Raw genomic sequence first — 72,089 nt, 5'->3', positions numbered from 1 at the left:
GAACACCACAAAGATATTCCGCAAGAAGAGCAACCCCAAGGCACATAATCGTCAGATTCAACAGGGTTGAAATAAAGGAGAGAATACTAAGGGCAGCCAGAGAGAAAGGTCAGGTCACCCACAAAGGGAAGCCCATCAGACTCACAGCAGATCTCTCGGCAGAAATACTACAAGCCAGAAGAGAGTGGGGGCCAATATTCAACATTCTTAAAGAGAAGAACATTCAACCCAGAATTTCATATCCAGCCAAACTGAGCTTCAGAAGTGAAGGAAGAATAAAATCCTTTGCGAACAAGCAAGTACTCAGAGATTTTGTCACCACCAGGCCTGCTTTACAAGAGCTCCTAAAAGAGGCAATACACATAGAAAGGATCAATCAGTACCAGCCATTCCAAAATCACACTGAATGCTAAAGAGCTTCAACATAATGAAGAATCTACAACAACTAACAGGCAAAACAGCCACTTAGAATCAAAATGGCAGTATCAAATTCACACATAACAATATTAACCCTAAATGTAAATGGACTAAATGCACCAATCAAAAGACACAGACTGGCAAATTGGATAAAAATCCAAAACCCATCAGTGTGCTGTATCCAGGAAACCCATCTCACATGCAAGGATACACAAAGGCTCAAAATAAAGGGATGGAGGAAGATTTACCAAGCTAATGGAAAGCAAAAAAAAGCAGGAGTTGCAATTCTCATCTCTGATAAAATAGACTTTAAAGCAACAAAGATCAAAAGAGACAAAGAAAGCCATTACATAATGGTAAAAGGATCGATACAACAAGAAGAGCTAACGATCCTAAACATATATGGACCCAACGCAGGAGCACCCAGATACATAAGGCAAGTTCTTAATGACTTACAGAAGGACTTAGACTCCCACACAATAATAGTGGGAGACTTTAACACTCCACTGTCAATACTAGACAGATCAACCAGACAGAAAATCAACAAGGATGCCCAGGGCTTGAACTCAGACCTGGAGCAAGCAAACCTGGTGGACATTTACAGAACTCTCCACCCCAAATCCACAGAATACACATTCTTCTCAGCACCACATCACACCTACTCTAAAATTGACCACATAATTGGAAGTAAAGCACTGCTCAACAAATGCAAAACAACTGAAATCATAACAAACAGCCTCTCAGACCATAGTGCAATCAAGTTAGAACTCAGAATTCAGAAACCGACCCAGAACCGCACAGCTTCATGGAAACTGAACAACTGGCTCTTGAATGTTGACTGGGTAAACAACGAAATGAAGGCAGAAATAAAGAAGTTCTTCGAAACCAATGAGAATGAAGACACAACGTGCCAGAACCTCTGGGACACATTTAAAGCAGTCTCTAGAGGAAAGTATATAGCAATAAGTGCCCATATGAGGAGAATGGAGAGATCCAAAATTGACACCCTATCATCAAAATTGAAAGAGCTAGAGGAGCAAGATCAAAAAAACTCAAAACCCAGCAGAAGACAAGAAATTACTAAGATCAGAGCTGAGCTGAAGGAGATTGAGACACGAAAAACCCTTCAAAAAATCAATAAATCCAAGAGCTGGTTTTTTGAAAAGATCAACAAAATAGACAGACCACTAGCCAGATTGATTAAAAATAAAAGAGAGAACAACCAAATAGATGCAATAAAAAATGATAAAGGGGAAATCACCACAGATTCCACAGAAATTCAAACCATCATCAGAGAATATTACAAACAACTCTATGCACATAAACTAGTAAACCTGGAAGAAACGGATAAATTCCTGGATTCCTGTGTCCTCCCAAGCCTAAACCAGGAGGAAGCTGAAACTATGAATAGACCAATAACAAGGTCTGAAGTTGAGGCAGCAATTAAGAGCCTACCTCACAAAAAAAGCCCAGGTCCAGATGGGTTCACAGCCGAATTCTACCAGACACACAAGGAGGAGCTGGTACCATTCCTTCTAAAACTATTTCAAACAATCCAAAAAGAGGGAATCCTTCCCAAATCATTTTATGAGACCAACATCATCCTGATACCAAAACCCGGCAGAGACCCAACGAGAAAAGAAAACTTCAGGCCAATATCCATGATGAACATAGATGCAAAAATCTTCAATAAAATATTGGCAAGCCGATTGCAACAGCAAATCAAAAAACTTATTCATCATGATCAAGTAGGATTCATCCCAGGGATGCAAGGCTGGTTCAACATACGCAAGTCTATAAACGTAATTCACCACATAAACAGAACCAAAAACAAAAACCACATGATTATCTCAATTGACGCAGAGAAGGCATTTGACAAAATTCAACAGCCCTTTATGCTAAAAACCCTCAATAAACTCGGTATCGATGGAACGTATCTCAAAGTAATAAAAGCTATTTATGACAAACCAACAGCCAATATCATACTGAATGGGCAAAAACTGGAAGCATTCCCTTTGAAATCTGGTACTAGACAAGGATGCCCTCTCTCACCACTCCTATTCAATATAGTACTGGAAGTTCTAGCCAGAGCAATCAGTCAAGAAAAAGAAATAAAGGGTATTCAAATAGGAAAGGTGGAAGCCAAATTGTCTCTATTTGCAGACGACATGATAGTATACCTAGAAGACCCCATCGCCTCAGCCCAAAAACTCCTGAAACTGATAAACAACTTCAGCAAAGTCTCAGGATATAAAATCAATGTGCAAAAATCACAAGCATTCGTCTACACCAATAACAGACTTAAAGAAAGCCAAATCAAGAGCGAACTGCCATTCGCAATTGCTACAAAAAGAATAAAATACCTTGGAATACAACTCACAAGGAACGTAAGGGACCTCTTCAAGGAGAACTACAAACCACTGCTCAACGAAATCAGAGAGGACACAAACAGATGGAGAAACATTCCATGTTCATGGTTAGGAAGAATTAATATCGTGAAAATGGCTATACTGCCCAAAGTAATTTACAGAATCAACGCTATCCCCATCAAGCTACCATTGACTTTCTTCACAGAACTGGAAAAAACCACCATGAACTTCATATGGAACCAAAAGAGAGCCCGCATAGCCAAGTCAATTCTAAGCAAAAAGAACACAGCGGGGGGCATCACACTACCGGATTTCAAACTATACTACAAGGCTACAGTAATCAAAACAGCATGGTACTGGTACCAAAACAGAGATATAGACCAATGGAACAAAACAGAGGCACCGGAGGCAACACAACATACATACAACTATACAATCTTTAATAAACCTGACAAAAACAAGCAATGGGGCAAGGATTCCATGTTTAACAAATGGTGTTGGGAAAACTGGCTAGCCATGTGCAGAAAGCAGAAACTGGACCCCTTCCTGACACCTTACACTAAAATTAACTCCAGATGGATTAAAGACTTAAACATAAGACCTGGCACCATAAAAACCCTAGAAGGAAATCTAGGCAAAACTATCCAGGACATAGGAGTAGGCAAGGACTTCATGAACAAAACACCAAGAGCATTGGCAACAAAAGCCAAAATAGACAAATGGGACCTAATCAAACTCCACAGCTTCTGCACGGCAAAAGAAACAGTCACTAGAGTGGATCGGCAACCAACAGAATGGGAAAAAATTTTCGCAGTCTACCCATCTGACAAAGGGCTGATATCCAGAATTTACAAACAACTCAAGCAGATTTACAGGAAAAAAACAAACAAGCCCATTCAAAAGTGGGCAAAGGATATGAACAGATACTTTACAAAAGAAGACATATATGAGGCCAACAATCATATGAAAAAATGCTCATCGTCACTGGTCATCAGAGAGATGCAAATCAAAACCACATTGAGATACCATCTCACACCAGTTAGAATGGCGATCATTACAAAATCTGGAGACAACAGATGCTGGAGAGGATGTGGAGAAAAAGGAACACTTTTACACTGTTGGTGGGAGTGTAAATTAGTTCAACCATTGTGGAAGACAGTGTGGCGATTCCTCAAGGCCTTAGAAATAGAAATTCCATTTGACCCAGCAATCCCATTACTGGGTATATATCCAAAGGACTATAAATCGTTCTACTATAAGGACACATGTACACGAATGTTCATTGCAGCACTGTTTACAATAGCAAAGACCTGGAATCAACCCAAATGCCCATTGATAATAGACTGGATTGGAAAAATGTGGCACATATACACCATGGAATATTATGCAGCAATCAGAAATGATGAGTTCGTGTCGTTTGTAGGGACATGGATGAATCTGGAAAACATCATCCTCAGCAAACTGACACAAGAACAGAAAATGAAACACCGCATATTCTCACTCATAGGTGGGTGATGAAAAATGAGAACACATGGACACAGAAAGGGGAGTACTAAACACTGGGGTCTATTGGGGGGAAAAGGGGAGGGCCAGTGGGAGGGGGAGGTGGGGAGGGATAGCCTGGGGAGAAATGCCAAATGTGGGTGAAGGGGAGAAGAAAAGCAAAGCACACTGCCATGTGTGTACCTACGCAACTGTCTTGCATGCTCTGGTCATGTACCCCAAAACCTATAACCCAATAAAAAATTAAAAAAAAAAAAAAAATAAGTGTGAAAATTCGATGATCAAATTGTCTATATCTGACTAGGTGTAAACACACACTTTGGATTAGCTATTACCTTTTACCAGATATAACTCATTTTTAATTTTTTTAGACAAATTTTGTCTAGCTATAACCAATTTTTTATTTTTCCTAGACAAATTTTGTTAGAAAAATATTTTGTTGCTAAAGTGTCTTTTGGACTTCCTTTGGTAAAAAATAAAAATTAAAAAGCTGATTATTTGGAAGAAAAGAATAGACTTCTTCTAACACTTGCCTTTTGTTTCTGTCTCCATAATTTATGACTTGGATGATTTCCTCTCTTCACAAGCATCAAAAAGATAATGCCTATCCAAACTGCCCCTAGATTATCTTGTCTGGGACAGTTTAAAACATTTAACAACTTTGCCTTGTTCCAATCTGAGTAATTATGCCCCATATGATTGAATCATGTATTTCCTGCTGCATCAGGGTTATCCAGATATCTGGAGCAAATTCCATTTTGTTGTAGGTAAAAGCAAGCTGTCCTCCATTAGGGCCAATAGCACAGCATTAAATGTCTGCTACCTTAGGGGTATTCTTCACTTTTCAGATTAAAATGTCTGATAAAGGCATTTGTATATTTTCATTTACCATTTATTGCCTATGGCTTCAAAGTCTATTCTTCCAAACTGTCCTTGGTTCTGAAAGGGAAAGGTGGAGACAGTTCTCTCTTATATACTACAGAAAATGAGTTCTTTATTTATTTCACTAAGTTTTTTCTTCTGTCTCTCTAAATTGCTCAGCTTGTAATCGATACATTATCTTTTAAATGCTTTTAAATCAAGAAGGCTGTGTTGCTTTCAAAACAGTTAAAAAATTGAATCTTGAAGTCAGATGATAATTTAAAAAGAGAACAGTTAAAATGTCCTTATGCACCCAGAATTCTGTTCCATAAGAAGGGAAATTAAAAAGAAGGAGGAAAGACAAAAAAGCTGTTCCTCAAAGCGTTTAATGCTCAAGGGTTAAAAAAAAAATGAGATGAAGATAAAGAAACCAATGTAAGACAATGTTTAATAAATATTGAAATTCAGAGTGCAGAGTTAACTGGACACCTGAGAAAGCAGAAATCACAGGGAACTAAAGAGTCTTTCGGAGCAACCAGTCAGGGTTTTTCAGAGTCCCTGAACCTTACCTGGGTGCTTTTGACAGGGTCTCATGCCTTTCTTATTGAATCAGAAGAGCTAAGGAGGAGACCCAGGAAGTTGCAATGTTATCCAAGTCCCAGGGGATTCATATGTGCAATGAAATCTAAGAGCTGCTCAAATATTAAGTCCAATGCTTTGAAAAATAGCACTGGCCCGACCCCTGACACTCTTGATGGCCTTTAATTTGTCAAATAACATTACCAAATATCTCTCTTACTTATCTCATTCAGTTATATATTAGTATGCAAAATTGGTATTTATTTAAGGTATAGGCAGATGTAAGTAATAAGAAGTATAAAGTGCCAGACGTGTGAGTAAAGCCTTCACCAACCTTCTAGCCTGCCCTACCTGAAAGCAACCCTGCGAGTGAACATGATCATATTGTAAATGCCATTCCAAAAATTCATCTTTCGTTAAAATTCTTCCAAGCCGTGCAAAATGTATTTTGTTTTGTTTGTTTTTCACAAAATTGACAAATTTGCTTAGGTTTTATTCTTACAAATACTATCCATAAAATATGCAACTAATATGCTTGGAAATATGTCTGCCCAGCGGCTGCTCCTCAATGCCCACAGCCTAACTGACTATTCCCTGTTGAAAACTATGGTCTCAAAATCACCGTTCATTTAATTCATGGCCCGTTCATTTAATTCTTCATCATGCAGCTGTTAGCCTATCAAGAAGATAGTTAATGAACTTGGCAATATACATTGCATTAAGTTTTTTGCCCTAAGGTTAATCATGGGAAATATTTTTAAATGCACTTCTGATGTGCTAGACTTCTCTAATAAATATGATTAAGTAAAATAAGTTGAGAGGAAGAATATAAATTCAATGAAGATTGCTTAACATTAGGCAGTGGATTTATATCTGAGTAAAGAGAAATTTAGTGTCTGTATGTTCATGGCTATTAGAGAAAATCTGACTCTGATCCAAACACTGAGCTCTGCCTTCATTGAGCTAAGCCAGGAAAATACTGATTGTACATCAAGATGATGGTTTGCAGTAGAATCCTATTTAGGGATTTAGTTTTGCATATGGTATGCTTTTTTTCTATTCTTCATATCAAAATAAACATTACAACTCCTTGCTAGAATCAGAATAGAGAATATTACTACCTCTATGAGAACAGTAAACAACGTTGAAATAGTAGAGTCTTAGAAGCAAAATGTGTTTCATTAAAAAAACATTGCTCTAAAATATATAAGTAAATTTTATATTAAATATTAATTCTTCCTAAACAAAATCTGTTTACTCACTTTTTAGAAAACAAAAAGTAAAAGCCCCCTGCTAGCTACTGCAACTACCTTGGCTGTAACTATCCCTCTAATATCCATCCTTCTGAGTGCTGTCACTTTAGCCCTTATTGGCTCATTTGATATTAAACTCTCAGAGTAACAAATCAGCTATATGACACTTAGAACAACAAAGATTATACATGTCAGTAGATGCACTTTTTATGATACAATTCTTGTTTTAGTTTTTAAGCTTCTGCAAAGCAAAGGAAATAACCAAGTAAAAAGACAACCCACAGAATGGAGGAAATAATTGCAAACTATCCATCTGATAAGAAATTAATAACCAAAATATATAAGGAGCTAAAATAACTCAAAGTTAAAAACAAAAAACAAAAAATAATAACATAATTGAATTAAAAATAGGCAAAAGATTTGAATGGATACTTTTCAAAAGAAGACACACATGGCCAACAGCTATGTAAAAGAATGCTGAACATCACTAATCATCAGGGAAATGCAAGTTAGAACAATCAAGTATTATCTCACCCCAATTAGAATGACTGTTATCAAAAAGACGAAAAAGAACAACAAATTCTGGCAAGGATATGGAGAATGGGGAGCCCGCAAACAACGGTGGCAGGAATGTAAATTGGTACTATCATTACAGAAAACAGTATGGAGGACCCTTAAAAAGTAAAAATAGAATTACCATATGATCCAGCAATCTCACTGCTATCTGTGTATCCAGAAGAAAGGAAATCATTCTATTGGCGAGATAACTGCACTCCCATGTTTACGCAGCATTATTCCCAATAGCCAAAATGTAGATCAACCTAAGTGTTCATCAACAGATAAATGGATTTTTAAAATGTGATATATACATATATATATACAATAAAGTATTATTTACCCATAAAAAATAATGAAATTCTGTTATTTGCAGCAACATGGAGAAACTGGAGATCATTATAGGAAGTGAAATAAGCCAGGCATGAAAAGATAAATATGATGTGTTCTCACTCGTATGTGAGAGCTACAAAAGTTATGTCATGGAGGTAGAGTACAGTGGTGGTTACCAGAGCTGGGAAGGGAGGAGGGAAGGAGAGGAGGAAGAGAAGTTGTTAATGGGTACAGAGACGCGGTTAGATTGAAGGGTAAGTTCTACTATTTGAGAATGCAGGAGGGAAATTACAATTAATAATAATTTATTGTGTATTTCAAAGTATCCAGAAGAATTGTAATGCTCCCTATACAAAGAAAATAAAAATGTTTGAGGTGAGGGATATCTCAATTACCTGAATTTGATCAATTCAGATTGTACAGGCATCAAAACATCATGTCTATCCCCAGAATAGGTACAATTATGACATATCAGTAAAAAATCATAAAATACAAAATAAATAAATAAATACTCTGGATTTAAACTTTTCATTATTCACTCACAACTAAAACAATGCTATTTTTGAACATTTTTATATAATTGATTTAATCATTTTCTCCTCTGCCATTTAAAAACCCAAAATGACTATAATGATGATACCAAGTTGGGGATAATGGCAGCCACCACTGAAGAGAGGAAATTAATTTATATTTGAATGGTATGATTTTCTTTCAGGAGCAAAATCAGTACTCTCTTCCCTCGTAGCTCAAAATGTACATTCTGGGATAGAAGAATCTTACTCAGGCTTCCTGGGCTCAGCCTTCCATCTAGTTTAATCTTAACTGAATGTGAGAATCACAGAGTAGATGTGAGTGAAGGAGGAGCAGCTGATCTCTCCACCGAGCAGAGAGATGGTAGCTGCTGCCATGAGCGGTCTTCTTCTCCAGTCATATCTATTTAGGCCCCTGTTTTCAGGACATGGCATCACTCACACGTAGGTTTCATTTCTTTGTTGGATGACAGATTTTAAGCTTCTAAAAATTATTCAGAGAATAATTTTTTGAAAGATATTTCTTGTTCATGGATTGGAAGCATCAATATCGTTAAAATGCTCACACTACCCAAAGCAATCTACAGATTCAATGCAATTTTCATCAAAATACCAATGACATTCTTAAAGGAACTGAAAAAAAACCTAATTTTTCTCATTGTACTTTAAGTTCTGGGGCACATGTGCACATCCCACAGGGTTGTTGCACGGGTTCACACATGCCATGGTGGTTTGCAGTCTCTGTCCCCCCATCACCTACATCAGGCATTTCTCCCAGTGTTTCTCCTCCCCAGCCTCCCTGTCCCCATGCTGTCCCTCCCCAGCCCCCCACCCCCAACCTACCCCAGTGTGTGATGTTCCCTTCCTTGTGCCCATGTGTTCTCATTGTTCAATATCCGCCTATGAGTGCAAACATGCAGTGTTTGGTTTTCTGTTCTTGTGTCAGTTTGCTGAGAATGATGGTTTCCAGATTCATCCATGTCCCTACAAAGGACATGAGCTCATCATTTTTTATGGCTGCATAGTATTCTGTGATGTATATGTGCCACATTTTCTTTGTCCAGTCTATCTTTGATGGGCATTTGGGTTGAGTCCAGGTGTTTGCTATTGTAAACAGTGCCACAGTGAACAAACGTGTGCATGTGTCTTTATAGTAGAAAGTTTTATAAGGCTTTGGGTATATGACCAATAATGGGATTGCTGGATCAAATGGTATTTCTATTTCTAAATCCTTGAGGAATTGCCACACCATATTCCACAATGGTTGAATTAATTTACACTTCCACCAACAGTGTAAAAGTGTTCCTATTTCTCCACATCCTCTCCAGCATCTGTTGTCTCTGGATTTGTTAATGATCACCATTCTAACTGGCATGAGATGGTATCTCAATGTGGTTTTAATTTGCATTTCTCTAATGACTGGTGATGATGAGCATTTTTTCATATGTTTGTTGGCCGCATAAATGACTTCTTTTGAAAGTGTCTGTTCCTATCCTTCACTCACTTTTTGATGGGGTCGTATGTTTCTTTCTTGTAACTCTCCTTTCGTTCTTTGCAGATTCTGGATAGTAGCTCTTTGTCAGATGGGTAGATTATTTTTACTTTTCAAAACAACTGCACTAAAAAACTCCTGAGCCAAAGTACTATTTCTTTAGATTTCTACAAGAAAGAGGAATTGAACTAAGATGGTTTTATTTTCAAAACTCTCATTTCAAGTCAATAAATATTTGCTAAATATTTACAATCTATAAGGCACTGTATTAATTGGAAGATAGAGATTAGAGGAGTTGGGGAGATTGAAATTTTGTGAAAAGTTAAGACAAACAAAAGAGCCCCGTGTCTGCTATCCAGTTGCTGATGATCAGGTTGGGAGAGAAAAATATGCACTAATAATCTGGTGTACATCAAATTGTGCCAAGAGGCACCAAGGAAGCTCAAATCCCATGCGGGTGGTAGGAATGTGGAGCTTTCTAAAGAGGTGGTGATTCAGATGAAGCTGCAAAGTCTTCAGCAAAGAGAAAAAGCACTATGGACCCAGGAAGAAACTTGTACAAAGTCCCAGCAACCTGAAGGCTCAGGTCTCATTGTGGGAAGAAGACTACAGTGAAGGATGGATAGAGAATGTGATATGATGAAGTGAGAAATGAAACTCTAAAGGATAAAAGTTCTTATCTTTGTGTGACAGCTTTTGACATCACTATTTGGAAGTGCATAAATGTCTAGTCCATCTCCAGAGGTGCCTTGCTACTGTTCCACAGTGCGGAATTCAGAAGTTGATGCCAAACAGTTTGTGCATTTCCTCTTGATAACTTGTCGCCTATAGTGAGACCATTCAGGAAGTCCCAAGGCAGTCTCCTTTCTGTGGCTTCTGATACCTTTTCTCTTCACCATGGTTTTATGGATCAGAGGCCAAAAACATTTCTTCAAAGGGTCAGGGAGTAAACATTTTAAGTTTCACAAGCCAAACAATCTCTATCACAACTTCTCAATGGTGCTGGTGTAGCACACAAGCAGTCATAGACAATACACAAAAGAATGGTGTGGCTGTGAGCCAATAAAACTTTATTCAAAAAACAGATGGCAGCGATAAAGCAAAAATAATCAAGTGGGACGACACACTGAAAAGCTTCTGCATATCAAATGAAATAATCCACAAAAATACAAAGACAATCTAAATATTGTGAGAGAATATTTGCAAATCAGGTATCTGATAAGGGGTGAATAACCTAAATATATAAGGAACTCACACAACTCAATAACAAAAGTTGAGCCACAAGATAATCCTAGCTCCAAATAACACAATTTCAAAAATGGGCAGAGAACCTGAAAAAATATTTTTCCAAAAACGATATACACATGGCCAACAGGTATATGAAAAGGTGTTCAAGGTCACTAATCATCAGAGAAATGCAAATCCAAACCACAATGAGGCATCACCTCACACCTGTAAGGATGGCTATAATTAAAAAACAAGAGATAGGTGTTGATGAAGGTGTGGAGAAAGGGGAACTCTTGTACATTGTTGGTGGGAATATAGATTGACTGATTCAGACATTATGGAAAGCAGTACAGAATGGCATCCAAAAATGAAAAATAGAACTACCCTGCCCTCCAGCAATCCTACTTCTGGGTACATGTTCAAAGGAAATGAAATCAGCACTTCAAATACATATCTGCACCCCCATGTTTACTGCAGCACTATTCATAGTACCTGACATATGGAAAACTATCCTAAGTGTCCATCCACGAATGAATGGATTTTTTAAAAGTGATCTATACCCACAATGGAATATTATTCAGCCATAAAGAAGGAAATTCTGTCATTTGTGACAACATGGACGTATCTAGAGGACATTACTCCAGATGAAAGTAGTAGACAGCCACAGAAAGACAAATACAGTATTGATTTAGTTTGAATATTTGCCCCACTCAAATCTCATGTTGAATTGTAATCCTTGGTGTTAGAGGTGGGGCCTGATGGAAGGTGAAGGGATCATTAGGGCAGACTTCTCATGAACGATTTAGCGTTATCCTTTTGGTGTTGTCTTCATGATACTGTGAGCTCTCATGAGATCTGGTTGTTGTAAAGTGAAGCACCTTCCTCCTACACTCCCTGTCTTGCTCCTTCTCCGGCTATGTGATGTGCCTGCTCCTGCTTCACCTTCCACCATGAATAAAAGCTCCCTGAAGCCTCCCTAGAAGCTGAGCAGATGCCAGCACTGTGCTTTCTCTACAGCCTGCAGAATTATGGGCCAATTAAACCGACTGGGTAATAAATTACTCAATCTGAGATATTTCTTTAGAGCAATGCAAGAATGCCCCAACACATATATGATCGCACTTACGTGTGAAATCTAAAAATGTTGAACTCATAGAAGCAGAGTAAAAAGATGGTTTCTAGGGGATATAGGTGGGGGCCAGGCAGGATGAGAAAATGTTGGTCAGAGTACAAACTTTCAGTTTTAAGATGAAAAGTTTTAGGGATCTAATGAATGGTATGGTAACCATAGATAATAATACTGTTTTGCTTACTTGGAATTTGATAACAGAGTATATATTAAGTGCCCTTGCCCCCGCCCACATACACACACACACACAAATAGCACTATGGGTGGCAATGGATATGTCAATTAATTTGACTGTGGTCATCAGCACACAATGTGTATCAGGTCATCATGTGGTACACCTTGAATATATATATATATATATATACATTGTTTATTTGTCAACTGCATATTTTAAAATTAAAGAAAATAAAACAGATGGCGTACTAGATTTGGACCTAGTTGTAATGTGTGAACTTCTGCTCTAGGTGTAGGGACTTCTCTGGTCTTTTTCAAAGAATCCTAGTTGCTCCTACTCTCTGACTTCAGTCCAGACCGTTAGTTACTTAAAAGTAGCAGATTCCTCCACATGCTCTCCATCAATGAACCTGGAACAGGGACTGATTTTGAAGGCAAGGATGAAAAAAAGCCCATCTTTTCTAATATGACCTCAAAGATGAAGCATCTAGCAGACAGAGCTTTTATCATAACCCTAAGGTGTCACCGTGCTTGAAGTACAGCTCTTTATTTCTGGTTTTACAAAACACATCTTTCTGCTAATTTAGCAGAATTCAGGCTGAGGATTGAGAATGGAGCTAGGTATATCCTGTGTCCCAGAAAGGAGCTCAGTTAGGAGTGGAGAAATAGAAGAGGAAGGAAAATAATATTTTGCTATACTAGTAATCCTCAAACCAAGTTATTGCATGTCAACTATTTGTCAATACACTGACTTTTTAAAATTTAATTATTGTACCATAAGGGCAAATAATGAAACTTTGCAACTTAACTTATATGCAATGAAAAATCATTGACATTTTGACCAGGAGAGAAATCTGTTTAAATTTTTTTCCTAGGAAATATAATTGTAACAACAAAGTACAATACAGACTGAAGAAGATAAAAAAGAAGGACTGGATGCAGGAAGAAGAGCCAGCACATCTTAATTAAAAAGTCTCGGCTGGGTGCAGTGACTCACACCTCTAATCCCAGCAATTTGAGAGGCTGAGAAGGGTGGCTCACCTGAGGTCAGGAGTCTGAGACCAGCCTGACCAACATGGCGAAACCCCATCTATACTAAAAATACAAATTTTTAGCTGGGCATGCTGGCAGGCTCCGGCAATCCCAGCTACTTTGGGAGGCTGAGGTGGGAGAGTCACTCGAACCCAGGAGGTGGAGGTTGCTGTGAGCCAAGATGGCGTTGCTGCACTCCAGCCCAGGTGACAGTGTGAGATTCTGTCTCCAAAAAAAAAAGTACCTGTGGTTGCCAGGATGTGGAAGAAAGGAAAAGATGAAGAAGTCAAGCACAGAAGACTTTTCTGGCAGCAAAGCTCCTCTATATGATACTATAATGTGGATATATGTTATTATATGTTTGTCAAAACCCAAAGAATACACCACCAAGAGGTGAATCCTAATGTAAACTCTGGACTTTGGGTGATAATGATGTGTCATTGCTGGTTTATCAGTTGTAACAAGTGTACCTCTCTGGTGGGGGATGTCAATAGTGGGGGAGGCTGTGCATGTCCCGCTGGGAAGGGTATATGAGAATCTCTGTACTTTCTGTTCAGTTTTGCTATTTACTTAAATCCACTGCAAAATATAAATTCTGCTTTTTACAAAATGTCCCTGGCAAGAAATGACTTCAGCCTTGACTTTTTCAGATGGCATACATGGGTGCCATTTGTGGCCTGAGCAGACGTAGGTCCACAAAGACGAAACCTCCCAAGAAGGTTTATGTGATAGTGGGGTTGGAAGAGATGTGAAGCACTTGCCTGAAGACTGTCATCTAGACAGAGATTCACTCTGTCTGTTGGGCAGTATGCAAGTGTTATTTTTCAAAATGGCTGCCCAAAGAGCTCCCATCGCCATTCCTTCTCCCTGTGGATGCTGACACACCTCCTATAAAGAGGTGGGGTTTTTATCCTTCTCCTTGAATCTGGAGGGGCTGTGATGACAGCAGAATTGATGCTCTGGAACTTCTGAGAGTGGAACATAAAAGGCAATTCAGATTTCATCTGATTCTCTCGGGACATGCATTTCTGGAACCCAGCCACCATGCTACGAGGAAATGGTGAGACCACAGAGAGGCCAGGTTTCTGGCCTAAAGCTTCAGTTCGGATCCCAGCCAATAGTCATACGAGAGTCCCAACACGTGAGCAGATGAGCCCCAAGATACCTCTAGCCCCAGACACCATTTGCTGCAACATCATGGGAGGTCCCCAGGCAAAACTGCCCGATGGAGCCCAGTCAACACCCAGAATGGTGAGAGGAAATACTGAAGTAATTTTTGTTGTTTTGGTGCAATTAATTACATACCAATAGATTACCAAATAAGCACCATGATTACTAAAAGAGAACCCCAAGTGGGTGGTTGTTAATGTTTAGTAAGCGAATAGAAAAGAACAGTTAATAATATCATGCCATATCTTATGTTAATGTTTTACCATGTTGAACAAGTGGCCCTAGATCTCTTTCAGGAACCACGCTATTTCCCACCTTTCCTAAGCCTGCCACCAGATGAACAGGAGCCTGCCTTCTTCAAGGCAAATGGCCCAAATGAGCCAGATGGGCAAATAAATAAATAAATAATACAGCTTATGCTCAAATTGCTATCCATGTGTTTAATTTTAAAATTCGAAGAGCACACACACTGTTTATCATTCCATGTGTCTAGGTACTAGGCTAATAGAATTGGGTCACAAGATATTAAATCTAGATATACTATTCATTTTTAGGAGTAATCTTACAAAATCACCTCCTTATCTTTAACTCATTAATTCATCTTTTGCTTTTTTATAGATGGGGTCACTTACCGCCTGGGACCCATACATATCTTGGTAAGGCTCTGTGGTATGTATTTTAACCTAATCACAGCAACAAATCCACTGACCTGTCATTCATTTGGATACAATGACATGCATGATTTAACAGGGCCACATTCTTGGACTAATTCCACTCTTCAGTTAGCCAAGAGGCAGCTGCTTGAGCGCATTCAAGGATGCAGAATGTGGCCACTCCTGCTTCCACACCAACACTCACCCCTTCCATTCTCCAAAACCAAAATTCTCTTCCACTCAGGATCTGAGAATGCTATGTCCTTGCTCTTCAAAGTAACAGCCTTCCTCTTTCTTCTTAAGCCAGCCCCTTCTGACTTGCCAGAGACTTTCCCCATAAATCATTTTCTCTCTACTATATCTTCAGCTACTCCACCTTCCCTAACTCTTGACCCTACCTACGAACATTAGAAAAAAAATTCTCATTCTAAAAATTAATTATTTCTTCTCCTTGCATCTCTTTAGATGTCTTCCTACCTTCCCTTTTGAACCAATCTCTGGAAAATGTTGTCAATATTTATTTTTCTCTTGCTCAATGCCCTTTTGTTCCTTTTCTACCACCGTCTGGATGTTGACCACATGGTTTCAGCTGTTAGGGTTACCAGTGATCCTCTGCAATTATTTCCATCCTTTGTAAATAATACTACCTTGATTTTCATGTCACTCTCTCCCAATTTGACTAATTTCTTTCCTTCTTTCCTTTCTTTCATTCCGTTTTCTTTCTCTCCTCTCTCTCTCTCTCTCCTCTCTCTCTCTCTCTCTCTCTCTCTCTCTCTCTCTCTCTCTCTCTCTCTCTCTTTCTCTTTCTCTCTCTCTCAATGTACAGGATATAATTTGTTACATAAAAATAGGCAGAGACCAAAGGTTTCAGGTAACAAAACCCCTCAGGTGCTTCCCTCTTCCTCTTCTGATTTCCTCAGTGAGTTCTTGGCTTTTATTTCCTGGCCTGCCACTTCAGAATCTCAAGAGAGATGCTGTAGGCATAATAATCTCATCAGACATGTCCCTTGAAAGACTGAAAACAGGAAAATCATGTCCTTGGTCCATTTCTAAAAGCAAGAAAAATAATGGTAGCCCTCGGATTTCCCCTTATTTCTTCCTGACCGGGACTGCATTGCATGCTCCTAGATTATCAACCCCAGCAAGGCAGAATGTCTGTGATTGGCTTAGTCTATGATTAGACTATGATATTGATTATATCAATAATAATATGATATAGATATAGCATATTGATTATATCAATAATCCCCTCCCCAGGGATGATGGAAAGGTGTTATTCCACAGCACGCAGGGTTCTGTCAGCCATGCATGCAGGTGTAGAAGACAACATTCACTTCTGTCTTTCTGACTCTCTTTCTCAGCCTTCTTCATAACGTCCTCTCACTTCAATAGCCCTTAAATTTTGGTCTTTTCCAGGATTTCTGTATCGGATTAATATTCTCTCTATCCCCTTTTCTTAGGTAACCTAACTCGTGTCCACTGTTTGCATTATGCCTTAAACATCATAAATCTCCAAATATTTTTCTTGAGTTCATGCCTTTTTTCTTGGCTTATGGTGATATATATCTCCAAAGGTCTTCCTGGCATTTCTACCAGGATTTTCCACAGTAAATTCAAAGTCAATATGTTAGAAAATGGAACTCATTGTTTCTGTCCCCAGCGCCACTCATTTTTACAACTCTTAGCATTTTGTCTGTTGATTAGTGACACCATTTCATAACCATCTACCTAAAACTACAAACAAATCACCGCCGTCTTAGACACCTCCTTCTCCCTTACCTACCACATCCCCTTGTTACCAATCACTATTGCCTGCTTCCTAAATACCTCACACATCTGTAGCCTTTGCATCTCCGCTGTCACTGGCTTCTCCTCTACTTTTACTGCCTATCACCTCCCTTTCATCTTATTACAGTGATAATATTGGACCCGTTTCTATTAACACATGTAGTGCATTGGATTTTATGTCTCTGTGAATCTTTCATCATTACCAGACTTTAAGGTATAAGAGGATAAGTACCGTCTTTTTTTTTTTTTTTTTTTTTTTTGAGACGGAGTTTTGCTCTTGTTACCCAGGCTGGAGTGCAATGGCGCGATCTCGGCTCACCGCAACCTCCGCCTCCTGGGTTCAGGCAGTTCTCCTGCCTCAGCCTCCTTAGTAGCTGGGATTACAGGCACGTGCCACCGTGCCCAGCTAATTTTTTATCTTTTTAGTAGAGACGGGGTTTCACCATGTTGACCAGGATGGTCTCGATCTCTTGACCTCGTAATCCACCCGCCTCGGACTCCCAAAGTGCTGGGATTACAGGCGTGAGCCACCGCGCCCGGCCCCTGTCTCTTTTCTATTTTTGAACCTATTACAACTACATCAACCTGGGACATTGTATGCCCTATGGAACTAGGTTCAATTCAGCCGGCCAAACTCATATATATCGAAATGACAGTAACAGCTCCCTGCACTAGGCTTTCTTTCTCATCTCAGGGCAAGATATTTCCAGGAAGAACCTCTATCGTTCACTTCCTTTGTTACTTCCCAAGATACTGAGCACAATACTCTGTACTAATGATGACAAAAGTATTCAAAAATATTAAGAAGCCAAATAACCTTTGAGAATAAAGTGATATGTTCTATAGTCATGAGTGAACATGGCATTGATTCATTTTCCATTTTGTATTGATCCCCCATCCGTCTGTATTGCATAGGACCTCCTAGTGGGTCACCATCAGTGTTGAATTTTATAAAATGCAATCATGTCTCTGATGATATCCATAATCTCTTCTGGATCTCATGTCTTATAATTCTGTGACTTTGAGGTAAATATGCCCATTAAGTAGGGGAAGGAAAAGTTCTGTCCCCGATGATGTCCTGTTTGGCTTAAAAATGTAAACAGCTTATTTTTAACGTAAGGTAAGTCTCAATCTTTGAAGGTTTCAAAGTATGATTGCTTTTTTGGAAAAGGCTATTTGAGAGCAGGAAAATATTATTTTGAATTTGGGTCAAAAGTTGAAGGCATAGCATCTATGATTTATCAGAACTACAAGAATAAATTATAACTATTGAGGTATTCCTTCCTTCTATGAAATTTTTAGTGTAATAACTATTTCTAGAATACACTACCATAAATAAAACTAAGATAAAATTAAAGTACTATAAAACAATTGATTGCACCAAATTTAAACATCTGTATTAGACTAAGGGAAGATTTCTTTGCTTCTAAGAACACTCAGTGGTTTTCAATTAATTTATAAACAAAAAAAGAAATGTTTTCCCTTCTAAGTAAGTTTTTATTTCTATTCCATTATTGACCTTTTTGCCTTGAATGTTTTGCACTTAGAAAAATTATCATCTTTTCTCATAAATTTGGCTCATATTTTTCAAGGTATAAGGAACCATATATTTTATATTTATGTAATGTTTTATGGTCTACAATGTTTTCTCAATCTATTTAAGTACATCTAAGCTACATATTAATCTCATGAGGTAGATAAACCAGCTGTAATTTCACAAATGAGGAAAAGTATCATATTTATCCAAGATCAGATGATTAGTAAGTAATAGAACCAGGACAAGGCTCAACTCTTCTCATATTTAGTCTAGTGCTCTTTGAAATTCATCAACCATTCCAAGCTCAAAAAGTAAATATCCCTTTGCTTTTTATAAATCAGCACTTGGATTGCACTGGGATATCCAGAATATAAAATTACTTGTAGATTCTTGGTTACCCTTTTCTTTTTGCCATTTCAGTTTTGAAAGGGCAAACGATGGGAAGGTGTCCAAGTTTTATGCAGTGAAAACTTTACTTCCTGGGACTTGAGAGAGTCGAGTCAGTTTTGTCAAAATAAAGAAAACTATTCTTTATGTAACGTTCATAAGACAAATGAATTTTTAAAACTTGCAAAGGTGGCTATGTTATAACCTCACAAGCTGTATTTCAAAACATATTAGAGATCTTCCGCTTGTGGTCATCAAAGAGTAACTTGTACCAGACCAGCCGTCTCACCATAAACAACAGTAAAACTGGACAAAATATATGAAATTTTTTTTAGATGTTAGAAAACAGGCAGCACAGATCTGTGATTCCTAAGAAAAGTAAATGTAAGATGATTTCCAGTTACCCCAGCTTCCTGCCTGGAGGCACTGACAAATACAAGGGTGGAGGGCAAGAAAGGACAGAGGTCTCTACCCTGAGGATGCAGATATCATACCTTTAGTATCCTGAGATAGACAGACATTGTGGAACAGAAATGGAGACCTGTACAGAAAAGGACCTCCGGGATTCTGAATGTGGTTTTCCTTAGTCTTAGATCCAATACAAAATTCTCCATGCATGGGGAAAGAATCCATAATGTGGGGCAAAAAAAAAAAAAAAAAAAAGAAAAGCAACTGCTGATGAAAGAAAAACTGCTGAGAAACAGAGTTGAACAGCTACTAGAAGGCACCCAGGCTGGGATATATCTGAGTTAGTCAGAGTGTAGACATCTTATTAAATAACTCTAACATTCAGTAGCGACCCAGGAGAGGTCATGCTAATCTTATTCTATGTAAAAACTACTCTGAAATTTCCCTAGCATACCTTTAACACAAGGTATAAATTAATTAAGCTTAAGTAAATTAACTGTCTGCTGGAACAAAACTCAACATTCTATTAAGGAAGAATACAAAAGCCAGGTATTCAGCAACATGGCATTCACAATATCCAGCATATAATAAAAAATTACTAGACATGGTGAAGAAGCAATAAAATGTGCTACATAACAGAAAGAAAAGTCAGTCCATAGTAAATTTAAATAGTTTATTTTTAGCAACATGAGGTAAATTTCAGTCCTTAAGGATTTCAAAAAGTATGACTACTTTTTTTGGAAAAGACTATATTCCAAAATTAATAAGGTCATAAACAAAAAAAATCTTTTAAAATGACTCAGAAGAAAAAAGACACACTACTTACAAGAAGGCAACAATAACTCTAATATCATTAGATAGACTGTCAATCTCATTAGAAACAATGTAAATCAGACTACATAAGAATGACATTTTTATAGTACTGAAAGAGAAAGTCCAAATCTCAAAAAACTATCTTTCAGAAATGAAGGACAAATAAAGCCATTTTCAGACAAACAAATACTAAAAGAATCTGTTACCAGCAGATAAGCACTATAGGGTATATTATGCTATGGAATCCTCAGATTAATGGAAAATGTCATCAGGTGAAAATTCAGTCCACATAAAGGAATGAAAATTTCCAGAAAAAAATAAAGTTTAAAAAATATGAATAATTTCTCTCATTGCTTAATTCCAGAGGAAAATGAAAGTATACTATTGTATACTTGCATTTTATATTTATTTGTTGTATTTTATTGTTTGCCTTTTTAAACTTTCTTTTTTACTATTCTTGCCTATGTTTTTACTGTTTGCCTTTTATTGTATACTTTCCTTTCTCTGTAATAGACAGAATAATTACAAAAACACTGTATGGATATAGAAGACTTGAACAACACTATCAACTGACCTGACTAACACAATTCACCTTTTTGTCTAAGTAATCATAGAGCAGTCACCAATACCAACTGTAGGCTGTACCATAAAACAAGCTACAATAGATTTTATCAATTAATATCATATGGGATATGTCTTTTGACAACAAAATTAACTACTTTGATTTGATTTTAAAACAGTTATCAGAAAATCTCCAAATATTTTGAAATCAAGGAATCTATGTCTTAATAACCCCTGGGTTAAAGAATAAATTAGAAAATATTCTTACATGAATGATAATTGAAATAATACATATCCAAATTTTTGGAATGCAGTATTTAAGGAGAGTTTTATATCTCAACTTGCTTATATAAAAAAGAGGAAAGGATTAAAATAAATGGTCATTGCGTTCACCTTAAAAATCTAGAGAAAAAAGTAAAAACCCAAAAATAAGCAGAAGAAAAGAAATAATAATGGAAAGAGTAGATATTAATGAAATAGAAAACAGGTGAATAATAAAGAAAACCATAAAACAGAATTTTGATTTTTTGAAAATACTATCAAAATCAATAACACCCTACCTGGACTGATCAACATAAAAACAGAAAAAAAACCAAATGACCAATATCAAGAAAAAAAGGGATGATATTACTAACAATTTATAGACATTAAAAGAATAATAAAATGTATAAACATTTAAATCAAGACTTAAAGGGTTAATTACTTGAATGATATGAATGACTAAAACTGACAGAAGAGGAAATAGAAAATTAGAATAATCCTATAATAATTAAAGACATGTATTTTTATTTGAAACCTTCCCAACAAAATGCCAGGCATCTATGGCTTCATACAGGAATTCTATCAAACAATTAAGGAAAAAATAATATCAATTTTATAAAATGAATTAGAGTTCAAAATATGTTTTTTGTCTTTACTCTTTGATTTTAAAAGTAGCACAAGGTTTAGAGAACAGTTCAATCTGTAAATAATATGACTACTATAAAAAATCTTTTTTTTTTAATTTTTTATTGCATTTTAGGTTTTGGGGTACACGTGCAGAACATGCAAGACAGTTGCATAGGTACACACATGGCAGTGTGTTTTGCTTCCTTTCTCCCCTTCACCCACATTTGGCATTTCTCCCCAGTTTATCCCTCCCCAGCTCCCCCCTGCTGGCCCTCCCCTTTTCCCCCCAATAGACCCCAGTGTTTAGTACTCCCCTCCCTGTGTCCATGTGTTCTCATTTTTTATCTCCCACCTATGAGTGAGAATATGCGGTATTTCATTTTCTATTCTTGTGTCAGTTTGCTGAGAATGATGTTCTCCAGCTTCATCCATGTCCCTACAAATGACACGAACTCATCATTTCTGATTGCTGCATAATATTCCATGGTGTATATGTGCCACATTAGAAGAAAATCTAGGCAAAACCATCCAGGACATAGGAGTTGGCAAGGACTTCATGAACAAAACACCAAAAGCATTGGCAACAAAAGCCAAAATAGACAAATGGGACCTAATCAAATTCCACAGCTTCTGCACAGCAAAAGAAACAGTCGCTAGAGTGAATCAGCAACCAACAGAATGGGAAAAAATTTTTGCAGTTTACCCATCTGACAAAGGGCTGATATCCAGAATTTACAAAGAACTCAAACAGATTTACAGGAAAAAAACAAACAAGCCCATTCAAAAATGGGCAAAGGATATGAACAGACACTTTACAAAAGAAGACATATATGTGGCCAACAATCATATGAAAAAATGCTCATCATCACTGGTCATTAGAGAGATGCAAATCAAAACCACATTGAGATACCATCTCACGCCAGTTAGAATGGTGATCATTAAAAAATCTGGAGACAACAGATGCTGGAGAGGATGTGGAGAAAAAGGAACACTTTTACACTGTTGGTGGGAGTGTAAATTAGTTCAACCATTGTGGAAGACAGTGTGGCGATTCCTCAAGGCCTTAGAAATAGAAATTCCATTTGACCCTGCAATCCCATTACTGGGTATATATCCAAAGGACTATAAATCATTTTACTATAAGGACACATGCACACAAATGTTCACTGCAGCACTGTTTACAATAGCAAAGACCTGGAACCAACCCAAATGCCCATTGATGATAGACTAGATTGGGAAAAAAAAAATCTTTAAAATTAGATTGAGGAAACAGAACTACATCAAAACATGAACTCAAATTCAAAACACCAATGATTGTAATTCATTCCTGAGCTGGGAGACAGTGGGCTGAGGGTACCTCTGCCTTTCAGCTCAGGAGGTCAGAAAGCTGAGAAATGTTTTACTGTGCTTTGCCACAAAGTTATATTATGCTGAGTTGAAGTTAAATAATGCTAGTTACTGCCTCATTTTTCTCCTGTTTCATATGACTTAACTTGCTGTTTCTACTTCCCCTTCTATTCTTTTTATCTCACTCTAATCAAGCTTTCAAATCACTCCTTCACTGAAACTACCCTTGATAAAGTTACCAATGACCTCCTGTTTCCAACCCCAATTGTTATGCCTTTACACTGAATATTTTCTTCTTCTTGAAACAGTTTTGTCTACTGGATTTGGGGACATACACTCTCTTGGTTTTTCTTACTTCAATGGCTATTCTTTCTTCGTCTCCATTGCTAGTTTTCCATCTGCTCCTACCACAAAATACCAGGACATAAATTTTTTAATGCAGCCTAATACACAAACCAGAAACAGAAAAGTCTCATAAAATGGAATTTACACTTACTACATGAGATATATGTTGACAATTGTCTATTCTAGTTAGGTTTGTCTAATCTGTTTTAACCTTGTTGACAGAAAAGTGTCAAACTCTGTAAAATATCTAAAGAAATTTATTCTAAGCCAAATGTGGAGGACCATGACCCATGACACAGCCCCAGGAGGTCCTGAGAACATGTGCCTTAAGTGGCAGGCTGTAACTTGGTTTTATACATTTTAGGGAGACATAAGGTATCAATCAATACATATGGATTATGCATTGAGTTGGTCCAGAAAGGCAGGACAACTTGAAGCAGGGTGGGAGTTGTGGGGTTATTGGGGGGGTGGTTATAGGTTGTAGCTGGATTCAAAGATTTTCTTAATGGCAACTGGGCTGGTTGAAGGAGTTAAATTATTATCCAAGGACCTAGAATCAATATAAAGGAGTGTTCAGGTTAAGATAAAGAATTATGGGGACCATGGTTTTAATTATGCAGATGAAACCTCAAGATAGTAAACATCAGAGACAATAGATGGTGAATATCTCTAATTAGACTCCCTCCAAAAAAATGCTAGACTCTTAATTAATCTCTCCTGGATCAAGAAAAGACCTGGAAAGGGGAGGGGATTGTCTACAGAATATAGATTTTCCCCGCAAGAGACAGCTTTCCAGGGTCACTTTAAAGTATATTGAAGAAATATATTTTGGGGTAAAATACCTTGATGTCTTTTAGGGCCTGTGAGCTGTCATGGGCTGTCACTAGAATCAGGTTGGGATTTTGTATCTTATTGCTACAAAGAGACTGTTTTGTCAGTCTTAAGATCTCTGTTTTAATGTTAATGCTGATCAGTTGTGCCTGAATTTAAAAATAAAGAGTGCATAATGAGGCATGTCCAACCCCTCCTTCCCATCATGGACTGAACTCGTTTTTTAGGATTACTTTGGAATGTCCTAGGTTGGAGAGGAAGGTTCCATTCAGTCAATTGAGGGGCTCAGAATTTTCAGTTTACAGGATATTGACTAATTCTTTTTTTTTTTTTGCGGGGGGGGAGGAAGGCAGGAAGGAAGGGAATAAGGACGGTAGGGAGGAAGGAAGGGATGAAGGAAGGAAGGAAGGGAGGAAGCGGGGAGGGAGGGAGGGAGGGAAGGGGAGAAAGGAAATCAAGCAATGAAAGAGACATTGCCGACCTGGATCTAGAGGTTTACAAGTTGATTTCTTTTTTTTTGAGAGAAGGAAAGAAAAAAAAATGAGTAAAGGAGAGGAAGAAAGAGGGAGAGTAAATGGAAATATTGCTTTATTTTGAAAAAAATTGGGTATTAATAATGGCCAATCAATGCTTCATTTAAACTAATGGGTAGGTGTGATGTGGTTTTGACAAGAATGTATATTTTGTGTATTTGAAGTGGAGAGCTCTATAAATATTTATTAAGTTTACTTGTTCTGGATCTGAGTTCGAGTCCTTGATATCCTTATTAATTTTCTGTCTCATTGAATCTAAGTCTCCTATCTGGGTGTTAGGATCACTAGCTCTTGTTGTTGCATTGATCCTTTTACCACTATATCTTTGTTGCTTTAAAATCTATTTTATCCGATACAAGAATTGCAACTCCTGCTTTTTATTTATTTATTATTTATTTTTGCTCTCCATTTGGTTGGTCAATCTTTCTCCATCCCTTTGTTTTGAGTCTTTGTGTATCCTTGCATGTGAAACAGGTCTGGATGTAACATGCCATTGGGTTTTGGCTGTGTCTTTTGATTGGGAATTGAGTCAATTTAAATTTAGGGTTACTGCCATTTGATGTTGACTGGCTGTTTTATCCATTTGTTGGTGTAAATTCTTCTTTATGTTGGTGCTCTTTACTTTTTGGTGTATTTTTAGAAAGGCTAATACTGGTTGTTTCTTTCTGTGTGTAATGCTTCTTTCAGAAGCTCTTGTAAAGCAGGCCTGGTGGTAATAAAATCTCTGAGTTCTTGCTTGTTCATAAAAGATTTTATTTTTCCTTCAGTTGTGAAGCTTAGTTTGGCTGGATATGAAATTCTGGGCTGAAGGTTCTGTTCTTTGAGGATGTTGAATATTGGCCCCCACTCTCTTCTGGCCTGTAGAGTTTCTGCCGAGAGATCTGCTGTAAGTCTGATAGGCTTGCCTTTGTGGGTAATCTGACCTTTCTCTCTGGCTGCCCTTAGTATCCTCTCCTTCGTTTCAACCCTGGTGAATCTAACGATTATGTGCCTTGGGGTTGCTCTTCTTGAGGAATATCTTTGTGGTGTTCTCTGTATTACCTGGGGTTGAATGTTGACCTGCTTTGCTAGTTTAGGAAAATTTTCCTGAATAATATCCTGAAGGGTATTTTCCAGCTTGGATTCATTCTCTCCGTCACATTCAGGTACACCTATCAAACATAAATTTGGTCTTTTCACATAGTCCCACATTTCTTGGAGACTTTGCTCATTCCTTTTTATCCTTTTTTCTCTAATCTTTTCTTCACGTTTTATTTCATTAAGTTGGACTTTGACCTCTGATATCCCTTCTTCTGCTTGAACAATTCGAGTGTTTAAACCTGTGCATACTTCTCGGAGTTCCTGTATTGTATTCTTCAGTTCCATTAATTCACTCATACTCCTCTCTAAGTTGTCTATTCTCAATAGGATTTCATCAAACCTTTTTTCAAAGTTCCTAGTTTCTTTACGTTGGGCTACAACATGTTCTTTTAACTCACCGAAGTTTGTTATTATCCATTCCTTGAAGAGTGATTCTGTCATCAGGAGGCGCTCGTTCTCCATCAAGCCTTGTTCCATTGTTGATGTGGAACTGTGATCATCTTTAGAGGGAGAGGCGTTCTGACTTTGAGTATTCTCAGCTTTTTTATGCTGGTTTCTTCCCATCATTGTAAATTTATCCTCCTGTTGTCTTTGAAATTACCAACTTTCAGATTAGGTCTCTTGAGTGGACGTCCAGGTTGTTAGTTCCCAGGGCCAGAGCAGGGGCGTTAAAACTGATGGTGCTTTTCTGCCCAGGATTCTCCTGTCGGGCTTCCTTCTTGTTTCCATAGTAGGTGACTCTGCCTTCCCGGGGCTCCAAACCTCGGTCAGAAGGGGAACCGGTCCGTTTACTCTGTGCCGAGTGCTGCTGCGTCAAGGTGCTGGCGGAACCGCTGCGCCGACCAGGAGAGTCACGCTGGCGACTCATGTGTTTCCACCACTGGGGGATCTTCTGCTCCGTGAGCGACCAGACTTTGTCTGAAAGTGTGGCGTCCTATAGTTCTCCGTGCCTTCCCTGAGAGCTGCAATCCCGGGATGTTAGCGATCGGCCATCTTGGATCGTTCTGACTAATTCTTTTTAATGCTTGTTGCCACCATTAAATTGATTTCAGGACCTCTACTGGTTCATAACCTGTCTTTTGAAAAATTCTACTCCAATGGTTGTAGTGCCCCAGTGTTCAGGTTTTGAAACTTTTCTCTAGTCACATTCTTTCCTCAGTTTAAGCCATTCAGTTTCCCAAAGGAGGAAGCCAAATTGTCTCTATTTGCAGATGACATGATTGTATTTATAGAAGATCCCATAGTCTCAGCCCAAAATCTCCTGAAGCTGATAAGCAACTTCAGCAAAGTCTCAGGATACAAAATCATTGTGCAAATATCACCAGCATTCCTATATACCAATAACAGACTGAAAGAGAGCCAAATCAAGAACGAACTGTCATTCACAATTGCTACAAAGAGAATAAAATACCTAGGAATACAACTAACAAGGAACGTAAAGGACCTCTTCACAAAGAACTACAAACCACTGCTCAATGAAATAAGAGAGGATACAAAGAGATGGAGAAACATTTCATGTTCATGGCTAGGAAGAATCAATATTGTGAAAATGGCCATACTGCCCAAAGTAATTTATAGATTCAATGCTATCCCTATCAAGCTACCAATGATCTTCTTCACAGAACTGGAAAAAACTACCTTAAACTTCATATGGAACCAAAAAAGAGCCTGCATAGCCAAGTCAATTCTAAACAAAAAGAACACAGCAGGAGGCATCACACTACTGGACTTCAAACTATACTTCAAGCCTACAGTAATCAAAACAGCATGGTACTGGTACCAAAACAGAGATATAGACCAATGGAACAGAACAGAGGCCTCGGAGGCAACACAACATATCTGCAACCATACGATCTTGGATAAACCTGACAAAAACAAGCAATGGGGAAAGGATTCCCTGTTTTAAAAAAAATGGTGTTGGGAAAACTGGCTAGCTATGTGAAGAAAACGGAAACTGGACCCTTTCCTGACACTTTACACAAAAATTAACTCCAGATGGATTAAAGACTTAAACATAAGACCTAACACCATAAAAACCCTAGAAGAAAATCTAGGCAAAACCATTCAGGACATAGGAGTAGGTAAGGACTTCATGACCAAAACACTAAAAGCATTGGCAACAAAAGCCAAAATAGACAAATGGGACCTAATCAAACACCACAGCTTCTGCACAGCAAAAGAAACAGTCATTAGAGTGAATCGGCAACCAACAGAATGGGAAAAAAATTTTGCAGTTTACCCATCTGACAAAGGGCTGATATCCAGAATTTACAAAGAACTAAAACAGATTTACAAGAACAAAACAAGCCCATTCAAAATTGGGCAAAGGATATGAACAGACACTTTACAAAAGAAGATATACATGAGGCCAACAAACATATAAAAAAAATGCTCATCATCATCACTGGTCATTAGAGAGATGCAAATCAAAACTACATTGAGATACCATCTCACACCAGTTAAAATGGTGATCATTAAAAAATCTGGAGACGACAGATGCTGGAGAGGATGTGGAGAAATAGGAACACTTTTACACTGCTGGTGGGAGTGTAAATTAGTTCAACCATTGTGGAAGACGGTGTGGCAATTCCTCAAGGACCTAGAAATAGAAATTCCATTTGACCCAGCAATCCCATTACTGGTATATATCTGAAGGATTATAAATTCTTCTACTATAAGGACACATGCACACGAATGTTCATTGCAGCACTGTTTACAATAGCAAACACCTGGAACCAACCCAAATGCCCATCGATGATAGACTGGACCGGGAAAATGTGGCACATATACACCATGGAATATTATGCAGCCATCAAAAACGATGCGTTCGTGTCCTTTGTAGGGACATGGACAAACCTGGAGACCATCATTCTCAGCAAACTAACACAAGAACAGAAAATGAAATACTGCATGTTCTCACTAATAGGTGGGTGTTGAACAATGAGAACACATGGACACAGGGAGGGGAGCACTACACACTAGGGTCTGTTGGGGGGAATAGGGGATGGACAGTGGAGTGTGAGGAGTTGGGGAGAGATAGCATGGGGAGAAATGACACATATAGGTGAAGGGGATGAAGGCAGCAAATTACACTGCCACGTGTGTACCTATGCAACTATCTTGCATGTTCTTCATTCACATATATCCCAAAACCTAAAATGCAATTTAAAAAAAGAGAAAACAAAATGTGTTGCAAACAGAAGAAAATAAAATTATATCCTAAGGAAAAACAAAAAGCATTTACACATTGGAATTTTTCATAGCTATATCCCCAGCTCTTAAACTTCCAGGAACACTAGCTTTTTATAGCTGAAATCATATTCTAAATTTACATGTAAATGTCCAGAAGAAAATTTTAATGTAATTTGTCTAATACAGAACTTAACAACATGCTCTCCCAACCCTTCTCTTCAGCCAATCTACCTTGTCTTAGTTGCTGAGGGTAAAAATTTTGGCATATCTTTTGATACCTCTCTTTTTCAAATCCACAATCATATCAGCAAAAACATTCTACCAGCTCTATTTTAAAATGTATTCTAATTTTGACCATCTTTTATCATCAGCTCTCACCTGAGGAATGACAATAACCTCTTTATTGGTCTCCCTGCTTCCATTCTTATCCCATTAAAATCCATACTTCATATAGTAACCACAATGATCCTTTTAAAATGTTAATCACATATCCCTGCTCAGAAGATCACAATGGCTTCACATCACACTGGAATAAAACCTCAAATACCTTCCAGGGCCCTCAGAGCCTTGTGATCTGGCCTCTGTCTACTCTGAATACTCTTCCATTTCAGCCAGCCTGGATTCTTCAATTTCTCAAAGCCTTAGGCTTTCTGTTGTCAGGAAGACTTTGGACTTTCTGATTCTTCTCTCTGAACCCTACTTCCACAGAGAGCACAGTTTTCTGTATCTTCTGTCACTCAGATTCTGATAGAAGTTCAGAATTAAAGAGGTCACTGCTGACTATCCCACAAAAAAGAGCTAAACTTTGCCCTTGTGATTTATCTGCTTTACTTGTATTCATAGCATTTATCGTTACTCAACTTTATATTATACATTTGCTCAGTTTCCTTATGCACTATAAGTGTTACAATAGCATGAGCTCTGAGTATTTTGTTTGCTGCTGCACTTGTAGTCCGTGGCACAAAAGAAGCATTCAATATATATTTGTGGAGTGAGTGATTCACCATTTGTGCTCATACCCAAGGCCTTGGAAGCCCACCTCTTGCATCAGCATGCCCTGGATGTGGAACATGGAATCAAAGGAGATTATTTCCGAGCTTTAAGATTTAATGACTGCCCTGCTTGGTTTCAGACTTGCATGGGGCCTGTAGCCACTTTGTTTTGGCCAAATTCCCTTTTTTGAAACAGGAGCATTTACCCAATGCCTGTACCTGCATTGTATCTTGGAAGTAACTAACTTGCTTTTTATTTTTTATTTTTACTTTTTTATTATACTTTAAGTTCTGGGGTACATGTACAGATTGTGCAGGTTTGTTACATAGGTGTACATGTGCCATCGTGCTGGCTTGCTGCATTCATTGACCCATCATCCAGATTGGATATTTCTCCTAATGCTATTCCTCCCCAATTCCCCCCACCCCCTGCTATTCCTCCCCTAGCACCCATCCCCTCAGGCCCTGGGGATATTCCCCTCTCTGTGTCCCTGTGTCCCTGTGTTCTCATTTTTCAGCACCCACTTATGAGTGAGAACATGCGGTATTTTGTTTTCTGTTATTGTGTCAGTTTGCTGAGAATGATGGTTTCCAGCTTAATCCATGTTCCTACAAAGGACATGAATTCATCCTTTTTTATGGCTGCATAGTATTCCATGGTGTATATGTGCCACATTTTCTTTATCCAGCCTGTCATTGATGGGCATTTGGGTTGGTTCCAAGTCTTTGCTATTGTAAACAATGCCAAAATGAACATACGTGTACATATGTCTTTATCATAAAATGATTTATAATCTTTTGGGTATATACCCAGTAATGGGATTGCTGGGTCAAATGGTATTTCTATTTCTAAGTCCTTGAGGAATCACCACACTGTCTTCCACAATGGTTGAATTAATTTACACTCCCACCAACAGTGTGAAAGTGTTCCTTTTTCTCCACATCCTCTCCAGCATCTGTTGTCTCCTGATTTTTTAATGATCACCATTCTAACTGGCTTGAGGTGGTATCTCAATGTGGTTTTGATTTGCATTTCTCTAATGACCAGTGATGATGAGCATTTTTTCACATGTTTGTTGGCTGCATAAATGCCTTCTTTTGAAAAGTGTCTGTTCATATCCTTTGCCCACTTTTTGATGATATTGTTTGTCTCTTGTAAATTTGTTTAAGTTCTCCCTAGATTCCAGATATTAGCCCTTTGTCAGATGGGTAGATGGCAAAAATTTTTTCCTTTCTGTTGGTTGTCAGTTCACTCTTTTGCTGTGTTTCTTTTGCTGTGCAGAAGCTCTTAATTAGATCCCATTTGTCTATTTTGGCTTTTGTTGCCATTGCTTCTGGTGTTTTAGCCATGAAGTCCTTTCCCATGCCTATGTCCTGAATGGTATTGGGTAGGTTTTCTTCTGGAGTTTTTATGGTGTTAGGCCTCATGGTTTAAATCTTTAATCCATTTAGAGTTAATTTTTGTATAAGGTGTGAGGAAGGGATCCAGTTTCAACTTTCTGTATATGGCTAGCCAGTTTTCTGAACACCATTTATTAAATAGAAAATCCTTTCCCCATTTCTTGTTTCTGTCAGGTTTGTCAAAGATCAAATGGTTGTAGTTGTCTGGCATTCTTTCTGAGGTCTCTGTTCTGCTCCATTGGTCTATATCTCTGTTTTGGTACCAGTACCATGCTGTTTGATTACAGTCGCCTTGTAATATAGTTTGAAGTCAGGTAGCCTGATGCCTCCAGCTTTGTTGTTTTTTTTGTTTTTGTTTTTGTTTTTTTCCTTAGGATCATCTTGGCTATACAGTACAGGCTCTTTTTTGGTCTCATATGAAGTTTAAGGTGTTTTTTTCCAATTCTGTGAAGAAAGTCATTGGTAGCTTGATGGGGATAGTATTGAATTTATAAATTACTTTGGGCAGTATGGCCATTTTCACAATACTAATTCTTCCTAACCATGAGCATGGAATGTTTTCCATCTGTTTGTGTCCTCTCTTATTTCCTTAAGCAATGATTTGTAGTTCTTCTTGAAGAGGTCCTTTGCATCCCTTGTTAGTTGTATTCCTAGGTATTTTCTTAGTGAAGAAAATTGCTACAACAAAGTGTTGTAGCAATTGTGAATGGGAGTTCACTCATGATTTGGCTCTCTGTTTGTCTATTATTGGTGTATAGGAATGCTTGTGATTTTTGCAAACTGAGACCTTGCTTGAAGTTGCTTATCAGTTTAGGGAGATTTGGGGCTGAGATGTGGGGTTTTCTAAATATACAACCATGTCATCTGCAAACAAGGACAATTGAATTCCTCTCTTACTATTTAAATACCCTTTATTTCTTTCTCTTGCCTGAAGGCCCTTGCCAGAACTTCCAATACTATGTTGAATAGGAGTGGTAAGAGAGGGCATCCTTGCTTGTGCCAGTTTTCAAAGGGACCGCTTCCAGCTTAGTCCATTCAGTATGATATTGGCTGTGGTTTTGTCATAAATAGCTCTTATTATTTTGAGATATGATCCATTGATGGTTTATTGAGCGTTTTTAGCATAAAGGTCTGTTGAATTTTGTCAAAGGCCTTCTCTGCATCTATTGAGATAATCATGTGGTTTTTGTTTTTGGTTCTGTTTATGTGATGGTTTATGTTTATAGATTTGCAGATGTTAAACCAGCCTTGCATCCCTGGGATGAGGTCAACTCGATCGTGATGGATAAGCTTTTTGATGTGCTGTTGCAATTGGTTTGCCAGTATTTTATTGAAGACTTTTGCAACAATGTTCATCATGGATATCGGTCTGAAATTTTCTTTTTTAGTTGCATCTCTGCCAGGTTTTGGTATCAGGATGATGTTGGTCTCATAAATCAAATTAGTGAGGATTCCCTCATTTTATATTGTTTGGAATCATTTCAGAAGGAATAGCATTAGCTTCTCTTTCTATCTCTGGTAGAATTTGGCTGTGAATACATCTGGTTCTGGATTTGTTTTGGTTGTTAGGCTATTAATTGCTGCCTCAACTTCAGACCTTGTTATTGGCCTATTCAAGAATTCAACTTCTTCCTGGTTTAGTCTTGGGAGGGTATAAGTGTCCAAGAATGTATCCATTTCTTCTAGATTTACTGGTTTATTTGCATAGGGGTGTTTGTAGTAATCTCTGATGATAGTTAGTATTTCTGTGGGATTGATGGTGATATCCCCTTTATCATTGTTTATTGCATCTATTTGAATCTTCTCTCTTTTCATTTTTATTAGTTTGGCTAATAGTCTATCTAATTTGTTGATCTTTTCAAAAAACCACCTCCTGGATTTATTGATTTTTGAAGGTTTTTTTTTTATGTCTCTATTTCCTTCGTTTCTGCTTTGATCTTAGTTATTTCTTTTCTTCTGCTAGCTTTTGAGTTTGTTTGATCTTGGTCCTCTATTTCTTTTAATCGTGACATTAGGATGTTGATTTTATCTTTCCTCACTTCTCTTGTGGGCATTTATTGCTATAAATTTCCCTCTAGACACTGCTTTAAACGTGTCCCAGAGATTCTGGTACATCTTTTCTTTGTTTTCATTGGTTATGAAGAACATCTTTATTTCTGCCTTCATTTCATTATTTATCCAGTCATTCAAGAGCAGGTTGTTTAGTTTCCATGTAGTTGTGCAGCTTTGAGTTAGTTTTTTAATCCTGAGTTCTAATTTGATTGCACTGTGGTCCGAAAGACTATTTGTTATGATTTCCATTCTTTTGCATTTGCTGAGGAGTGTTTTACTTCCAATTATGTGATCAATTTTAGAATAAGTGGGATGTGGTACTGAGAAGAATGTATATTATGTGCTTTTGGGGTGAGGAGTTCTGTAGAGGTCTAGTAGGTCTGCTTGGTCCAGATCTGAGTTCAAGTCCAGGATATCCTTGTTAATTATCTGTCTCGTTGCTCTGTCTAGTATGGACAGTGGGGTGTTAAATTCTCCCACTATTGTTGTGTTGGATCTAAGCCTCTTTGTAGGTCATTAAGAACTTGCTTTATGTATCTGGGTTTTCCTGTATTGGGTGCGTACATATTTAGGATAGTTAGCTCTTCTCGTTGCATTAATCCCTTCACCATTATGCAATGCCCTTCTTTGTCTCTTTTGATATTTGTTGGTTTAAGGTCTGTTTTATTGGAGACTAGGATTGCAACCCCAGGTTTTTTTTGCTCTCATTTGCTTGGTAAATCTTCTTCCATCCTTTATTTTGAGCCTATGCATGTCTTTGCACGTGAGATGGGTTTCCTGAATACAGTATACCCATGGGTCTTGACTTTTTATCCAATTTGCCAGTCTGTATTTTTTGATTGGGGCATTTAGCCCCAATTTTACATTTAAGGTTTATATTTACATTTAAGGTTAATATTGTTATGTATGAATTTGATCCTTCCATTTTGGTGCTAGCTGCTTGTTTTGCCCATTAGTTGATGCATTTTCTTGATAGTGTCAATGGTCTTTACAGTTTAATATATTTTTGCAGTGGCTGGTACTTGGTATTTCTTTCCATGTTTAGTGCTTCCTTCAGGAGCTCTTGTAGAGCAGGCCTTGTGGTGAAGAAATCTCTCAGCACTTGCTTGTCTATAAAGGATTTTATTTCTCCTTCTCTTATGAAGCTTAGTTTGACCCGATATGAAATTCTGGATTGAAAATTACTTTCTTTTAGGATGTTGAATATTGGTCCCCACTCTCTTCTGGCTTGTAGGGTTTCTGCCGAGAGATCTGCTGTGAGTCTGTTGGGCTTCCCTTTGTGGGTAACTTGACCTTTCTCTCTGGCTGCCCCTAGCATTTTTCCCTTCATTTCAACCCTGATGAATCTGATGATTATGTGCCCTGCAGTTGCTCTTCTTGAGGAATACCTTTGTGGTGTTCTCTGTATTTCCTGTATTTGAATGTTGGCCTGCCTTGTTAGGTTGGGGAAGTTCTGGATAATATCCTGAAGGGTGTTCTCTAATTTGGTTTCATTCTCCCATTACCTTCAGGTACACTGCTCAAACATAGATTAGGTCTTCTCACATAATCCCCTATTTCTGGGAGTCTTTGCTCATTTCTTTTCACCCTTTTTTCTTTAATCTTGACTTCTCACTTTATTTCATTGAGTTGACCTTCAATCTCTGATATCTTTCTTCTATTTGATCGATTTAGCTATTGAAACGTGTGTGTCCTTCACATAGTTCTCATGCTGTGTTTTTCAGCTCCATCGTGTCATTTACATTCTTCTCCACTCTGGTTATTCTACTAAGCATTTCATCTAATCTTTTTTCAAAGTTCTTACTTTCCTTGCGTTGGGTTAGAGCATGCTCCTTTACCTTGGAAAAGTTTGTTATTACCCACTTTCTGAAGCCTGCTTCTGTCAATTTGTCACACTCATTATCCCTCCAGCTTTGTTTCCTTGCTGGTGAGGAGTTGTGATCCCTAGGAGGATAATAGGCATTTTAGCTTTTGGCAATTTCAGCCTTTTTGCACTGGTTTCTTACCATCTTCATGGATTTGTCTTCCTTTGGTCTTTGAAGTTGTTGATTTTGGGTGGAGTTTCTGAGTGGACGTCTTCTCTGTTGATGTTAAAGCTATTTCTTTCTGTTTGTTACTTTTCCTTCTAACAGTCAGGCCCCTCTGCTGAAGGTCTGCTGGAGTTTGCTGGAGGTCCTTTGAGACACTGCTTGCCTTAGAATCACAGGCAAGAGCTGCAAAACAGCATAGATTTTTGCCTATTTTTTCCTCTGGTAGCTTCACCCCCAAACAGTACCTACCATATGTCAGCCAGAGCTCTCCTGTATGACGTTTCTCCAAGTTAGGATACATGGGGGTCAGGGAGCAACCTGAGGTAGCCTGTCCCTTAATGGAGCTCAAGCACTGTGCTGGGGGATCCGTCACTGCCTTCAGGGCTGCTGGGAAGGGACATTTAAGTCTGCTGAAGTGGAACCCACAACCACTCCTTTTCCCAGGTGCTCTGTCCCAGGAAGGTGGCCTGCTATCTTTTTTTCTGAGGTGCCCTGTCCAGCAAGAAGGGAATCTACCTGACAGTCTGCCTTCAGAGGCCTTGCTCAGCTGCATGCTGGGCTCTGCCCAGCTGTTGTGTAAACTTTCCAGGGGCTTTCTTTACACAGGCAATGTTGAAACGCCTACCTCAGCATATGGCAGGCGCCCCTCCCTGCCACCAAGCTCGAATGTACCAAGTTGAGCTCAGGCTGCTGTGCTGGCTGCAAGAATTTCAAGCCAGTGGTTTTTAGCTTGGCACTGTAGGTGCCAGAGGGAGTCACCTGGTCTGAGGATTGTGTAGACTATGGGAAAAGTGCAATATCTGAGCCAGAGTGCCAGAAAAGTCCCTAATGGCTTCCCTTGGCTGGATGAGTGAGTTCTCCAGCCCCTTGTGCCTCCTGCATGAGGCAATGCCCCACTCTGCTTCCATTTGCCCACCTCAGGTTATTCCCACTGTCTAACCAGTCCCAATGAGATGAACCTGGTACCTCAGTTGGAAATGTGGAGCTCACTCGTCTTCTGACGCACTCTCACTGGGAACTGCAGGCCAGAGCTGTTCCTATTCATCCATCTTGTGCCTATCCTAACTTGCACTTTATTTTACAGGCTCATAGGTGGAAGGGACTTGCCTTATCTCAGATGAGACTTTGGACTTGGACTTCTGAGTTAATGCTGAAATTAGTTATGACTTTAGGGGACTGTGGGAAAGGCATGATTGGTTTTGAAATGTGAGAGGGGCATGAGATTTTGTGGGGGCCAGGGGCAGAATGATAGGATTTGGCTCTGTGTCCCCACCCAAATCTCATCTCAATTGTAATCTCAAGTGTTGGGGGAGGAACATGGTGGGAGGTGCTTGGATCATGGAGGTGGATTTTCCCTTTGTGCTCTCATGATAATGAGCGAGTGAATTCTCACAAGATCTGGTTGTTTAAGTTTGTAGCCCTTTTCCTTTTCTCTCTCTCTCTCTCTCTCTCTCTCTCTCTCTCTCTCTCTCTCTCCTCCTCCTCCTCCTTGTCCTCTATCTTACCATGGTAGAGCAGGAGAGAGAGAAAAGGGGAAAGGACTACACACTTGCCTCCATCCCCTTCACTTTCTGCCATGATTGTGAGTTTCCTGAGGCCTCCCAGCCATGCTTCCTGTACAGCCTGTGGAACTGTGAGTTCCTCAACCTCTTTTCTTCATAAACTACCCAGTCTCAGGTAGTTCTTTATAGCAGTGTGAGAATGGACTAGTACAGCTCATGTAAATATTAACTTCACATTTAATTTTATCTGTGGACCCAAAGGTGGTGTATTTAGCAAGCATGAGGATATGAGCGGGTGAAACCAAAAGTCCCCTAGAGGAAATGGAAAGATACCAAAGAGGAGGTGGGAACGCAGAAATGGATGAGAGGCGCTTGGAAGGTGAGCATCTTCATCTTCACTGTACTGCCTAGAGTCAATGCTCTCAAGCCCCTTGGAGTACTCAGAACGCACTAGCATTTTGTAATGCCACAGGGCTTTCTAACAGGCCCTTTGAATGTCCAAAGGAGGTTGCATGGTGGCATCAAAACAGGCTCATGTCAATTTGCTTCTCCAATACCGTCCCTGGTACATAACAATACTTATTCTTCCTTTCATGCATTCAACAAATATGTGTTGACATTGCCTATGTGGCACTTATCACAGATGTTGAAGTTAAGGACAGGAGCTGAGAGAAGCAGACACGAGAACAGGAATAACAGAGATTGATTACTGCTGAAGTACAGGTGCACACAGATTACTAAGGAAGCTCAGCAAAGAGGCACCAAACTCATCCTGGATGTTGGGAGACCCAGGGAAGCTTCTATCAGGAGGCAACGCCTGTGCTGAGCCCTAGAAACGTGCTCATGTTATATGTAGAAGAAGTAGGCAAAAAAAAACCAGGAAAGGCAGACTTGGCCAAAGGTGCAGAAACGAGAACGCTGGCATGTTAAAAACTGCAGGAAGCTCTTTCATATTGAACCAAAGAGCAACAGAAGGAGTAAATCAGAGGTCACATCATAAATGTGGCATGCTCTTGAGAATTTTACATTAAAAAATGGTGAACTATTGAAGTATTGAAAACATGATCAAATTTACACTACTGAAAGAATCCTCTAATAGTGGGAAGGACAGTAGACCTGCTCATAGGATGTTGCAAAGGTTCAGTGCAAGACACTGAGGGCCTGATCCAAATGAGAGACAATGGAGAGAGAGAGAAGGGGATAAATAATGGGTACAGGGGCAGAATCCATGAGTCCTAGTTGTTCATCAAACGTCAGGGGTGAGGAAGAGGAAGGACTCTGGCCGATTGCAAGGTTTCCTTCTTAGGTAGCTGTGTGGATAGTGTGTCCTTCACTAAGAGAGGGATCCCAGATAGGGAGGGGTTAGTAACCCTGCTGACAGTTGTGAATAGTGATACTTGGGTGGAATGTGGAGGTCTAGAAAACATCTCTATATATCTCGAACTCAGGAGGGAAGACTGGAGACTGAGACCTATCTTCCTCAGCACATGAATTAAACATGCAACCATCGCATACGTATGATGAGATAAAAGATCTAGACAATGTTGAAGAATGTGAATAGATGAGATCTATAGGAGATATAAAATGACACTACATAAAAGTGGCACAGGCGGTTTCATATAAAATACATATACATATTTTTCATGTAAGCAAGCAAATTTTCTTGCTTCAGACCCAAGTTACACATACCTAACTTCTCACAGTGATATTAAGGATGACTTACTTCATTTAGTCATTAGGTAAACTATTTTGAACAACAGTCTAAAAACAGTAAATGATTATCTCTTGATTGTGAAATTCTAGGGGGAAAAGGTATTCAATGTACACATACTAATAAGGGTAGCACCATATGTTCAGCAATAAAATTCAACTTCAAATGACATTCACAAAACCTTATTCTTCCTTTCGTTGTCATAATAATACTATACTAAGACCTTTGGAGCCACAACACAGTCTTCTATCTACTCTTCGACAAGACACCTTCACTAATCTGATGCTAAAACCAGGGTGGGACTTGCTGTGAAGCTGTTGAACCTTAACCTTGTGTTTATTTGATTGTATAATTTGCCAATAGTTGCAATGGTAAGATTTTTTATATTGCTTTCTTATCTAAATTATATGAGCGGCAGGCTGCACACATCTGAATTCACCCCTGAATATGAATGCCCTCTTTCACCACTCCTATTCAATATAGTCCTGGAAGTTCTAGCCAAAGCAATCAGGCAAGAAAAAGAAATAAAGGGTATTCAAGTAGGAAAGGTGGAAGCCAAATTGTCTCTATTTGCCGAGGACATGATAGTATACCTAGAAGACCCCATCGCCTCAGCCCCAAAACTCCTGAAACTGATAAGCAACTCCAGCAAAGTCTCAGGATATAAAATCAATGTGCAAAAATCATAAGCATTCCTCTACACCAATAACAGACTTAAAGAGAGCCAAATCAAGAACAAACTGCCATTCACAATTGCTACAAAAAGAATAAAATACCTAGGAATACAACTTACAAGGAACGTAAGGGACCTCTTCAAGGAAAACTACAAAACACTGCTCAACGAAATAAGAGAGGACACAAACAGATGGAGAAACATTCCATGTTCATGGTTAGGAAGAATTAATATCTTGAAAATGGCTATACTGCCCAAAGTAATTTACAGAATCAACGCTATCCCCATCAAGCTACCATTGACTTTCTTCACAGAACTGGAAAAAACCACCATGAACTTCATATGGAACCAAAAGAGAGCCCGCATAGCCAAGTCAATTCTAAGCAAAAAGAACACAGCGGGGGACATCACACTACCGGATTTCAAACTATACTACAAAGCTACAGTAATCAAAACAGCATGGTGCTGGTACCAAAACAGAGATATAGACCAATGGAACAAAACAGAGGCATCGGAGGCAACACAACATATCTACAACCATACAATCTTTGATAAACTTGACAAAAACAAGCAATGGGGAAAGGATTCCCTGTTTAATAAATGGTGTTGGGAAAACTGGCTAGCCATGTGCAGAAGGCAGAAACTGGACCCATTCCTGACACCTTACACTAAAATTAACTCCAGATGGATTAAAGACTTAAACATAAGAACTGGCACCATAAAAACCCTAGGAGAAAATCTAGGCAAAACCATCCAAGACATAGGAGTAGGCAAGGACTTCATGAACAAAACACCAAAAGCATTGGCAACAAAAGCCAAAATAAACGAATGGGACCTAATCAAACTCCACAGCTTCTGCACGGCAAAAGAAACAGTCACTAGAGTGAATCGGCAACCAACAGAATGGGAAAAAATTTTTGCAGTTTACCCATCTGACAAAGGGCTGATATCCAGAATTTACAAAGAACTCAAACAGATTTACAGGAAAAAAACAAGCCCATTCAAAAATGGGCAATGGATATGAACAGACACTTTACAAAAGAAGACATATATGAGGCCAACAATCATATGAAAAAATGCTCATTGTCACTGGTCATCAGAGAGATGCAAATCAAAACCACATTGAGATACCATCTCACGCCAGTTAGAATGGCGATCATTAAAAAATCTGGAGACAACAGATGCTGGAGAGGATGTGGAGAAAAAGGAACACTTTTACACTGTTGGTGGGAGTGTAAATTAGTTCAATCATTGTGGAAGACGGTGTGGCGATTCCTCAAGGCCTTAGAAATAGAAATTCCATTTGACCCAGCAATCCCATTACTGGGTATATATCCAAAGGACTATAAATCGTTCTACTATAAGGACACATGCACATGAATGTTCATTGCAGCACTGTTTACAATAGCAAAGACCTGGAATCAACCCAAATGCCCATTGATGATAGACTGGATTGGGAAAATGTGGCACATATGCACCATGGAATATTATGCAGCAATCAGAAATGATGAGTTCCTGTCATTTGTAGGGACATGGATGAATCTGGAGAACATCATTATCAGCAAACTGACACAAGAACAGAAAATGGAATACCACATGTTCTCACTCATAGGCAGGTGATGAAAAATGAGGACACATGGACACAGGGAGGGGAGTACTAAACAGTGGGGTCTACTGGGGGGAAAAGGGGAGGGCCAGCGGGTGGGGAGCTGGGGAGGGATAGCCTGGGGAAAAATGCCAAATGTAGGTGAAGGGGAGAAAGGAAGCAAAACACACTGCTATGTGTGTACCTATGCAACTGTCTTGCACGTTCTGCACATGTACCCCAAAACCTAAAATGCAATAAAAAATTAAAAAAAAAAAGAACTATAGTTCAAATGTTACATACGACAGATTAATAAAATCATTTTGACATTTTTCATCCATCAAATTAAATAAATAAATCAGACAATTGGTTCCCTCATCCAGATATCTGACATCAGGGCCCATGCCTTTTTACTACAGCAGGGTTTCTCCACCCTGGTTGCATGTTTGAACCACCAAATGGGCATTTGGGGTTGAGAATCATTGAATTATATTACCTCTGTTAACATTTCTTATTAAATTCAGAGATAACAAATTTTTACATTCTGAAGAAAATTTGCCAAATGGCAAAATAGCGGGACAAAGAGATGGAGTTTTTTGTATTTATTTTTAAATAATCATTCACTGACGATTGAATTATGCCAAATGCTATGAACAATTACTCATATAAAGATGTTTTTCCTTTTCTGAAGAAATTTTAATATAGCAAACAGACTCCATTTGTCCTGTAATAAGTTATTGATACTTTTTTTGACTTGGAATACATCATTATATACCTAGCAACTCTCTGTATTTTAATCAACATATGTATGAATCAAATTATTTTTGTTCAATTTTATTCATCATCCTGGGAACCTTTTCTGTGAAGAACCAACCACCTTCACCAGCATCTTTATTACCATGTTGTCTTTTTCCCTACATCCTAAGACTGAAAGAGAGAGATATTTCCTCCATTAGTTGAGCTTTTAAAGTTGCTACTGCCTAATTTAAGCCTTAACATTCCTCATGTAAAACAAAAACTATTTTTGTTGCCAGGCACAGTGGCTCCTGCCTGTAATCCCAGAACTTTGGGAGGTCGAGGCAGGTGAATCACTTGAGATTAGGAGTTTGAAAACAGCCTGGCCAACATGTTGAAACCCCATCTCTACTAAAAATGCAAAATTCATCCATGTGTGGTGGTGCATGCCTGTAATCCCAGCTGCTCAGGAGGCTGAGGCAGGACAATCACTTGAACCCGGGAGGAGGAGGTTGCAGAAAGCCGAGATTCCACCACTGTCCTCCAGCCTAGGCAACACAGTGAGACTCCTTCTCAAAAAGAAAAAGAAAAAGAACTATTTTTGCAAGCTAGCCTTTCAACAATTAACTTCCACCTCTATTAAGGGCCAGAGAAGCAAGATAAATTATATGTAAGATAAATCATTTGACTGCTTTCAAATTCCCTGGGATTCACTGGGCAAACCATCCACCTTTGCTTTGTTGCTTTCTTTTTCTATTTATAGAATATGGCATTTCTTAACTTCCACATCTACCTTTTTTTCTCATTTTAGGCAAATCAGAAGAACCTATTGTGTAGGGGACAGAGAAATGAGTGAAAGGATTAGATTCTGGTCTCAGCTCAATAGCTGTGTAATATTGGCCAAGTTACTCAAATTCTCCTAAACTCAGTTTCTTTTGTAAAATTAGGACACAAATATGGATCCTGTGTAATTCACAGTTGGTCAATGACCAAATGTGATATTTCTACTATGCTTTATTTGACAGAAATAGATTTTACGCATGAGCGTCTTTGACTCCTAAGATCTTTGACTGAATACATGAAAACTTGGAAAGCTGTATCATGAAGTGTATCTCAAATAAACAATTTAGCCAACTAAGTCTTTCACCTGAGTGTGGTAAACCATAAGAGACCTGATGCATTCTTCATGAATTGCAAATAACTGCAGACATTCAGTATGTTCTTTCATTTGGAAAATATCCCCTGGAAGACACTGTGCTATAATTTGAGAATCTGATGTTTCCGAAGGATTTAGAATCTGATTGACATTGAACAATTTCAAGGGCCATGATTGATTACAAAATATGAGTATGTGTAAAATGACTTTCTTGTATAACATTATTTCTCAAAGTTACTTCAGCCAGTATAAGCTCCTTAAACATGTAATGCTAAAAGTAACACCAAGAGCTAAATGTGTATTTAAATATGAGAGCAAGGACCAATATTTATTTAGAGTCACTGAACTAGACAGGAAGCACAGATATTGTCTGATAGACTAAGCCCTCATTTTACAAACAATGATAGAGGTTATGCAGCTTTGTCAAGATGCTGTTTTGCTGGAGAGTTGGAACTAGAACCCCAGTTCCCTAAATCAAAATCTAGGACTCTTAACTACACACTGACATGAAGATATTCCCTCAATTTTTCTCACTGAAATAGTATGAAAAATTGCAGAGGGCAAGACTGAATTTGTTTAGAATGTAAGCATGTGCAATATTTAGATTTCTATCAAAACTTTAACAAAGTTTTCCATCTTACGGTTTGATATCATATAAAACTGTTCAATTTGCATAATACCTGCGTTCTTTGTTCAGCCGGGATTTTCCTGTTAGACTCTTAGGGCCTAGTTAAAATGTATTCCGTTTGGTTGCTTACTCGTATTTGCAGTACTAATCTTAAGTTAAGATTTAATTATAGAATGCACTATACTAAATTAATCCCATTAGAGTTCATTTCATTATTCTTATGCAGCAAATTTGAAAAATTTGCTTAAAGGAGACAAACAATCATTTTATATAAACTCTTAAGTGGTAGATAGAACCACTTTTAAAATCCACTAAATCTTTTTATGAGGTAAACATTTTCTCCAATTTAGACCAGGCAGTTAGGTGTATATTGTCAAAGTAATGATTACCAAGATGCTATAATCACTAAATATTGTCAAGTCTTCAAAATTATATGTAGGGTGTTCTGGACACATTTAATCTGGACAAAATGTAAGGACAGGGAGATATCTAGAAAATGTATTCAAGGTAGCCTTGGCTTTGCCAGTAGAGTGAAGGAAGAGGCATTATATGCTATGGTCTTATGCTACAGCTGTTCCCAAATTCTTACATAACAGTTGCAAATAGGAATGCTTTCCTCATAAATGTTTAAGTCCAAGATTATGGCCCTTTCTTAAAGAAGTAGACTGCATTCCAGTTGCTTGCTTTTAAGAGAGGATTGTAGTAGGTGGATGAATACTTGAACATTAAAATAGAAAACATTTTCCGGATCAAGTAAGTAGTTCCCAACCATCGCCATAGCAAGAGGGCCGGAGTAGGCTGTGGTCCCAGGTCTACTGCTAGCTAATGTTGGAAAATCCTCTTACCCTTCCTGGGACTTAGTTTCCTCCTGTGTAAAATTTTGTTCTGTGTCGTCTATTCTATGCCAGCTTCAAATTCTCCCAAACGTCCAAATTCTTTGTGCAAAGCAGGCTGCTGAATTCTTCGCCAAAAGCTGAGATGTCTTCAGAGCCAATTGTTCATTTTATTGAATTCATTGCAACAACCTTTTCTCGGTTACAGATGAATGAATACGTGAACAAATGAATCAAGGGCAAATAATGGCACTTATGTGGGAGGCGAGAAATGAAAAGCCTGGTGTGTATTCATTCATTGTTAGATTGACTTCTAACTTACATTACCATAAGGCTTCTCAGATATATCGATAGAGTGAAGGAAAAGCATGTCTTCTAGGGAAAGAAGGATCTCCCCATTTGAGGTGAATTATTTTTGCGGGGCATATTGCTGGCTGCTCTCTTTCTGTTTTACATTTACATGGAAAGAGAGAGCTATACTTTTACATCCACTCTGAAAACAAAATTGATGAATTCTGAAAAGTATGAAAGGAGGCATTTAACTTTTCCCACTAGGATCCATCTAGTGAAAGTTTATTCCATCCAGTTTCCAGAGAGAAACTGTCCATTTCAATCACTGTAATAGAGTCTAGAAGCACAAAATCAGATGGGAAAGCCTGGATTTGTATCCCCTGAAAAAAGGAGATCATCTTTTTGTTATTGTGCTGTGCATTCCTAGAGTTTAGCTTCGTGCGTGGCATATAGTGGGTGCTCAAAAATGAGGATTTGCTTCTGCTGCTGGCTCTGCTGCCTCCCAGAAAAGTGTCCTAGCCCAGGCTTTCTTGGAAACAAAAGCTGAGGCAGGACTGTGTGCTAAGGCTTCCTTGAGAGGCACAATCCCAAAGCATCAGGAATGAGGGACAAAGGGTAGAAAGCAAATTGAAGTTGGTGTACTCCTGAGATAGCCAGAGCTGCCAAGAAAGGCATAGCTGGTTCTCAGCACAGGATGCTCCCTAGATGCACCATGGGGAAGCCCTGAGCCTCAAAACCACTCATCAAGGGAGAGGAATCCACTTGCCAGTTCTTACCTATGTCTCTTCTCTCAATCCACCCAATGGGCAGTGGCTCCCAGTATCACTTTAGGAGGCTGTGGCCTCTCAATGCAATAGAGCTTCCTAACAGTTGCCCAGCAGGGCCAGGGAACACCACTTAAGTGGTGTTGAGAACCCTATTGCATTACCCACACCACCATGCCTGGCAGGAGCCTAGAGGTGGTAGAAGGATCTGGAACCCACTGCTAAGCCAGGTTGGGCATCAGAGAGGAGCAGCTCTTCTCTCTGAACTATGATAGAGGCCATGCCAAAGACCAGCCTCCCCTGCCTCTGCAGGCTCACAGGGGCAGCAGTCTCTCCACTGAGTGAGTCATCACATCCTGGAAGACAGCAAGGCTAAGTGGATCTGCACAGGTGATAAACTGGGTCAGGGACAGTATGGTATTCTAGAAAATCATTTGACCCAAGTCTCAGTTCCTTCAGCTGTAAAATGCTAATTATCTGAGGATAAAATGAGAGGCATAACTTTAATTTTCTCATCCCTCTTCTCCCTCTCTTGCATCTACCCAGTAAAACTCATGCAGGAAGGATGCACCCACCCACCTTCCTCTTGTCTGCCTCCAGTTCTTGCTTTAAAAAAAAAGAAAATCCCACAGCCATATTGGTGCTACCAACCTCAAGTTAGCAGTCACCACTCCCAATCTTGGTACACTTCTGCTGAGCTTCCTCTCCATCTGGGCCTCTCCTCAGCTTCCCCTGCCCTTCCACTTGCAGCACACAGCCTTAGCCAGGAACGGCAGCAGGTTTTGTGAGCCTTGGAAGTTAGATGACGTTGGAAGTCCCCTTTAAGAAAAAATTTCTGAGTATAACATTTGGTATGAAAGTTAATACGCACTTAGAATGAGCAAAGAAAACACCAAATACCAGAGTCTTAGGAATCCAGATCCTTTCTACCGAGATATCTTTGGGCAATTTACTAGAAATGCTTATGGACTACAACCTGGTGTTTCTTCTAAGTTAGAATACCCGATAGCAGTGCTTCTCAAACCTTAAAATACATATACATATCAGGGAATTTATTAAGATGTAGGTCCTCACTCAGTAGGTCTGAGTGGCACCTGAGATTGTACATATGTGACAATACCCAGGGCATGCCTGGGTGATGCTGGCATTGCCCAGACACAATCCATACTTCAAGTAGCAACGCTATCCACCCCCAGAACTTACTGGGTCAGGTGCAAGTAAGCAAAGGTGAGGCTTGAACCTTCTCAGCTTCATTGCCTTCAGGCATAATACCCACTCCCCCCATCTTAGACAAAGGGACAATTCAAAATGGTATAGATGGAGAGAAAGGGAATAACTGTAGTAGGTGGATAACAGATCCTTTTCCAATGATTACTTTTGCCACAACTAAAGGAGAACCTCATTCTTATGTCAATCGTGGTCACTTCATGATTCTTTATGATATACACTCTGATTTGTGCCATATACGCAAACGTATTTAAAGATTCATATGGGCTGGATGACATGGCTCATGTGTAAAATCTCAGCACTTTAGGAAGCCAAGGCGGGAGGACTGCTTGAGCCCAGGGGTTTGAGACCAGCCAGGGCAACATAGTGTGATTTGTCTTTACTAAAATAACATTTAAAAAATTAATTGCTACAAAGAGAAGAAAATACCTAGGAATACAACTAACAAAGAATGTAAAGGACCTCTTCAAGGAGAACTACAAACCACTGCTCAACGAAATAAGAGAAGACACAAACAGATTGAGAAACATTCCATGCTCATGGTTAGGAAGAATCAATATCATGAAAATGGCCATACTGCACAAAGTAATTTACAGATTCAACACTATCCCCATCAAGCTACCAATGACCTTCTTCACAGAACTGGAAAAAAAACACCTTAAGTTTCATATGGAACCAAAAGAGAGCCTGCATAGCCAAGTCAATTCTAAGCAAAAAGAACAAAGCTAGAGGCATCAAACTACCTGACCTCAAACTATACTACAAGGCTACAGTAATCAAAACAGCATGGTACTGGTACCAAAACAGAGATATAAACCAATGGAACAGCAGAACAGAGGCCTCGGAGGCAATGCCACACATCTACAACCATCTGATCTTTGACAAACCTCACAAAAACAAGCAATGGGGAAAGGATTCCCTGTTTAACAGATTTACAAGTAAAAAACAAACAAGCCCATTCAAAAGTGGGCAAAGGATAGGAACAGACACTTTACAAAAGAAGACATACATGAGACCAACAAACATATGAAAAAATGCCCATTATCACTGGTCATTAGAGAAATGCAAATCAAAACTACATTGAGATACCATCTCACACCAGTTAGAATGGAAATTATTAAAAATCTGGAGACAACAGATGCTGGAGAGGATGTGGAAAAATAGGAACACTTTTACACCGTTGTTGGAAGTGTAAATTAGTTCAACCATTGTGGAAGACAGTGTGGCAATTCCTCAAGGACCTAGAAATAGAAATTCCATTTGACCCAGCAATCCCATTACTGGGTATATATCCAAAGGATTATAAATCATTCTATTGGCCAGGTGTGGTAGCTCAAGCCTGTAATCCCAGCACTTTGGGAGGCCGAGGCGGGCAGCATTCTCAGCAAACTGACGCAAGAACAGATCTCTCACAAGGTCGAGAGATCGAGACCATCCTGGCCAACATGGTGAAACCCTGTCTCTACTAAAAATATAAAAATTAGCTGGGCATGGTGGTGTGCGCCTATAGTCCCAGCTACTCAGGAGGCTGAGGCAGGAGAATTGCTTGAACCCAGGAGGCAGAGGTTGCAGTGAGTTGAGATTGTGCCACTGCACTCCAGCTTGGCACCTGGTGACAGAATGAGACTCTGTCTCAAAAAAAAAAATCATTCTATTATAAGGACACATGCACACGAATGTTCATTGCAGCACCATTTATAATAGCAAAGACTTGGAACCAACCCAAATGCCCATCGATGATAGACTGGACAGGGAAAATTTGGCATGTATACACCATGGAATACTATGCAGCCATAAAAAAATGATGAGTTTGTGTCCTTTGTAGGGACATGGATGAACCTGGAGACCATCATTCTCAGCAAACTGACACAAGAACAGAAAACCAAACACCGCATGTTCTCACTCATAGGTGGGTGTTGCACAATGAGAACACATGGACACAGGGAGGGGAGCATCACACACTGGGGTCTGTCGGGGGGAACTAGGGGAGGGACAGCAGGGGGTGGGGAGTTGGGGAGGGATAACATAGGGAGAAATGCCAGATATACGTGATGGGAGGGAAGGCAGCAAACCACACTGCCATGTATGTACCTATGCAACAATCTTACATGCTCTTCACATGTACCCCAAAACCTAAAATGCAATAAAATATATTTTAAAAACTAGCCAGCCATGGGGCATGTGCCTATTTCTAGCTACTCAGGAGGTTGAGGTGGTAGGGTCACTTGAACCCAGGAGTTCCACGCTGCAATGAGCTATGATCATGCCACCTCAAGCCTGGTGACAGAGTAAGTCTTTGTCTCTAAAAAAAGTTTTTAAAATTTTTTTGAATGGCATTATTAGAAGTCCTTCTGTTCTTATCTACTTATTTGTGTGAAAAGGTTTCTCAGACAGCATTTTTTTTTAATTTTCAACTCTTATTTTAAGTTCAGGAGTGCATGTACAGGTTTGTTACACAGGTAAATATGTGCCATGGTGGTTTGCTGCACATATCATCTCATCACCTCGGTATTAAGCCCAGAATCCATTAGCTGTTCTTCCTGATGCTCTCCCTCCCCGATCCCACCCTCCAACAGGCCCCTGTGTGTGTGTTCTCTGCCATATGTCCATGTTTTCTCATCATTCAGCTCCCACTTATAAGTGAGAACATCAGACAGCAAATTAATAAAAAGAAAATATAGGAAAAGTATTGATACAAAACTGTCTTATCCTTGCAAAAAATAATACTGATCCATGAATATTTAAACTACTTTAAAAACTCTATCTCATTAACTCTTGTATTTCCAACTTTCATATGTTTAATAATTATTTTTCATTTTACAATGCACTATATTGTCTTGACCAACTGAATGCAAATATTACTAACAACAGATTCAGTCCAGAAAAAAATACTGAATATTTAAAATGTGTGGTCAGAAGACTTCTTTTAAATTTAATTTTAATGTCTATATCTTGTTCCATAGATTGCTTGAAAAAATTTCCAAACATAGACGTATATTACAATGAAATTCTATAGAAGAAATAAGATGAAAATAAGATTACAAGGAGCAAAAATGGCACAGAATTCCAACTGTTTAAGAACTTGTTCATGAATATTTTAAGTGAATTATTGGATATCAAATGGTGATTTTTTATTGATTCCACTAGGTACAGTTTAAATAATCATATGATAGTTTTATCTTAAAGTTTCAGTGGTTATAATATGCCAAAATCACATCTTTTGAAATTACTTAAAATTATGATGAAAAAAGTTGTCAGCTTACAACTGTGTTGGGGCACACAGCTCCCAAGTCATCTTAGAGTTGATGTCAGCACACCGAGTTTGGGGACCTCTGCTCTACAAGGCAGCCTCCACTTGCTCACCTCTCTCTGTTCTCTGTTCCACATGCTCCAGCCTGGCTCAGCCTTATCTTCAGCAAAGTCACTTTTGCTCAAGTCCCTAATGCTCAGTGTAATATTACTCCAACAGACATTTACCTTCCTTATCTTGCTGGATTTGAAGCCAGCAGCATATTTACTAGCTTTCTAGGGCTACTGCAACCACAAACTGACTGGCTTAAAACCACAGAAATGCACACTTGCAGATGTGAGGCTCTGGGTGAAATCCTTCATGCCTCCTCCTAGTTCATGATGGTGGCTGTCCAACCTCAGCATTCCTTGGCTTGCAGTTGCATTGCTCCAGTTCCTGCCTTTGATGTCACTATGTGTCTGTGTTTTCGTGTGCATTGACCTTTTCTTACAAGGTTGCCTATCATATTGGATTAAGGACCCACCCTGTTCCAGTATGACCTCATCTTAACTAATCACACTGGCAACAACATTATGTCCAAGTAAGCTCATAGTCCAAGGTACCGGAGTTAGGATTTCAACATAACTTTTGGGAGAACACAATTCAACCCACAACAGTGACTAACTTTCTGTTTTCTTTGATAAACTCTCAAAACTCATTCTCTACTCTAGGTTCTCTTACTACCTCAATAGCCTCTTGCTCTCTGTCTCCTACACTGACTGTTCCTCTTGGACCTGTTTTCCCAGTATTGGAGCCCCGAGATCTCTGTTCTGCACACACATCTCACCTGCAGTCCCTCCTTGTTGAGGTCAACTAGGCCCAAAAACGTTTCCAGTCCCAATCTGCCAATGATCCCTTATTTTGCCATCTCCTTCAAGCCCCAGACCCAAATTTCCAAGTGTCTACTTAAAATAACCTCTTGATTGTCTCATAGACATCTTTAACCTGCTGCCTCCCAAATTCCACCCCTCACCTCCTCTCCATCTGCTCTCCCTCCAGTTCTCTCTATCTCAGTAACTGACACCCACATACCCCAGTCACTCATGCCAGTAACATGACAATCATCCTGGGTATATCTTGAATCCACAGAGTGTTCTCAGTTTCCCTTGCCAATACCCTAATCTAAGCTACCATCATCACTGTCTTGAAAACATTGCACTCTGGGTAAAATCCAAAGTCTGTACAAGGTCTTTGAGGCCCACATGTCATTCTTTGACAGGCCTACATAAGAATTAATTATTTAGGGAACTGCCCCTAAGTGAGATTTCACTGTTTACTATTTGATTAAAGCATAAACATTATGAATTTAGAATTTTATTTGTAGATTTCAGTCCAGTTGAAAACATAAATCCACTTATTATGCTTGTATTGTCTTATAGGACACTAACCAATTTCGTGTCTTTTAGAAAATGATTTCTACATTCTTTGGACTTTCTGATTATATAATCTTTTTTCAAGGAATCCTTCTTTGAATCAGCCTTATGATACTGCAAGTAGTCTCATTCATGAACAAAATTGCAATTTTGACATGTGCTTATTCTATATTTGAATGAAAATAATGTTTTCGGCTTTTCAAAAAATAGAATTGGCTTTGAAGATAGTTCAAGCTGCCCAAGCGGAATCCCATGCCAGGATCAATTAAACCGTGTGGTCCAAAAAGTCTTCCCCCAGGGCTGACCCCTCCAAGACCCCAGAGTGACTCTCCAGCAGTGCAGTGCTAGAACCTTTCCTTTGCTGTTTCCCCTTTCTCTCCCTCGCTCTCTCTCTCTCTCTCTCAATCTCTCTCTCTGTCAATCTCTCTCTCTCTCTCTCTCTCTGTCAATCTCTCTCTTTCCTCTCTCTCTCTGTCAAACTCTTTCTCTCTCTGTCAATCTCAATCTCTCTGTCAATCTCTCTCTCTCTGTCAATCTCTCTCTCTCTGTCAATCTCTCTCTCTCTGTCAATCTCTCTCTCTTTCCTCTCTCTCTCTGTCAAACTCTGTCAATCTCAATCTCTCTCTCTCTCTCTCTCTCTCTCTCTCTCTCGCTCGCTCTCTCTCTCTCTCTCTCTTTCTCTTTCTCTCTCTCTCTCTCTCTGACAGAGTCTCACTCTGTGGCCAAGGCTGGAGTGCAGTGGCACAGTCTCGGCTCACTGCAACCTTCACCTCCCAGCTTCAAGCAATTCTCCTGCCTCACCCGCCGAAATAGCTGGGATTACAAGCATATACCACCACGCCAGCTAATTTTTTTTGTATTTAGTAGAGATGGGGTTTCACCATTTTGGCCGGGCTGCTGTTGAACTCCTGACCTCAAGTGACCTGCCCACCTTGGCCTCCCAAAATGCTGGGATTACAAGTGTGAGCCACCGTGCCTGGCCTCTCTCCCTTTTTTAACCTGATGCTGTCTGTATCTTTCCTTTTGTTTCCAGTTCTTGGCCATATTTGGTTCTGTTTCTGGTTTGTGCAGAAAGCTGCAAGCTTTCACTGTGTCTCTGTGGCTGTGTATTTGCACATGCTGGTAAATTATTCCCTTTAGGAAAATAAATATTGGGAATCTGGTTTGAGGGTTTGAGCATTTGATAAGCTGTAGCTGGTGAAAGATGACAGAGTTTCCCGTTCATTGGTCTTTTCTGTTTTCTTATCTATATGTATCTCAAATCCAGAAAAAAAAATTGCTCTGTGAGACCCAGACAGGTAAGTCTCACATGTCTGTGCTCACCCTGACCTGTAGGCCCTGTGGCTTTATGGCCACAGCCACAAGCTCTTTGGGTACCTGGGTGTCTGTAACTGAGAAAGGCCTTTACCTCTCTATAAATGTCCTCCTACTTCCAGAGGTTATTATTAAGGTAGATTATAACACCTCTTCGGTTAAAGGACTTTTGATTGGTTTATAAAAATAGATATGTACTTATATAAAATTCATTATTTGCCACAATTCCCAGAAAATAAAGAAATTGAGTTTCTAATACTTTGATTACTTAACTATTGAAAATAAAGAAGTAACTCATCTCAGAAACTGCTGGCTTAGAAGCTATTTTTAAACAAGAATTCAGGTTCACATATTGAAGGTGAATCTTTGGACAAGTTAGACTGATGTAATAATTTTGATTTGAGAAAACAGAGAAGGATAAAAAATTTCAGTTGGGCAAGAGAAATAAGTTCAGGAGATCTACTGTACAACTTGGTGAGTATACTCAATAACAATGTATTGTATCCTTGAAAATCACCAAGTCAGTAGATTTTTAAGTGTTCTCACCACAAAAAAATTAAGTATATAAGATAATAGATATGTTAATTAGCTTTATTAACTATGCCACAATATAAACGTATTTCAAAACCTCATGTTGTACATGATAAATATATACAATTTTTATTTGTCAGTTTAAAAATTAATTTTAAAAATAGCCACTCTGTATCTTTTCCTTGGGCTTATCTGTGTGACATGTAATTCAAGTGTATGTTTTATTTTATTTGGTTTTGCTTTCTCATGCAGAAACAGCTAATCTTATTTTCTAAGCTATTAATATTACTCTATTGATTACATAGCTAACATTACTTCTACATCATACTTAGGATGTAAAAAAACAAAACCATGAGTTCAAATAAATTTAAACAAAATTCTAACAAACATTCTTAAGCAGTAATAATGTTTAGTACTATGTCAGCTTGAACCTAATTTTCAAGGTCCCTAGATAGCTTTACACCTTAGACTATAATGAAACTGAATTAATTAATGGAGAGTCTTGGCGTGTATATAAATGCTTTTGCTCTTTATTTCATTTATATATGTATGAGTCAGGAGATTATAGAGAGAGAGACAGGGACAGTCAAGATATCCAGGAATCTCTTTAGTGCAGAAGAAGCAAAAAATGTCATTAAAGCAAATTACTGATCCAAGAGTCTAGAGAATAAGAACTGATTACAAAGGACTGAATGAATTCATGAGTAAATAGGGTTAGTATTGATTTTAGTGTTTTGGTTTTTTCATGGATATATAATAGAGTCTGATCTATTTCTTCTTATGCTGTCCAAGTTCAGAAAAAAATAAACAATTATTCTGCCCAGACTCTTCCTCCCCACAACCAATTTTCTTCCTATCTCTAAAAGATCCCATTTCCCTTCTTGCCTGTTCATAATGCCAACGGCTAATAGGTATTGATCAAGTCACAGCCAAGCTGAAAGAGAACCTAAGTGTGGGAAAATCCACTGTTGAGGTTCTGATCCTCAGGCTAATGTCTGTTAGGAAAATTGTCTAAAACTTTGCTGATTCCTAGAAGCATTGACCTTAACCTTCTACTCTGCATATGATTAATCATTCACTTCACTACACTTGCATTCTGCTTGATGTCAGTGGATTCTTCTGAACCAAATATGTCTCTATATAGATTGTTAAACTCTAATTCTTTTCTTTTCTTTTCTTTTTTTTTTTTTTTTGATAGAGTCGCACTGTGTCTCCCAGACTGGAGCGCAGTGGTACAATCTCTGCTCACTGCAACATCTGCCTTCAGCTTCAAGTGATTCTCATGCCTCAGTGCCCCCAAGTAGCTGGGATTACAGGCACGTGCCACCACACCCTGCTAATTTCTGTATTTTCGGTACAGACAGCGTTTCACTGTGTTGACCAGGCTGGTCTCAAACTCCTGGCCTCAAATGATTCATTTGCCTCAGCCTCCCAAAGTGTTGGGTTTACAGGCATAAGCCACTGTGCCCATCAAGCTGTAATTCCTACAGGAGAATTATGCTTTTCCCTGTTTCTATTATCTTGATTGATTTTTGGAAGGGGACAGGATTTAGAATAACATTTCCAAGAAACATTGTTTAGGAATTCCCACATGAAAATACTACTTTCAATGTCACATATAGTTGGCTCATAAAAAGATTATTTAACTATCTTTGGGGAGTGCCTATATTTGAGGCTACTGTTTACTATTAATTAAGGGTTTAGGCTCTTGTGAAATTATATGTGTACTTGTCGATTTTATTCTGGTAGAAAAGATCATCCTCAAAGTTATGACTTTGCTGCCCTGCAGGACATTAACTAATTTTGGATCTCACCTGCCCATTATATGCTAACATTCTTTTCTCAAAGTGCCTATAAATACCCAGTCCTTCAAAATGCTCTTTGAACCACCTTATTCATCTGAGTGTTTCCCTCATTAATGCATTAATAAACTTCTGATTCATGTTATTCTATATGCATGAAAATCACACACTTTTTAATTTTTAAAAATTATGCATAAAGACCATCACTTGGAAGTACTTAGTATTATTCCTATTAATTACATACCACTCATTTCATTTATAATTTTCTGTGCCACACATTTTGTTAAACTACCAGCTCTTGAAGGAAGGCCCTGGGAAAATTCCCCTTTGTATTCTCTAGAGACTTCATACAGTGCCTTGCAAATGGTAGATACCCAATAAATATCTGTTAAATGTGACAGGAAGTGTGAATGAAAAACTGCTTATTTTTTGTAGAAAGTATATTAAGAAATAATTTTTATAATAAAAGAAACAATAATTGGCAAAATTGTTTTATCATAAAAGCAATTTTTATAATAAAAAGTAAGAAGTAATTGGCAAAATTGTTTTAAAATATTTCTTCAAAAACAGATTTCATCTTCATATTTTACTAGAAACAACACTTCAGAAGCCTTTGATGAGCAAGGTGGCTTAACTGTATTCTTTTAATTTATAAGAGTTTGCAATCACATCAAGTTAAAGAGCTTTTGCACAGCAAAGGATATCACCAAAATGAAGGGAAAACTGACAGAATGAAAGAAAATATTTGCAAACTATTTCTCTGACAAGGGATTAATAACTGGAATACATAAGGAGCTCAAACAACTCTATGGGAAAAAAATCTAACAATCCAATTAAAAATGGGCAAAATATTTGAATAGACATTTGTCAAAAGAAGACATACAAATGGCAAACAGACATATGAAAAGCTGCTCAACATCCTTGATCATCAGAGAAATACAAATTAAAAACTACAATGAGATACCATCTCACCCCAGCTAAAATGGCTTATGTCCAAAAGTCAGGCAGTAACAAAGCCTGGCAGGGATATGGAGAAAAGGAAACCCTTGTACACTGTTGGTTGGAATGTAAATTAGCACAACCACCATGGAGAACAGTTTGGAGGTTCCTCAAAAAGCTAAACACTTAGCTACCATATAATCCAGTAATCCTGCTGCTGGATTGGTACATAACCCAAAGAAAGGAAAGCAGTGTAGGGAAGAGATACCTGCACTCCCATGTTTGTTACAGCACTGTTTACAACAGCTAAGATTTGGAAGCAATCTAAGTGTTCATCAACAGATGAATGGATAAAGAAAATGTGGTACATACACACCATGGAGTATTATTCAGCCATAAAAGGAATGAGATCCAGTCATTTGCAACAACATGGATGGAACCAGAGATTATTATATGAGGTGAAATAAGCCAGGCACGGAAAGACAAACATCACATATTCTCACTCATTTATGAGGTCTAAAAATCAAAGCAATTGAACTCATGGACATAGAGAGTAGAGGGATGGTTACCAGAGGCTGGGAAGGGTAGTTGGGAGGTCTGGAGCTGGGGATGGCTCATAGGTACAAAAAATACTAGGATTCAATAAGACCTACTATTTTTAGAAAAATAAAAGGACTATAGTCAATAACAACTTAATTGTAAATTTAAAATTACTTAAAGTGTTTAATTGGATTGTTTTTAACACAGACGATAAATACTTGAGCAGATAGATACCCTACACTCCATGATGTGATTATCTCACATTGCATGCCTGTATCAAAATATCTCATGTACCCATAAATATATATACCTACTATGTACCAACAGAGATTAAAAATAAAAGTTAAAAAGTTGTCGAAAGAGGCTATGCTTATTACTAAAGAAAAGATGCAGTATACTCATATCTTTAATACTTGTTTTTATAAATAGCAAATCAGGTCACTCAAAATAAAATAGTTACGGAGAGAGTAAATTGGAAAATTTGCAATGTAATTTTGGTAAACCCAAAACAAATACCTCCGATAAGTGTGTAGAAACAAGGCAATAATTTAACATCATAGTTTTTTTTTAATTTCAGTTTTTATGAAGTGCTTGAGATAGAAGACCACCTGAGTCAACAAAACTCAACCACTGGGACTGAGAACAGAGACCACCTATGTCAATATGACCTAATTGTTTCAGGTAATTCATCCCAGGAAGATAAGACTGTAAACCAATAATTAACTGCACCATTTGCTTCAGGAAATCCTTGCAAGCCAATTTATCAAGACAAATAGTTGGCTCATCTGGGCAAACAGCTCTCCTATCAGAACAACATGCTCACCTATGCGAACAGCGTATCCTCAGGACCTGGCTCTGTTCTGTTCGCCGAACCTATATTTTTATGCCATTGATGTTGCCCTGTTAAACCACTTGGCTCAGATCTCCAAACCCTATTTTTAAAAACGTCTTCCCTAACTTCCTCCTTTTAAGATAAAGTGAAGATTTCCCTTGCTGCAGGAAGTCTAGTAAACTCGGCTTTGGACAGAAGTCAGTCAACACACTATAATCCAAGGTCACAAAATAACGATCTGGTATTTGAAAAGCTGGTGTTGTAACAAACTGTATCATAGTTTTCAAATTATTCATTGAATAATACAGAATGTTATGAGTTTAAGAAAACAGACTCTTAAAGGATAATTGGAGTTTATAAATAACAGGATAAAAATCTAATCACAATTTTGCCAAGCAAGTGATACAGCTTCCTTAATTCTCTATGTGACTATTCAGTGCCACCTACAGAGAAGACTGAAACATGGGCAATCGTCTTACCTGCTCAATAGTTACTGCTCAGAATTGGCCCCAGGAAAAATTTTGAAATAGACAAAGTTCTCTTCCTTATAGTTGTTCTTTCTACTCTTTCAGGAAACCAAAAACATCCTGTAGGCTGCTGGCTTCAATTGCTCATAGACTCGGGTCTTATCAGTTATTCATACCTTAGTATGATTGAGTTTCCAACATTGCTTTATCTTCTCCATCCCCCATGATGCCCTGCTTTAAAATCAAGCCATTTACTCATGCTATCTCCTCCATTACACTTTCTCCCAGGGCATTTTCATACTAAAACTTCTGTTGTTGTTAGTACGTTGAAAAGACTTATCCCCAGTTAAAGAAAGGTCAGGAAAAAAAAAAAAAAACTAAAAAAAAAATTGGCAGGACCAGAGAATTGCCTGTATTCATTCCATTCAATGTGTCCTTTCAGTCTACAAGAAAGGTATTGAGATTTTTGTAACAGAATGAGCAAAAATATTTAATAAAAATAATACACTAAGATACTGCAAGAAACAGCCAAGTCCACAAAGTGGGACATTTTCAAGGACAACTGTCCCAGACACATCAAAAATTCAGTGTCATAAAAAAAGAAGATTGTTGTAGATCAGAGGTCAGCAAATCTTTTCTGAAAAGGGTCAGGATGTAAATATTTACAATTCTGTGGGCTATCCAGCCTCTGACACAACTACTCAACTCTGCCTTTGTAGAGAAAAAGCAACCATGGACAATATTTAAACAAATAAGAGTGCTTGTGTTTTCAAAAAACTTTGTTTACAAAAAGCAGGCAGCCTGATGGATTGGGCCTGCAGCCCATGTTCTAGATTACAGACAATTAACATGATGACAAGAAACAATGTATGGTCTTGAGGTAGATTTGTCTTGGAACAAACCAGCTGTAAAGACATTCTGGTTATAACTGGGGCAACTGTATGTAATATGGTGTGTATACTAGATGGGACACGATTTTATTTACATGAAAAAGTAGAAAATACTAACCAAAAGGCAGATTACTGGACATTATATAACATACTATTTCATTTGTTAAAAAATGTTTATGTAAAAAATTTAAAGCTACATTTGTTAAAATGCTATTCATGTTGGAAATGTTTTAATTTTCTAATTTTTGATTTTTAAGGTTTTTATAACTTACATTCACTGATTTTATAATAGGCAAAATTAATTTTTAATTTTAAAAAAATACAAAAGAAAGTTATTTACCCAAAACCATAAAAAATACTGATAAACCTCAGGTGATTAAAATTTTAAAAGCCTTAAAATTACACCTTTCATTTTAGTAAACTATGATGGAAATGTAAATATAAATTTTATTTTAAAATATATTTTGTAGATCTAAAAGATGATTTGACAAATAAATCTTCAATTATTTTTTATTTTTTTCTAAGTTTTGATGGTTTTTGAGACTGTCCTCAATAGAATAAGAAATAGACTTCACACTAATTTGCAACTCATAAATCACATTTATTGTTGCACACTGGAAACTTCATACTTAATGTATGCAATGAATCATGTGTAGCAATAAATGTGTGTCATTAAAATATATATTGCTATTAACTCTGGATTTTACATTTTATTAAAAGAATTATGTAATACATTTCTAAGTGGTTGTCATTTAACATATCTGAGACTAACTTTATAGGAGGTAAATATTTTTGAGAATAGTATGGTATCTGACTCAGTTAGCTTTTGACTTTTTTCTACTTTGATTTTTTCCTACAGTAAAATTTGAGAGTATAAATGAAATCTTTGCATAAATATATTTGCTTGGGGCCAGATATTCTTCATAAATACCTGGTAAGGAGTTAAGGGAAATCTCCAGGTCAGATGATGACAATGCACTGAACAGTGCTGAAAGTTCCTTTCCAGCATCGTGGAGTATTGGCTTCCATACCAATGCGAGAGCCTTCCTGGGTAACGCCTTTGACCTCTGTGGACTTCCCATTTCCACTTTAAAAATGAAGGGTTTTGGATGACTTCTTCATTAAAGGACTATTTGTTACTGACATTATATCTTACTAATCATTTACGTCATTCATTGTTCTTTCATCTTCCATTTTTGTCGTCAGAGCTGAAAAATGCTACGATAAGCAAAGGGAGCTGGCTCCTTCCTTCGTCACCCCAGTGCTCTCATATCTTCTATTTCTTTCAAGACCACTTTTCTCAACCCTAATGTTCCTCTGCCCTAAGCAGCCAGGATTGGCTTTGTTCTTGCCAGGACTCCAGAGCTCACACAGTTCCTATGTTTGTATACCTACTATCGTGATTAATTTTTATGTATCAGCTTGACTGAGCCAAGGGAAGCCCAGATAGCTGGTATGATATTATTTCTGGGTCTGCCTGTGAGGGTGTTTCTGGAAGATATTGGCACTTGAACAAGTAGACTGAGTGAAAAAGAAACTGTAGTATACCTGTAGTCTCAGCTACTCAGGAGGCTAAGGCAGGAGAATCACTCAAGTCCAGGAGTTTGAATCCAGCCAGAACAATACAGTAAGAGCCCATTTCTTTTTTTGAAAAAAAAAAAAAAAAAAAAAAAAGATCACCCTAATTTGGTGGGCCTCATCCAATCCATTGAGGGCTCAAATAGAAAATGTGGAGAACGGGCAAATTTGCCCTCTGTGCTTGAGCTGGATATGCATCTTCCCTGCCCTCAGACACTGGCACTCCTGATTCTCAGCTTTTTATGTTTGGACTAGAACTACCCTAGTGACTTTCCTGGGTTCCCAGCTCATAGATGAAAAATCGTGGGATCTGTCAGCCTCCAAAATCATGTGAACTACTGCCTCACAATAAATCTCTTTTTATATACAGTCACATGCTGCATAAATCTTTCAATGAAAGGTTGCGTATATGACAGTGGTCCCATAAGATTATAATACTATTTTTACTGTACTTTTTCTAGGTTTAAATATTTTTTGATACACAAATACTTACCTTTCTGTCACAGTTGCCTAGAATATTCAGCAAAGTCACATTCTGTATAGGTTTAGCCTAGAAGCAAAAGGCTGTACCCACATAGCCTAGGGTGTATAGTAGGCTACACCATCTAGGTTCATGTAAGTACACTGTGATGTATACACAGTGATGAAATTGCCTAATGATGCATTTCTCAGAACATGTTCCTGTTGTTAAGTGACAAATGATTATGTGTGCATATACATATATATATAAAAGGAACCAATAAACATATATATATATGTTTATTGGTTCCTTTTTCCTAGAGAATCCTGACGTACCTACATACACAAGAGAAAGATGATTATGAATTTCCTACACTGTACCCTCTTCTGCAAAGTCTCTGTGCTTGGTTGAACTCAAGGGCATTTACCTTTTTGTCACAGATGCTAAGGTCAGCTCTTACTATAAGGGCAGCATGTTGGGGTTATGAATCAGACTGGCAGACTCTAAAGCCCGTCTGTAAGGTCTACATAGAGAGACCTTACACACACTTCACACACTGCTGAATTCGTCAAGGCTTCTCTCAACCCTCCAATTTCCAGCTTGTGCTCTTCTTTCTGTTTTGTTCTTTTGACCCTGCAGCCCATGAGCAATTCACATCCAGCTACTTGACATTCAGACCAGAAACTTTCATAACGCCCTTCTCCTCTATACCTCATAATTATCTTTAGTGTTTTTAATAATAATTACAAACTAAAATTATAATAATGGCTCAAAAAGAAAAAGACAGTGAGATTTTTCTTTTATGGAGTTTGTATAAAAAAAAGTCGTGCTAATAAAAATTAAAATAACAAAATATAAACTAAGTATTATAGTAAAAAACAGAAAACCAGTCACTGTATTGGGTTGAATGGTGGCCTTTCAAAAGATATAGCCCATTCCTCATTCTAATAACAGTCTTTTAGATGTAATTAAGTGAAGGATCATGAGATAAGATCATCCTGGATTAACTGGGTGAGCCCTAAAGCTAATAATCTATCCTTATAAGAAGAGGAGAAAGAGTCACAGAGGAGAACACATGTGAGGATGGAAGCATAGATCTGATATCAACAGAAGGCAGGGAAATACTGGTGGTCCCTGACAAAGGCCCCACCCTCAAGCATGGAAACCCATGGCCCTAAATGGGAACAGGCATTCTTGTTTTTGTGCGCAAATGTTGCCTCTTGGCCCACCATGCCCCCCATCCTGTACCCATATAAATCCCAAACCTCAGGCTCTATGAGCAGAAGAGCAGCAGAGTGGCAGAGTGGCAGAGTGGTGCAGCAGAGAAGGAAAGAAGAAAGGAAGTTTGTGAACACTGAGAGGAGTTCAGCTGGGGACATTCGAAACGGAGATCAGCGGCAGGACAGCTGGACTCTAGTGGGACTCATCTTCCCACTCTATCCCCTTTCCAGTTCCCCAACCATCCCACTGACAGCCACCTCCAGCACTAAATAAAATCCTTGCATTCACCATCCTTCAAGTCCATGTGACCTGATTCTTCCTGGATGCCAGACAAGGACCCAGGTACCAAGAGGGCAGGGTGTAAATGGCTGTCACTCTGACTCTCCACTGAGCTGGTTGAGCACTTAGCCATCCACAAGTGACAACTGCTAAAAGAGCATTAATTGTAACACACCCCTAGATGCCACTGTTGTGCTGGAGCCCAAAAATCTACACCTGCCTTTCTGTATGCTCCAACACCCCTGTTGCAAGTCCAACTAGGGGATCAGGGAATTCTCCTGTTTCAGATTGACGTGTCTACAAGACAAAGAATGCCAAGGATGCCAGGCTGCCAACAGAGTATGAGAGGAAGCCTCTGTTAGCACCTTCAAAAGGACCCAACCCTGCCAACACCTTGATTTCAAGCTATCAGTTTTCAGAATCGTAAGAGAAAATTATTCTGTTGTTTTAAGCCACACAGTTTGCCATAGTCTGTTACAGCAACCCTAGAAAACTAATACAGTATGGATTGGCACTTTTTAATAATATAGACAGCATTTTTTTAAAAGGGCAAAAAATTGCCTATGTAGTGGTCCATCTCTGTAATGAATAATAACATAACTGTTTCTTTTTTCCAGACTTAACTTTGTAAATCTGTCAATGACTTAGTCAACATTGATCTTCACATATTCATGTTCAATACGCAATATAATAAAATTCATTCATCTAGTCACAATCATAGTTGATTGACTCACACTTTGTTTTATTTTAGAAAAGCTTCTTTCATGTTAAGCCACAGACCTACAAATAGTTGTTTTTAAAAAGTCTTAAATGCAAGAATCAGTTTGGTGGAGACACATAAAATCCTATTTCACAATAAATTCCTGGAATCACAACAGTATTAAAACAGGAAATTTTCCCTGACTGCTTCATGGGACTCATAAACAGGGCAGCTCCTTTACTCTGCCCACAGCTCTCAACCCCTTGCAAGAGGGGGAGCACACAGGTGAGCAGGTACGGGGACCCAGATGAGGGCCTCTGGGTGCCAGCAGAAGCAGAACACTGTGCAGCCCCACAGCAGCATCTGGGTGGAACCTATGACCCCTGGAGTCCCGGGGGCATGTGTTACAGTGTGCTCTTTTAGCTTGGCTATCTACAGGCAGCTTAAGTGTTTAACAGCTCAGTGTGACAGCCCTCAGCATTCCGAGCTCTTGTTCAGTATCCAGGAAGAGTCAGGTCACACAAACAAATTGAAGATAGTAAATGTGGGGATTTTATTGCCAATGAAAGTGGCTCTCAGCAGGATGGAGAGCTGGAAAGGGGACAGAGTGAGAAGGTATTCTTCTCCTGGAGTTTGGCAATCCCCACCCAAACTCATCCTGAGGTCCCACCATCAAGCTGTCCTTCTGAAGTCAAGCTGCTTCTCTGACGTCTGCTTCTTCTCTTGTCTCCTTCTCTGACGTCTGCTTCTTATCTTCTCTCCTTCTCAGCCACTCTGCTGTCAGTAGAGCCTGGGGTTTTTATAAGTACAGGATGGTGGGCAGGGCGGCCAGCATAGTTTTGGAAACAGAGATATAAAGTTCTCACTTTGGGCCGTGGGTCCAGGCTTGAGGGTAGGGCCCTTGCCAGGGACCGCCCTCTTCTACCCAGTATTTCCCTGCCTCCTGATGCTGTCAGTTTCCATGTCTTTTCTGACCTTTCTGGCAGCTTTCAATTTTTGCCTCTTCTCCTCCCCTGACACTGAAAACTTTTAAATACCAATAAAAATTCCAAATGGTTACATAAGGAGGTAGAATTAAAGTAGCTCAAGTTTCATCCTGACAATTACAGTACTATGTCTGATTAGGGTAAATTTAGCATTTAAACACAAGACTATGTAGTATCAGAGGAGTGGAAGACACAAACTGGCCCTGATGAGCACTCAAGCAATTCTGAAACTTTAGAAATTTACTCCAAAAGCAATGAGAGTGGCCAAGTCTGTATGGGTTGCAGGTCAGCTGTGTATCTGAGAGTTCAAATTAACTTCCAAATAGAATGGTTTCTTTATTAAATGACATGGAATATCCATGTACCAATCTGAAGCTTACATATATATTTTTAAAATTCAACAATTGCAGCAAATGTTTAGATCTGACACCAACAACACTCTTGCGGGGAGAAGTAATTGACAATCACTGACGTGGATTGGAATTGCTGACACACAGTGATAATGAAGAGCAGGCCACCTCTTAGTCCAGTTTTACTACTGCTTACAAAATCTCTGTAAACAATGCACCCCCTTATTGCCTGTACCCAGAATAGAGCACACGTACCACTCAGCACCCTGCCTTCAGGACTCCACTGTCATAAACGACAAGAAAAAGGAAAGGAATTTCTATGAGTTTGCTAAGGCTACAGTAACAAGGAACCACAAACTGGGTGCCTTAAGTAGCCAAAATGTATTCTCTCACAGTGCTGAGGCTCTGGCGAAATCCTTCCTTGTCTCCTCCTAGTTTTTGACAGTGGCCGTCAATCCCTGGGGTTCCTGGGCTTGCAGCTGCTACACTCTAGTCCCTGACTCTGTTGCCACATGTTTTCCTTTGTGTGTGGGTGTGTGTGTGTGTGTGTGTGTGTGTGTCTGTTTCCATCCAAATGTCCTTCTTTTTATAAGGACACCAACAATATGGGATTAGGGCCCACCCTAATGACCTCATCTTAAACTTGATTATATCTGCAAATCTCTAGGTCCAAACAGGTCACATTCACAAGTACTTGGATTAGGGCCTCAACCTATTTTTTGGGAAAACATAATTCAACCCATAACAGAAGGTGACAATTTCTCAGTGCTTATTAACTGTAAAACATTTTGCTTTTTCTTTGTTTTTCTTTAGTGCTAGGATCCCTTGGGGTAGTTCTGCATTGACTCTACAGATGATTCATTTGAGATATTAGTTCCTTTTTAGTGGCAATATACTGGAGCACGTATCCACTCACTTTTTTAAACAAAACGGATATTTTTGTAACAAACAAACAAACAATAAAAACCTTGAATATTTATTTCACCAAGCCATTTGAAAAAGGGTTATGGAATTATATCTCATTTATTAACATATTTTTTTCTGAAGGTTCTTCTTTTTTTAACTTCTATATTATTGGAAGTACTTTCAAATTGTTGCAACCACTTTGCTTTATGTTAGTATTCTGATTTTTTAAACCACATATATTTAAACTTTTCCCTCTAAAATTTAATTCTTGGCCAATTTCTAGTCTTTTTTTAAAAAAGAAAACTTATTTAGCTTATTTTTCTTTGTTTTTTTACTTATTTGTCTTTTTTATTTAACTCATTTAACTTCTCCTTGAAACCCTGGGTAATTTTTAATTTTTTTCTCATTCAGTTTTTCAAAAGTTTGGGAGGCCACTTAGCATAAATTATGAGATCTTATAAAGCTCTCAGCTTCCACCGTCTATGAAATGTTTTGTCTTTTTACACTTTGCTTCACGTTTTCTTAAAAACTCTGAGCAACCCTATTACCCTTTTCTTTCTCCTATGTTTTAAATATAAAAACCTTTTTCATACTGTGATGAGTTTAGTATTATATTGATATTTATTCCTCTCAATTTTTTAAAATGATTTCTCCATTTTAGTTATTATTTTCTTAACATTAAGAACTGGAGAGTCTGCTGGCCAGAGAGGAGGTCACACCCTCCTAGGATGGCTGTTATGACCCCTGACTTTATCACATAATAAAAATGATCTTATTTTATGTATGTATAGTTTATGCCCTCACTACTGCCTAAAATGCTTTAGGGACTTTTTAGAGGCATTACAAATTCAACTATCACATTTTATTGAAACAATAAAAAAAGTTTTTCATGGTGTGGAAATTTATTAAGTTTATATGTATATCTGCTATGTAGATTCTTATCTAAACTACTTTGGATGTCTGCTTAAATAACAATTTTAGAGAAGATGAAATGTTTTTCATGTTTGTAGTTTTGCTTCAACCCTCCCCCTAACTACCCACAAATTGAAAGGGAAAATATAAAAGTTTAATTAATTAGGAGCATTTCTAGCAGGAACAATCAGATACAGCTCAGGGCTGAGGCTTTGTCATGATCTCACATGTTTTGGAGGCTAAGACTAGGAAGCCGAGGCACTAGGTACTCACTATGTGGACTTGTTGAACTGAGGACTCTGACAGTGAAGATCAGAGTCCCAGCAGGGAACAGAATTCATTCTGGATCGCCAAACACAGTAGCTCGAAGAAAAGGACCACTCACAGAGATATGGGAAGAGCTAAGTGAACAAACAAGGGACGCTGAGGCACCAAGAGGACAGCAACAGCAGAGACCAATCCTCCGGCTGGAGGGGTAAGGACGGGAATTGGTGTCAAAGGAGCCCACCTGCAGCCTTGAGTGAGGAACCATGGCTGAAGTCACCAAGTTACTGAGAGAGACAGGCCACTCAAGGAAGCAAAGAAGAAACACTCTGGCCTCCCCCTCTTCCCACTCTTAACATCCCTCCCAGTGCCTCTCTTTTGCCAAACCCAACTGGAAAGGCAAAGGAGGGTTCTTGATTGTGGTCCACAGGGATCTGCCTTCCAGGGCAGAGACAGAGGACAAAGACTGAGCAGGGCAGAGAAGGCTAGAGAATAACTGGGGAGACAAATTGAATCTCACCAGCACAACAGCACACTGAAGCAGCTGGTTGGCAAGCAGCTGGAAGTAAGTGGCTTCCATTGAATTATTGGCCATGTGCTGGCATCATTTGACAAATTCAGATCCCTTAGTTCTAAAATGCTATAACTTTTGAGTTATTTGGGTTTAATTTCACACCATGAAAGCCACAGATTATTGGGGATTATTAAAAAATGAAAAGAGAAGTGAATAAAATACACATAGGAACTTGACCCACATTGAATCTTCTAAAAGTTGCTGTGACAGACCAGGGGTGAGTGACTTTTTGATGTGACCATTGTCATCAGTTATCATTATCTGATCAAAATATACTTCTGATTATGTTTTCCACCATTTAAAACCATCTGACACTGCCAGGCAATTTTCAAAGTGTGTTCTCTCATGTTTTTTCACCAAACTCACAAGAGCGATGGGAGGTCAGTAGGGCAAGAAAGCAGAGGAGGAATGTAAACCTCTGAAAGGAGGCTGCCCCTTCAAACACCCCACTTCCTACACTGAGTCCACATCCCTGAGAGGAGGGAAACTACTCCAGGTCACACAGCTAGTCACAGGGAAAACCGAAATTGGAGCCTATGTCTGCCTGATCCCAAGATTCTTTCCATTACACTACACCCATTTTAAAGATGAGTAAATAGGCTCAAAGATGCCATTACATCAAAATTGGCAATAAGAATAGATAGAGTCCAGAGCAGAAGCCTTCACCAATGCAGTCTGTACTACACCACATCCGGAGAAAACTGCCAGGGGTACAGGTACATGCTAGAGATACAGGAAGAGGAAGGCCAGCCTGGAAGAATAGTGAGATGGCTCTCAATAAGAGAAGCAACTTTCCCGTTCATTACTGGCCACATCATCCTTTGCCACCACATGCAATGGGGCAAGGGTGATCGCCTCTGACCTGAGACACAAATTGCTCCCTCTTTTGGGGAAGGCCGTCCTGTTCACTCTGCTGTAATGGTCCCAGTGGAAATCAAACAGGAGAAAGAGAAATTATAGCAGCAATTTATACTGCTCTGACAACCTGTAGGGTAAATTATGGTAGCAATGAAGCTATGACATAATATGCTGATGTCCAAAGTGAAAAAAAAGGGAAAACAATGAGGATATGCAAAACTAGGTAAAAAATAGTATTTATATAAAGACCTAAAGACAAACAAAAGCCAGAGGCTCTGAAGAATACTTTATATCATGTAAGTATCATGCCCTTTCATTCCACTGTCAAGGTCAATATAGATTGCCATTGAAATGCCACTGTGTGAACAATTGTATTTTCTGCTTTACATGCTTCCTACAGCGGTGAGAGGGGATATTTGTCACTGTAACTAAGCGATCTGATTAGATTGGCATAAATGGCTCATGAGAGTCAGATTTAAAAGGAGACTGTATTATAATGAGACTCTATTATATGTTATTTCAAATAAGTGATCTGTTTCCAGTATATATTCATTTCAGATACTATATAATCAGTCAATAAACTTTGATTGATAATTTTAAACAAAGAAGAACTATTATCAAACACATTAGTAAGGATCTGATTCCACTTTTCCTTCCAATGGAAATCAATATTTTTAAACTAAGGGCTCCTTCATTTTTTACAGTCACTAGTGCCTCATAGGAAGAGAAAATGTAGCTAAACTTAACAAACATATCAATTTCACACATAATGCATTTTTGGAAGTGGGGATTGTTTCATATTCGCAGAATAAAAAGAGAACTAAAAGCCTAGAGATCTGTATGGTTTCCTATTAAATAGAACTGGAAGGGGGAACTTACAGTAAATATGTTCATTAGGAAATTACAAGGGAATCTTGGAAGTTGAGGGTGCAACTTTTGACCCCTCTGTAAGTTTACCAGGTTCATTGCAGCAGCTGAAGGGGAAGAGTTAAGCTGACTGTTTGTAAATGCAAAGGAAGCATCACATACACATAAAACACTAATTTTCATCAGTGGGTCCCCACGTGGTGTGTGTGTACATGTAGACAATTTATTATTATATCACTACATATAACTCCAGTCAGTCTGAGCTAGTAAAAACAACTGTCTCCCACAAAACAATGTGCCTCTGAGGAGTCCCTAAGAAAGTCTCAGTGCAAGGCAAAGCAATTAAGACTGATTAAAAGGATAGCATTTAACAGCAGCAGAGGCAAAGCTAATGGCAGAGAAGGAGAGAGAAATAATTACACCCCAAATCATCCCAGCATTGTCCATAGGTATTACCAAACCCTGCAATCATACCAGTGTCTGTTTACAGTCATGATCGCATATTTATTTCAATGAGGAAATTAAAAAGGTATCTGTTACGCCACATATCTGATTATGCAGGCAGAAGAAAATCATGCTATGTTCCTAGTACACAAAGTGTGATGTTCATCACCATATATTTGTTTGAAGTACAACATAGCAGGTGTTAAGAACTTCAGATTGCTGATATCCTCCTTAAAGGCATTCTTCTAAGAGGTTATGAACTTACCTCAGTGATGCTCTCCAAACCTTTTTGAACCTATCTTTGGGGGAGTTTACCAGTCATTCAAGAGTCTCAGTCTCTGTCTCTCTCTCTCTCTCTCTCTCTCTCTCCTCTCTCTCTCTCTCTCTCTCTCTCTCTCTCTCTCACACACACACACACACACACACACAGAGAGACCTCTACCTGTATATGAGAGCCAGTTGATTATGATATGATTATTCTAGATATTTTTATATGATTATTTTTCACCAAATGTGTATATCCAAATTTATAATACACGACAGGATGATGCAAGCCCACTGTCATCATCCAATAGTAGTTCACCTTTTTTTCTGTGATAATAAACCTTCTGATATTTAGCTGGTATATGGTACATGACCACAAACAATAAGAATAAATTTCTTTGCCTTCCATAGAACTAGCTAGGACTGGTCTGTATTAGTCTGTTTCCACACCACTATAAAGACACTACCAGAGACTGGTAATTTATAAGCAAAAGAGGTTTAAATTGACTCATGGTCCCACATGACTGGGGAGGACTCAGGAAACTTATAGTCATGGCAGAAGGCAGAGGTGAAGCAAGCACCTTCTACACAAGGTGGCAGGAGAGAGAGGGCACAAAGGGGAAGTGCCTCGCTTTTAAACCCTAGTGAGAGCTCACTCACCATCATGAGACCAGCATGGGGGAAACAGCCCCCATGATCCAGTCACCTCCTACCAGGTTCCTCCTTCAACATGTGAGGATTAGAATTCAAGATGAGGAGATAAAGACCCAAGCCACATCAGTTCATTTGACCATATTCAGTTAAGGCCAAACCAAAACCCTAATACAGTTGTTTAAAATAATTGAATCTGTCCTCATAGTAAATCAGCCTGACACGATGATCACAAATATTCCAAAGAAAGTATAGGAATCATTTCCAAAAAAGAGCTACAGTAAATGTCCTGAGCTCTTGCATTGTGGTGCATGTCACCCATGTGAAAAGAACAGTATTATGTGGAAACGTGCATCTCGGCACTTGTTTAAAAAGAATCAGCTGCATTCCTTTTTAACTATATAGTGACACCTCTCAGCCAGTGTAGACCAACAGTGTATTGCACGTCTGATCACACCCGTATAAGCATGCCTGTTATGAACAGGTGAGGTAGGTAGAAATTCAGGTCACCTCCATTAATTGGTAAGGAGATGGAGGCCCATAAATGTCAGGACTTTCTTCATAATCACATAAAATCTGCTGAAAGTTCCGTTTAGAACATATCAAGCCCCAAGCACTGCTAAACCTACTCAAAGGTAAATCGCTGCCTTCCCATATATGATTATGATTGTTTATAGCCTCAGGTCCTCTGCTGAACAAATTGAAAGGGGAAGTTTAGTTTCTAGCAGGGCTTTATATTTGAAAATCTAGGGCAATCCCAGTAGCAGGGCTGCTATGCGGCCCACAGTGGATAGGCCTTGGTCAGGTGTTGGCAGTGGGCATCTGTTCCAGTGGTAAGTAGTGATAGGTGTCCTTAGGCACTGGTTTCTAGGTATTTTGGGAAAACTCTTTTATGTACAGTCGTCCATAAGGCTTTATTCCTGTCCTAGCTGCTGGAAACATGGAGGGAATTATAACAAACCTGCAAATGTGTACTCCCCTCCCACCCAGGCAACAGAGGGAGGTCAGAAGTCAGCTGCCTAAAATGACATCAGGCAAAGTCCGTGAAGGAATAGTGTATTAGTCCATTTTCACACTGCTGATAAAGACACACCTGAAACTGGGAACAAAAAGAGGCTTAATTGGACTTACAGTTCCACATGGCTTGGGAGGCCTCAGAATCATGGTGGGAGGCAAAAGGCACTTCTTATGTGGCAGCAGCAAGAGAAAAATGAGGAAGAAGCAAAAGTGGAAACCCCTGATAAACCCATCAGATCTCCTGAGACTTATTCACTATCACAAAGATAGCATGGGAAAGACCAGCCCTTATGATTCAATTACCTCCCCACAGGTTCCCTCCAACAACACATGGGAATTGTGGGAGATACAATTCAAGTTGAGATTTAGGTGGGGACACAGCAAAACCATAGCAAATAGTCTGTCAAACCAGGAGTTTATCAGGGCCACAGTTGAAAGGAAGTGGCCTTTCTGAGGAATAAATAACCTTAGAGGGAAAGGTAAACGTTTGCACTAGGGAGAACACTAGGAGAGGAAGAGAGAAAGCTGATCAGAAGCAAGAACAGAGAGATGCAAGAGCAGTGGCCTGCACATGTAATCCCAGCTACTCAGGAGGCTGAAGTGGGAGGATGGCTTGAGCCCAGGAGTTGAAGGCTGCAGTGAGCTATGATGGCACCACTGCTCTCTAGCCTGGGCAATAAAGCAAGACCCTGTCTCAAAAAATGAACAAACAGGCTGGGCGTGGTTGCTCATACCTGTAATCCCAGCACTTTGGGAGGCTGAGGCAGGTGGATCACGAGGTCAGGAGTTTGAGACCAGCCTTGTCAATACGGTGAAACCTCATCTCTACTAAAAATACAAAAATTAGCTGAGCATAGTGGTGCGTGCCTGTAGTCCCAGCTGCTCAGGAGGCTGAGGCAGTAGAATCACTTGAACCCGGGAGGTGGAGGTTGCAGTGAGCCGTGATTGCACCACTGCACTCTAGCCTGGGTGACAGAGCAAGACTCTGTTAAAAAAAAAAAAATGAACAAACAAATCATCACTAACAACAAACAGAGATAGACTCAGAAAGTTGGCTGCAAACACCTCCAGGTCAGACTTTTCAGGATCCAGTGGGGACCATATAAAAAAAAAAAAAATGAACAAACAAATCATCACTAACAACAAACAGAGATAGACTCAGAAAGTTGGCTGCAAACACCTCCAGGTCAGACTTTTCAGGATCCAGTGGGGAC

Source organism: Callithrix jacchus, chromosome 2 (genome assembly GCF_049354715.1).
Source record: "Callithrix jacchus isolate 240 chromosome 2, calJac240_pri, whole genome shotgun sequence".
Classification (NCBI taxonomy): domain Eukaryota; kingdom Metazoa; phylum Chordata; class Mammalia; order Primates; family Cebidae; genus Callithrix; species Callithrix jacchus.
Note: the sequence above shows the minus strand (reverse complement) of the source record.